This window comes from Hypomesus transpacificus, unplaced genomic scaffold (genome assembly GCF_021917145.1).
Source record: "Hypomesus transpacificus isolate Combined female unplaced genomic scaffold, fHypTra1 scaffold_291, whole genome shotgun sequence".
Classification (NCBI taxonomy): Eukaryota; Metazoa; Chordata; class Actinopteri; order Osmeriformes; family Osmeridae; genus Hypomesus; species Hypomesus transpacificus.
Window position 1 is genome coordinate 52,690 of NW_025813818.1, and position 72,089 is coordinate 124,778.

Here is a 72,089-nt window from a genome sequence, read left to right on the forward strand (position 1 = left end):
TGACTGGGCTATTGGGTTGGAGTTTAATCACAATGAAAATAAATGTACTATTGTAAATGTGTACACACCATATGAATCCTATGACCATGAGGATGAATTTCAGAACAGGTTAGCTTTTATTCAGTCCTTCATAGAGGACAATAGTTCATGTTGTGTCTATGTCATGGGTGATTTTAATGCTGACATGTCAGATAAGTGTTTATTCGCACAACATCTGCAGCAGTTCTGTAATGAAACTAAATTAATTATATCAAGCGTTATTGCCTGATACAAGTTTTACCTATATAAGTGAAACGTGGCACACAACTTCCTGGCTAGACCATATTGTAACCACAGCCGATGCTCATGACTCACTGGAAAGTATAGAGATGTGTTATGGGCTGGCCACCACTGATCACATACCAGTTGCTATGCTGCTAAATGTTGAGAGTGTACCCTTGTTGCTGGCCCCCCAAGAAAACTGGACTGGTCAAAATTGACCAAAGAGGTTCGGCACAGATATTCTCTATTAACTGACAGCTTACATAGTGATGTTGCATTTTCTAGGGATGCCCTAATGTGCACGGATATGAACTGCAAGGATAAACATCATGCTGAAAAGCTCTGTGCCATGTATGATGATATTGTCAAATGTCTTTATGCTTCCAGTGAACCTTTTATTAATCACAAGAGTAAGGTCCCTAACGCACGGCCTGTCTGGAATGAGTTTGTGTCTGAGCAACATGCTGCTGCTAGAGAAGCCTTTAGAGTCTGGTCAGAGGCAGGCAGACCCAGACAGAGAGTGCTGCTTGATAACAAAAACCTCACAAATGCTAGATTTAAATATGCACTCGTTTCATTAAGAGAAATGAAAACACAATGAGAGCAGACTCGCTGGCCAGAAAGATGCAGAATAACAATCTTACTGACTTCTGGAAGGAGGTCAAGATCATAAATAATAACAGAACTCCCCTCCCTTCTGATATCAAAGGGGTTAGTTGTCCAGAGAAGATTGCTGATCTATGGCATGAGCACTACAGTAAACTATTTAATTGTGTTCAAAGTAACACAGTGAGAATTGATAATCAATATAAAGGTATCTCTGCAGACTTGATAGTTAGATCAGTAGATATTTATGATGCCATCCACATGCTAGACAACAACAAAGCTTGTGGTATGGATTCCATTTCTGCAGAGCATCTAAAAAATGCCAGTTATAGACTCAGTCCATTTCTAGCCATGTGTCTCACTGGAATTATGGTTCATGGTGTTCTACCGAACTCTATTATGTCAGTACTGTTAGTGCCTGTTGTTAAAGATAAGGCTGGTAAACTGAACAGCATAGACAACTGTAGCGCCTCTCTAGTTTGGTGGATTTGTAATGAGAGGTGGCTAACCTGAGTTCGTTAGTAATTGTTACTAACTTAAACCAATTTAACATATGAAAAAAACAATACAACCAACTGTTAAACAAAAACAGGAAAGATTTACTTCAGACAAAAAATCAGTTCTTCAGTTATTGGTTCAACATTTACATGACATCGTAATGCACATGGACACACAATACAAACTAGCCGGCAATGCTAACTACACGAATACCTTAATTCAGTACAGTTCTACGGTGCAGGCCTGAGTGTAGCTCGTGTGCGTTGTAGCCGTAAACAAAATGGCTGTTTCGCCAGGATGGCACAAAATAACAAGGAGCTGGTACCTCGGATCAGCAGTGCGGTAGCACACGCACTGCGGCAGAAGGGCGGCAGCAGGTGAAGGAGAGACCGACCAAATACTCTCGTGGATTTACGAGACGAACCAACTCAGGAAGAAGACTGAGGACGACGACAATCCCGACCTCCACCGGCTCCAACCTGGCACTCGCTGTCGCTAGTCTGGCGGCAAAGCCCGTGCTTAATCCAAAACCGCCAACAGCCAAACTCCTCTTTCTGGGTTATTGTTGTTGGTTGAGATATTCACCCAACAATATAAACATAACACCACTAATGATAATATAAAATCTTCACTCTTGGTATTTTACCGTACGCTACAATTTTCTTCTCCCTCCAACTCCTCCGCTCGCTCTGTCTTTTTCTACTCCAACCTCATCTACCCCAACTTCCCGTGTTACCCTGCCCTTTGACCTCAAACCGGATTGGCTTAACATCATAATCAAAATTAAAGCAACAACATAGATTCACAAAACATTCATCTTACTCTCTTCATATTTGTAACCGGTACATTTTAACATGCGTTTTTTAAACAACAGATATACATTTCCAAATGCTGTATTCAGTAAAACATGAACAATATGCATTTCTCATCAAATCAAAATCATACTCTCAAACCTTAAAGTCTATTTATTAAACTATGAACTTAAGTATTATGTATTCAAACTTTTATATTTATGTAATAGGATTGTTTCAACAGAAATGTTTACCACCCGGGCTACACAACTATCGACCCATTGCATTGGCCAGTATCTTGTCTAAAGTGTTTGAGAGAATTATTTGATTGAAATTGGAAATGTATATTCTGACTGCAGAAAATCAGTTTGGTTTTAAAAGAAAACATGGTACTGATCTCTGTATCTATGCTCTGAAGGAGATTGTCTCAGGTACACAAGTCTTAATTCATCTGTATTTTTATGCTTTATTGATGCTTACAAAGCTTTCGATCGAATTTGTCATGAAAAACTGTTTATGAAGCTAATAGCGAGAGGTTTCCCTAAACCTCTTGTGAGGATTTTGGTGTTCTGGTATGCCAATCAAACTTTTCATGTTAAATGGGACAATGTTGTATCAGCTGCTTTCCATGTTGGTAACGGAGTTCGACAAGGAGGAATTTGATTTCCCTTTTTGTTTAATATGGATATGGACGACTTATCAAGCCAGCTGAATAAGACAAATACAGGCTGTCTTGTTGGTGAATCTATTGTCAATCATCTGATGTACGCAGATTATCTGGTTCCACTCAGCCTGTTGCAACAGATGTTATGGGTGTGCTCTCAGTATGGCTTAGATCATGATATAAAATATAATGCAAAGAAAAGCCACATAATGATAGTCAGAAGTAATCAGGACAGGAAATTAACCTTCCCTACCTTTTATTTATCTGGCAGTCCCCTTGGTGTTTGTGAGGAAATAAAATATCTGCCATGTCATTTCTGATGATTGGACAGATGACAACGATATGTATCAACAGCGCTGTCAAATATATTCTCAGGCCAGTATGTTATTAAGAAAGTTTTCTATGTGCTCAGATTCAGTTAAATGTTCCCTGTTTAGAACCTACATAACACCATTGTACACTGCTCATTTGTGGTCTATGTACAGGTAAAGGAGTATACAGATACTGAAAGTAGCCTACAATGATGCTTTTAGATTGCTACTTAATGTGCCAAGGTGGCATAGTGCTAGTCAGTTGTTTGTGTCTAAGCACGTACCAACCTGTAAGGCAATCCTGAGACAACTGATGTATGGTTTCAATGATGCTTTTAGATTGCTACTTAATGTGCCTAGGTGGCATAGTGCTGGTCAGTTGTTTCTGTCTAAGCACGTACCAACCTGTAAGGCACTCCTGAGACAACTGATGTATGGTTTCATGTGTCGACTGGACAAGTCTGAGAACTGAATAGTAGAGGCCCTGGTCAACCCTCTAAAGAGCTGCTATCGATTACTTGGAACTTAAGACTACATTGGCACAAAAGTCTTCATACTTTTTATGCACTGTATTATCTATGTTTTATGTTTTCGTTTTACTCTCTTTTTTATAGCTCTATGTCTGTTATTTTATGTGGAACTTGGCGTCTGAAATAAAGATTTATATATATATAAATACATATATATATATATCAATGTTTCAGGATTTGTATAACTTTTTACCATTGCATACAAAATCGGAAATGCAATACTAAAAAGATCAGCTTTTGTTAAGAGATCCAAGATTACAAGATCCACAAGGCCTTGGCTAGAAACCAAGGAATGAGTGGGGGCTTGGTCAGCCCACACTCTCCTGAAATGTTGCGTGTGCGTCTTGCCAAGCCCGCGCGTGTGTAAGTTAAGGCTGAGTGTGTGAGGATGTGGAGCACGCGCGGGCAGGAGGAGGGGAGACATTCATTGGAAATTTGGCTAGAAATTAGCCAAGCAAGCATGTTTCAAATATTCACCAAAAATCGACCTTTGATCTTACAGTCAACTTTTTCACAGATTTGTGTTATAAACATTCTCAAGAGTCTTCATATGAACTTGTGATTGAATCAGAGTATCAGTTTTTGACTGGCTGATGTGTAAAGCATTATTTTAGCGTTAGCGATAAGTTCAATTTGCTTTATATCAATCATTTTTGGAGATATGAAGTTGCCTTTGCACACGGTAACATGTTGTAGTGTCTTCCATCGATATACCAAGTTTCGTGTTGATATCTCAAATATTTGCTGAGACATGACTTCACATCCTGTTTGGCGGCTTTTCTGATGAATTTGATTGGCTGTACCGGACAAACGGTTGCGAGGATCAAAATTATTTTCGATAACTTTTGTGAGGCTTGGTCTGAAGATCATCTCTGGTAACTTTGAAGAAGATATGACAAAAATTGTAGGAGGAGTAGGCTTTCAAAGGTTTTTGATAAAACCGGAAATAGCGGAAAATCTACATAACCGGAAATTGACGCCATGGGGTGCGTTGAACTCGGCTTGATCCAGGGAATCCAATGGTACCTCATTTTCGAAAATGGGTCATACGGTTAAAAAGTTGCGTGTGTAAACACAAGTCCAACTTTGACCCGTTGGTGGCGCTGGAGTGGTCTAATGGGAGACATGAAACTTGGTGTAGGTATAGAATCAACTGTCCTTAATGAGTGTGCCAAATTTCACAAAAAGTTGTCGAAGGGTTCTAGGGGCTGCCATTGACTTCCATGGAACAAGAATAATAATAAATATAACTGCAAGCAGTAATGGCGGATTCCTCCAAACATTGCGAACCATTGAAAAATGTATATTCTTGACAAATTGGAACTGTATAGAAAAATCTATGCTGCAGAATTACCAATGGGATACCAAATCTGAAATATAATACCATCAAGATCCACAAGGGCCTTTATTTCAACCCAAGGAGTGAAGGGAGGGGGCTTGGTTAGCCTATCCATTCCAGAAAGCCTTTGTGCTTTAGGGCGTGGAATGTAGCGCCACCTATGGGTAATGGTGGGACAGTTGTGGTGTGGTAATTACCCTTGGTCTATACTTTCAAAAAAGCTCGACCAGAGCATACCCCCCACTCTCAGGGTACCGAGCTTCAGCTCAGTCATGATGCTGGGATGAATGTAGGCCTATATGTAGAGACCAGGGAGACAGACACACCGGCCAGCTGCCCTGATGGGTCCGTGGTAGATCATTAATGCGGGTTGTATCCTACAACGCTCGTGGCCTCCGAGTAGGACATACTGCTGCTGATAGATCAAGACGTTTGGTGGTGGACACATTGCTGGACGAGAGTGACATTGTCTGCCTTCAAGAAACCTGGATGGCCAAGCAAGATCTGGACAAATTGAACTCCCTACACAAGATGTTTCATAGTGCTGGAGAGTCCACTACCAATCTCAGCATGAGAATGGTTTGTGGGAGGATAGCTGGTGGTGTAGCTATACTGTGGAACATAAAATATGACCCAACGGTAAAGGTGGTGTGGCTTAACGTTGACTGGGCTATTGGGTTGGAGTTTAATCACAATGAAAATAAATTTACTATTGTAAATGTGTACACACCATATGAATCCTATGACCATGAGGATGAATTTCAGAACAGGTTAGCTTTTATTCAGTCCTTCATAGAGGACAATAGTTCATGTTGTGTCTATGTCATGGGTGATTTTAATGCTGAAATGTCAGATAAGCGTTTATTCGCACAACATCTGCAGCAGTTCTGTAATGAAACTAAATTAATTATATCAAGCGTTATTGCCTGATACAAGTTTTACCTATATAAGTGAAACGTGGCACACAACTTCCTGGCTAGACCATATTGTAACCACAGCCGATGCTCATGACTCACTGGAAAGTATAGAGATGTGTTATGGGCTGGCCACCACTGATCACATACCAGTTGCTATGCTGCTAAATGTTGAGATTGTACCCTTGTTGCTGGCCCCCCAAGAAAACTGGACTGGTCAAAATTGACCAAAGAGGTTCGGCACAGATATTCTCTATTAACTGACAGCTTACATAGTGATGTTGCATTTTCTAGGGATGCCCTAATGTGCACGGATATGAACTGCAAGGATAAACATCATGCTGAAAAGCTCTGTGCCATGTATGATGATATTGTCAAATGTCTTTATGCTTCCAGTGAACCTTTTATTAATCACAAGAGTAAGGTCCCTAACGCACGGCCTGTCTGGAATGAGTTTGTGTCTGAGCAACATGCTGCTGCTAGAGAAGCCTTTAGAGTCTGGTCAGAGGCAGGCAGACCCAGACAGGGAGTGCTGCTTGATAACAAAAACCTCACAAATGCTAGATTTAAATATGCACTCGTTTCATTAAGAGAAATGAAAACACAATGAGAGTAGACTCGCTGGCCAGAAAGATGCAGAATAACAATCTTACTGACTTCTGGAAGGAGGTCAAGATCATAAATAATAACAGAACTCCCCTCCCTTCTGATATCAAAGGGGTTAGTTGTCCAGAGAAGATTGCTGATCTATGGCATGAGCACTACAGTAAACTATTTAATTGTGTTCAAAGTAACACAGTGAGAATTGATAATCAATATAAAGGTATCTCTGCAGACTTGATAGTTAGATCAGTAGATATTTATGATGCCATCCACATGCTAGACAACAACAAAGCTTGTGGTATGGATTCCATTTCTGCAGAGCATCTAAAAAATGCCAGTTATAGACTCAGTCCATTTCTAGCCATGTGTCTCACTGGAATTATGGTTCATGGTGTTCTACCGAACTCTATTATGTCAGTACTGTTAGTGCCTGTTGTTAAAGATAAGGCTGGTAAACTGAACAGCATAGACAACTGTAGCGCCTCTCTAGTTTGGTGGATTTGTAATGAGAGGTGGCTAACCTGAGTTCGTTAGTAATTGTTACTAACTTAAACCAATTTAACATATGAAAAAAACAATACAACCAACTGTTAAACAAAAACAGGAAAGATTTACTTCAGACAAAAAATCAGTTCTTCAGTTATTGGTTCAACATTTACATGACATCGTAATGCACATGGACACACAATACAAACTAGCCGGCAATGCTAACTACACGAATACCTTAATTCAGTACAGTTCTACGGTGCAGGCCTGAGTGTAGCTCGTGTGCGTTGTAGCCGTAAACAAAATGGCTGTTTCGCCAGGATGGCACAAAATAACAAGGAGCTGGTACCTCGGATCAGCAGTGCGGTAGCACACGCACTGCGGCAGAAGGGCGGCAGCAGGTGAAGGAGAGACCGACCAAATACTCTCGTGGATTTACGAGACGAACCAACTCAGGAAGAAGACTGAGGACGACGACAATCCCGACCTCCACCGGCTCCAACCTGGCACTCGCTGTCGCTAGTCTGGCGGCAAAGCCCGTGCTTAATCCAAAACCGCCAACAGCCAAACTCCTCTTTCTGGGTTATTGTTGTTGGTTGAGATATTCACCCAACAATATAAACATAACACCACTAATGATAATATAAAATCTTCACTCTTGGTATTTTACCGTACGCTACAATTTTCTTCTCCCTCCAACTCCTCCGCTCGCTCTGTCTTTTTCTACTCCAACCTCATCTACCCCAACTTCCCGTGTTACCCTGCCCTTTGACCTCAAACCGGATTGGCTTAACGTCATAATCAAAATTAAAGCAACAACATAGATTCACAAAACATTCATCTTACTCTCTTCATATTTGTAACCGGTACATTTTAACATGCGTTTTTTAAACAACAGATATACATTTCCAAATGCTGTATTCAGTAAAACATGAACAATATGCAGTTCTCATCAAATTGTTTCAACAGAAATGTTTACCACCCGGGCTACACAACTATCGACCCATTGCATTGGCCAGTATCTTGTCTAAAGTGTTTGAGAGAATTATTTGATTGAAATTGGAAATGTATATTCTGACTGCAGAAAATCAGTTTGGTTTTAAAAGAAAACATGGTACTGATCTCTGTATCTATGCTCTGAAGGAGATTGTCTCAGGTACACAAGTCTTAATTCATCTGTATTTTTATGCTTTATTGATGCTTACAAAGCTTTCGATCGAATTTGTCATGAAAAACTGTTTATGAAGCTAATAGCGAGAGGTTTCCCTAAACCTCTTGTGAGGATTTTGGTGTTCTGGTATGCAAATCAAACTTTTCATGTTAAATGGGACAATGTTGTATCAGCTGCTTTCCATGTTGGTAACGGAGTTCGACAAGGAGGAATTTGATTTCCCTTTTTGTTTAATATGGATATGGACGACTTATCAAGCCAGCTGAATAAGACAAATACAGGCTGTCTTGTTGGTGAATCTATTGTCAATCATCTGATGTACGCAGATTATCTGGTTCCACTCAGCCTGTTGCAACAGATGCTATGGGTGTGCTCTCAGTATGGCTTAGATCATGATATAAAATATAATGCAAAGAAAAGCCACATAATGATAGTCAGAAGTAATCAGGACAGGGAATTAACCTTCCCTACCTTTTATTTATCTGGCAGTCCCCTTGGTGTTTGTGAGGAAATAAAATATCTGCCATGTCATTTCTGATGATTGGACAGATGACAACGATATGTATCAACAGCGCTGTCAAATATATTCTCAGGCCAGTATGTTATTAAGGACGTTTTCTATGTGCTCAGATTCAGTTAAATGTTCCCTGTTTAGAACCTACATAACACCATTGTACACTGCTCATTTGTGGTCTATGTACAGGTAAAGGAGTATACAGATACTGAAAGTAGCCTACAATGATGCTTTTAGATTGCTACTTAATGTGCCAAGGTGGCATAGTGCTAGTCAGTTGTTTGTGTCTAAGCACGTACCAACCTGTAAGGCAATCCTGAGACAACTGATGTATGGTTTCAATGATGCTTTTAGATTGCTACTTAATGTGCCTAGGTGGCATAGTGCTGGTCAGTTGTTTCTGTCTAAGCACGTACCAACCTGTAAGGCACTCCTGAGACAACTGATGTATGGTTTCATGTGTCGACTGGACAAGTCTGAGAACTGAATAGTAGAGGCCCTGGTCAACCCTCTAAAGAGCTGCTATCGATTACTTGGAACTTAAGACTACATTGGCACAAAAGTCTTCATACTTTTTATGCACTGTATTATCTATGTTTTATGTTTTCGTTTTACTCTCTTTTTTATAGCTCTATGTCTGTTATTTTATGTGGAACTTGGCGTCTGAAATAAAGATTTATATATATATAAATACATATATATATATCAATGTTTCAGGATTTGTATAACTTTTTACCATTGCATACAAAATCGGAAATGCAATACTAAAAAGATCAGCTTTTGTTAAGAGATCCAAGATTACAAGATCCACAAGGCCTTGGCTAGAAACCAAGGAATGAGTGGGGGCTTGGTCAGCCCACACTCTCCTGAAATGTTGCGTGTGCGTCTTGCCAAGCCCGCGCGTGTGTAAGTTAAGGCTGAGTGTGTGAGGATGTGGAGCACGCGCGGGCAGGAGGAGGGGAGACATTCATTGGAAATTTGGCTAGAAATTAGCCAAGCAAGCATGTTTCAAATATTCACCAAAAATCGACCTTTGATCTTACAGTCAACTTTTTCACAGATTTGTGTTATAAACATTCTCAAGAGTCTTCATATGAACTTGTGATTGAATCAGAGTATCAGTTTTTGACTGGCTGATGTGTAAAGCATTATTTTAGCGTTAGCGATAAGTTCAATTTGCTTTATATCAATCATTTTTGGAGATATGAAGTTGCCTTTGCACACGGTAACATGTTGTAGTGTCTTCCATCGATATACCAAGTTTCGTGTTGATATCTCAAAGATTTGCTGAGACAGGACTTCACATCCTGTTTGGCGGCTTTTCTGATGAATTTGATTGGCTGTACCGGACAAACGGTTGTGAGGATCAAAATTCTTTTCGATAACTTTTGTGACGCTTGGTCTGAAGATCATCTCTGGTAACTTTGAAGAAGATATGACAAAAATTGTAGGAGGAGTAGGCTTTCAAAGGTTTTTGATAAAACCGGAAGTAGCGGAAAATCTATATAACCGGAAATTGACGCCATGGGGTGCGTTGAACTCGGCTTGAACCAGGGAATCCAATGGTACCTCATTTTTGAAAATGGGTCATACGGTTCAAAAGTTGCGTGTGTAAACACAAGTCCAACTTTGACCCATTGGTGGCGCTGGAGTGGTCTAATGGGAGACATGAAACTTGGTGTAGGTATAGAATCAACTGTCCTTAATGAGTGTGCCAAATTTCACAAAAAGTTGTCGAAGTGTTCTAGGGGCTGCCATTGACTTCCATGGAACAAGAATAATAATAATAATAAAACTAACAATAACAATAGGTTTCCTCCTGACGGAGGAATCCTAATAATAATAAATATAACTGCAAGCAGTAATGGCGGATTCCTCCAAACATTGCGAACCATTGAAAAATGTAACAGTGATGTTAAGAATCCTCATTCAACCATTCACATTCATTTTTCTAACCTCGAAAGTGGACCCTTGGTCATCTGAACGAGCCCAGTTCTTCTTGGCCGCTGTAGAACGTTTGCTGGAACGTGGCATCTAAAAAATACAGAAAAAATCACAACTATAAAAAGCCACATACCACACTACTGAACAACTATTTCATAATCTTAAATAATTGTAACTTCATGCTCAACAGTTCTAGTATACAGACCTTTAAGAACATGATAAGATGGTTTGAATTCTCAAGACACCAACCTCTTTTTACTTTACACATCCAATATTTCCCTGTATTCTATTTCAACTGTGTACATTCGAATGTAAGTCTGTAGATATTAAGAAGCAGATAGATTGAAGACTATAAAAACAAATTTGTGTATGTATAGATAAAATGTTACATTAGTACGAGCTATATATATCAATGTTTCAGGATTTGTATAACTTTTTACCATTGCATACAAAATCGGAAATGCAATACTAAAAAGATCAGCTTTTGTTAAGAGATCCAAGATTACAAGATCCACAAGGCCTTGGCTAGAAACCAAGGAATGAGTGGGGGCTTGGTCAGCCCACACTCTCCTGAAATGTTGCGTGTGCGTCTTGCCAAGCCCGCGCGTGTGTAAGTTAAGGCTGAGTGTGTGAGGATGTGGAGCACGCGCGGGCAGGAGGAGGGGAGACATTCATTGGAAATTTGGCTAGAAATTAGCCAAGCAAGCATGTTTCAAATAATCACCAAAAATCGACCTTTGATCTTACAGTCAACTTTTTCACAGATTTGTGTTATAAACATTCTCAAGAGTCTTCATATGAACTTGTGATTGAATCAGAGTATCAGTTTTTGACTGGCTGATGTGTAAAGCATTATTTTAGCGTTAGCGATAAGTTCAATATGCTTTATATCAATCATTTTTGGAGATATGAAGTTGCCTTTGCACACGGTAACATGTTGTAGTGTCTTCCATCGATATACCAAGTTTCGTGTTGATATCTCAAAGATTTGCTGAGACATGACTTCACATCCTGTTTGGCGGCTTTTCTGATGAATTTGATTGGCTGTACCGGACAAACGGTTGTGAGGATCAAAATTCTTTTCGATAACTTTTGTGACGCTTGGTCTGAAGATCATCTCTGGTAACTTTGAAGAAGATATGACAAAACTTGTAGGAGGAGTAGGCTTTCAAAGGTTTTTGATAAAACCGGAAGTAGCGGAAAATCTATACAACCGGAAATTGACGCCATGGGGTGCGTTGAACTCGGCTTGAACCAGGGAATCCAATGGTACCTCATTTTTGAAAATGGGTCATACGGTTCAAAAGTTGCGTGTGTAAACACAAGTCCAACTTTGACCCGTTGGTGGCGCTGGAGTGGTCTAATGGGAGACATGAAACTTGGTGTAGGTATAGAATCAACTGTCCTTAATGAGTGTGCCAAATTTCACAAAAAGTTGTCGAAGTGTTCTAGGGGCTGCCATTGACTTCCATGGAACAAGAATAATAATAATAATAATAATAAAACTAACAATAACAATAGGTTTCCTCCTGACGGAGGAATCCTAATAAAACTAACAATAACAATAGGTTTCCTCCTGACGGAGGAATCCTAATAAAACTAACAATAACAATAGGTTTCCTCCTGACGGAGGAATCCTAATAATAAATATAACTGCAAGCAGTAATGGCGGATTCCTCCAAACATTGCGAACCATTGAAAAATGTATATTCTTGACAAATTGGAACTGTATAGAAAAATCTATGCTGCAGAATTACCAATGGGATACCAAATCTGAAATATAATACCATCAAGATCCACAAGGGCCTTTATTTCAACCCAAGGAGTGAAGGGAGGGGGCTTGGTTAGCCTATCCATTCCAGAAAGCCTTTGTGCTCTAGGGCGTGGAATGTAGCGCCACCTATGGGTAATGGTGGGACAGTTGTGGTGTGGTAATTACCCTTCAGTCATGATGCTGGGATGAATGTTGGCCTATATGTAGAGACCAGGGAGACAGACACACCGGCCAGCTGCCCTGATGGGTCCGTGGTAGATCATTAATGCGGGTTGTATCCTACAACGCTCGTGGCCTCCGAGTAGGACATACTGCTGCTGATAGATCAAGACGTTTGGTGGTGGACACATTGCTGGACGAGAGTGACATTGTCTGCCTTCAAGAAACCTGGATGGCCAAGCAAGATCTGGACAAATTGAACTCCCTACACAAGAACTTTCATGGTGCTGGAGAGTCCACTACCGATCTCAGCATGAGAATGGTTTGTGGGAGGATAGCTGGTGGTGTAGCTATACTGTGGAACATAAAATATGACCCAACGGTAAAGGTGGTGTGGCTTAACGTTGACTGGGCTATTGGGTTGGAGTTTAATCACAATGAAAATAAATGTACTATTGTAAATGTGTACACACCATATGAATCCTATGACCATGAGGATGAATTTCAGAACAGGTTAGCTTTTATTCAGTCCTTCATAGAGGACAATAGTTCATGTTGTGTCTATGTCATGGGTGATTTTAATGCTGACATGTCAGATAAGTGTTTATTCGCACAACATCTGCAGCAGTTCTGTAATGAAACTAAATTAATTATATCAAGCGTTATTGCCTGATACAAGTTTTACCTATATAAGTGAAACGTGGCACACAACCTCCTGGCTAGACCATATTGTAACCACAGCCGATGCTCATGACTCACTGGAAAGTATAGAGATGTGTTATGGGCTGGCCACCACTGATCACATACCAGTTGCTATGCTGCTAAATGTTGAGAGTGTACCCTTGTTGCTGGCCCCCCAAGAAAACTGGACTGGTCAAAATTGACCAAAGAGGTTATGCACAGATATTCTCTATTAACTGACAGCTTACATAGTGATGTTGCATTTTCTAGGGATGCCCTAATGTGCACGGATATGAACTGCAAGGATAAACATCATGCTGAAAAGCTCTGTGCCATGTATGATGATATTGTCAAATGTCTTTATGCTTTCAGTGAAGGTTTTATTAATCACAAGAGTAAGGTCCCTAACGCACGGCCTGTCTGGAATGAGTTTGTGTCTGAGCAACATGCTGCTGCTAGAGAAGCCTTTAGAGTCTGGTCAGAGGCAGGCAGACCCAGACAGAGAGTGCTGCTTGATAACAAAAACCTCACAAATGCTAGATTTAAATATGCACTCGTTTCATTAAGAGAAATGAAAACACAATGAGAGCAGACTCGCTGGCCAGAAAGATGCAGAATAACAATCTTACTGACTTCTGGAAGGAGGTCAAGATCATAAATAATAACAGAACTCCCCTCCCTTCTGATATCAAAGGGGTTAGTTGTCCAGAGAAGATTGCTGATCTATGGCATGAGCACTACAGTAAACTATTTAATTGTGTTCAAAGTAACACAGTGAGAATTGATAATCAATATAAAGGTATCTCTGCAGACTTGATAGTTAGATCAGTAGATATTTATGATGCCATCCACATGCTAGACAACAACAAAGCTTGTGGTATGGATTCCATTTCTGCAGAGCATCTAAAAAATGCCAGTTATAGACTCAGTCCATTTCTAGCCATGTGTCTCACTGGAATTATGGTTCATGGTGTTCTACCGAACTCTATTATGTCAGTACTGTTAGTGCCTGTTGTTAAAGATAAGGCTGGTAAACTGAACAGCATAGACAACTATCGACCCATGGCATTGGCCAGTATCTTGTCTAAAGTGTTTGAGAGAATTATTTGATTGAAATTGGAAATGTATATTCTGACTGCAGAAAATCAGTTTGGTTTTAAAAGAAAACATGGTACTGATCTCTGTATCTATGCTCTGAAGGAGATTGTCTCAGGTACACAAGTCTTAATTCATCTGTATTTTTATGCTTTATTGATGCTTACAAAGCTTTCGATCGAATTTGTCATGAAAAACTGTTTATGAAGCTAATAGCGAGAGGTGTCCCTAAACCTCTTGTGAGGATTTTGGTGTTCTGGTATGCCAATCAAACTTTTCATGTTAAATGGGACAATGTCGTATCAGCTGCTTTCCATGTTGGTAACGGAGTTCGACAAGGAGGAATTTGATTTCCCTTTTTGTTTAATATGGATATGGACGACTTATCAAGCCAGCTGAATAAGACAAATACAGGCTGTCTTGTTGGTGAATCTATTGTCAATCATCTGATGTACGCAGATTATCTGGTTCCACTCAGCCTGTTGCAACAGATGCTATGGGTGTGCTCTCAGTATGGCTTAGATCATGATATAAAATATAATGCAAAGAAAAGCCACATAATGATAGTCAGAAGTAATCAGGACAGGAAATTAACCTTCCCTACCTTTTATTTATCTGGCAGTCCCCTTGGTGTTTGTGAGGAAATAAAATATCTGCCATGTCATTTCTGATGATTGGACAGATGACAACGATATGTATCAACAGCGCTGTCAAATATATTCTCAGGCCAGTATGTTATTAAGAAAGTTTTCTATGTGCTCAGATTCAGTTAAATGTTCCCGGTTTAGAACCTACATAACACCATTGTACACTGCTCATTTGTGGTCTATGTACAGGTAAAGGAGTATACAGATACTGAAAGTAGCCTACAATGATGCTTTTAGATTGCTACTTAATGTGCCAAGGTGGCATAGTGCTAGTCAGTTGTTTGTGTCTAAGCACGTACCAACCTGTAAGGCAATCCTGAGACAACTGATGTATGGTTTCAATGATGCTTTTAGATTGCTACTTAATGTGCCTAGGTGGCATAGTGCTGGTCAGTTGTTTCTGTCTAAGCACGTACCAACCTGTAAGGCACTCCTGAGACAACTGATGTATGGTTTCATGTGTCGACTGGACAAGTCTGAGAACTGAATAGTAGAGGCCCTGGTCAACCCTCTAAAGAGCTGCTATCGATTACTTGGAACTTAAGACTACATTGGCACAAAAGTCTTCATACTTTTTATGCACTGTATTATCTATGTTTTATGTTTTCGTTTTACTCTCTTTTTTATAGCTCTATGTCTGTTATTTTATGTGGAACTTGGCGTCTGAAATAAAGATTTATATATATATAAATACATATATATATATCAATGTTTCAGGATTTGTATAACTTTTTACCATTGCATACAAAATCGGGAATGCAATACTAAAAAGATCAGCTTTTGTTAAGAGATCCAAGATTACAAGATCCACAAGGCCTTGGCTAGAAACCAAGGAATGAGTGGGGGCTTGGTCAGCCCACACTCTCCTGAAATGTTGCGTGTGCGTCTTGCCAAGCCCGCGCGTGTGTAAGTTAAGGCTGAGTGTGTGAGGATGTGGAGCACGCGCGGGCAGGAGGAGGGGAGACATTCATTGGAAATTTGGCTGGAAATTAGCCAAGCAAGCATGTTTCAAATATTCACCAAAAATCGACCTTTGATCTTACAGTCAACTTTTTCACAGATTTGTGTTATAAACATTCTCAAGAGTCTTCATATGAACTTGTGATTGAATCAGAGTATCAGTTTTTGACTGGCTGATGTGTAAAGCATTATTTTAGCGTTAGCGATAAGTTCAATTTGCTTTATATCAATCATTTTTGGAGATATGAAGTTGCCTTTGCACACGGTAACATGTTGTAGTGTCTTCCATCGATATACCAAGTTTTGTGTTGATATCTCAAAGATTTGCTGAGACATGACTTCACATCCTGTTTGGCGGCTTTTCTGATGAATTTGATTGGCTGTACCGGACAAAGGGTTGTGAGGATCAAAATTCTTTTCGATAACTTTTGTGACGCTTGGTCTGAAGATCATCTCTGGTAACTTTGAAGAAGATATGACAAAAATTGTAGGAGGAGTAGGCTTTCAAAGGTTTTTGATAAAACCGGAAGTAGCGGAAAATCTATATAACCGGAAATTGACGCCATGGGGTGCGTTGAACTCGGCTTGAACCAGGGAATCCAATGGTACCTCATTTTTGAAAATGGGTCATACGGTTCAAAAGTTGCGTGTGTAAACACAAGTCCAACTTTGACCCGTTGGTGGCGCTGGAGTGGTCTAATGGGAGACATGAAACTTGGTGTAGGTATAGAATCAACTGTCCTTAATGAGTGTGCCAAATTTCACAAAAAGTTGTCGAAGTGTTCTAGGGGCTGCCATTGACTTCCATGGAACAAGAATAATAATAAATATAACTGCAAGCAGTAATGGCGGATTCCTCCGAACATTGCGAACCATTGAAAAATGTAACAGTGATGTTAAGAATCCTCATTCAACCATTCACATTCATTTTTCTAACCTCGAAAGTGGACCCTTGGTCATCTGAACGAGCCCAGTTCTTCTTGGCCGCTGTAGAACGTTTGCTGGAACGTGGCATCTAAAAAATACAGAAAAAATCACAACTATAAAAAGCCACATACCACACTACTGAACAACTATTTCATAATCTTAAATAATTGTAACTTCATGCTCAACAGTTCTAGTATACAGACCTTTAAGAACATGATAAGATGGTTTGAATTCTCAAGACACCAACCTCTTTTTACTTTACACATCCAATATTTCCCTGTATTCTATTTCAACTGTGTACATTCGAATGTAAGTCTGTAGATATTAAGAAGCAGATAGATTGAAGACTATAAAAACAAATTTGTGTATATATAGATAAAATGTTACATTAGTACGAGCCCTTGACCTTTTAATAGCATTAAGGGGTATGTGTCTACATATTTGTTTAAAATTTCGCTATATAGTTTCGAGAACAAACAATGAAATAATTCCTGGAATTTCCGCTGATACTTCTTAACCACTTTCAGACCGACTTCAAACGTTCGCTTAAATGTTTTCTATTTTCCACAAAATCGAGAGTTATTTAACACTTTGTTAGCACTATCCTTGGTCACAATGTTTGAGTTAAATTATCCGGACACCTTCTAAAATGACTGTTTCTCAAACCAATTAGCACTAGGCTACGGCTAGCACTACAGCTATCTTACCAAACAAGTTACAAACGTACTGTAGAACGTAACCCGTTAATGAGCAGCGTCACAATATGTGATCGTTCGAATGTCGGTCCCACAGCGTAACATGACAATAATGTTAAAAGTTTTATAGCTTGCAAGCCTGCAATACATACTGTAAACAAAGAAATCCTTAGCTCACCTAGCCTAGCTCAAATTAGCTAATATCTTGTTAGCTAATAACACGCCTTAAAACTATATCAAATAGTCTTCCAATTATCATACATATAATAACGCTAAGATACATGTTTTGTAGGCTACTGTCGTTATATGTAATGATTACTCACGGTCAAATAGTGCAACAAGGAAAATGAAAAGGGCTGCAGTAGTAACGCTAGTTGTCTTCAGGTCTTCAGAGATGAAATAAGTCTTCTTGTTTGGGTCCTGAAGGTGGAGTGCTGAAGCTCAAAATCGTGCATTAGAACGATCCCTCGCGATAGAGGAGCAGGATTTTTCTGTGTCGCTTTAATACTTTCCTTCAACCCTTTTACAACGTGTTTGCATGTCCAGTTACTGCACATTTTTCAACGAACAAACATTTTGTTTCTTTATCGACACAGGCAAGTTTTCAGGAAACCTATAGTCCGCATCCAATCAGAGCTCATATACGTGACACCTTCATAACATCCACCAATCGTGTGCCCCAATATTCAACGTAGGACGTAAACATTCACATGCATTTTGGTGAGCCGGTAATACTGTCAGTGGGTGACAGACCTTCAAATGCATAAAAACAAGTCAAACAATTGTATTATTCAGGTATTCCGTAAAGAAGCATAGCAACATTACACTTGAACGAGCATATTTGTTAGGCTATATTATTAATTGGAAGTGCATTTTATGTGAATATTATTTATAATAACTAAATATATAGTTCAAGAAATGATCTGATTTAAAATAACTACTTTCTTTCCTTCACTTTTGTCTTGTAATACACAAAGATACAAGCCCTAAAGGGAACCTTTCCCTGAGGAAGCAACTACAATTCGAGCCCTATGCTCAAGCCTTACCAGAGTTGGTGTATCACAGTGAACTAGACATCCCATTCAACATTATATGCAAAAGGGAAAAATACACCAAACGAACATTTAGCAGAAAGAGACTAAGTAAAAATGTACATTTACATTACATTTATTCATTTAGCAGACGCTTTTATCCAAAGCGACTTCCAAGAGAGAGCTTTACAAAGTGCATAGGTCACTGATAATAACAAGATAGCCCCACAGCATTGCAAGTAGTCAAAAACAAGAAGTACATATTGTGAACAACCAAAAAATAGTGCTAAAGGGAAGAAACCATAAGAGCATGTAGTTAAACAAGTTAAAATTACATAACATTAATCTCTAAGTGCAAGTGTACCTGTAGGAAAGCATTACAAATAGGAATAACTCAAATAGAATACAACAGTTTAAATCAGCTACCACTAACCAACAAGAGCAACAGTCTAAGCAAGAGTCATTGTGATCCTTGAGGAAACTTGCGTTGGGTTCAGCAAACCATTCTTAAGTACCATTGTACTCCCGGAACAAGTTCGTCTTGAGCCTTCTCTTGAAGGTGGAGAGACAGTCCGTGTCTCAAATGTATAGTGTGTGATACACACATAGCTGGCAAGTTGCTAGTTTCTGCTGACAGGCAAATGGATGAAAACCTCTGACTGTATATTTGTGGTAGGGATTAGGTTGCTTCAGAGGCAAAGTACCATTTCAATAGCTTCAGGGACTAGTCAGCTAAATCTCCCATCCCAAATCAGTCTACCATCTCCAGTCAGATCGGGCTACCATCTCCAGCCAGCTCAGTCTCCCATCATCAGCCAGCTCATGGTCTCTTCACCAGCCAGTTCAGTCTACAGTACACTCAACAAGTATTAGAAACAACACAGCTTACACTCTCCAACTGCAACACATTATACAATCAGATGTTAAAAACAACCTCTCACTCAAATTTTATATGTTACTTTTGACAGGGTTTGACAATATTTATTTAAAGCTCAGCAGCCTTGTATTACTGTTATTTCGGAGCCGGAAGCTTGTAGTCTAGCTTCTTGACACATGATCCTGTTATGAACAATTTGATTTGCTAACAAGATGATATACCAGTTCTGGTTGCTTGGACAGTTTAGGTAGCTAAATTGGAAATGTATATTCTGACTGCAAACAATCAGTTTGGTTTTAAAAGAAAACATGGTACTGATCTCTGTATCTATGCTCTGAAGGAGATTGTCTCAGGTACACAAGTCTTAATTAATCTGTATTTTTATGCTTTATTGATGCTTACAAAGCTTTCGATCGAATTTGTCATGAAAAACTGTTTATGAAGCTAATAGCGAGAGGTGTCCCTAAACCTCTTGTGAGGATTTTGGTGTTCTGGTATGCCAATCAAACTTTTCATGTTAAATGGGACAATGTTGTATCAGCTCCTTAACGGAGTTCGACAAGGAGGAATTTGATTTCCCTTTTTGTTTAATATGGATATGGACGACTTATCAAGCCAGCTGAATAAGACAAATACAGGCTGTCTTGTTGGTGAATCTATTGTCAATCATCTGATGTACGCAGATGATCTGGTTTCACTCAGCCTGTTGCAACAGATGCTATGGGTGTGCTCTCAGTATGGCTTAGATCATGATATAAAATATAATGCAAAGAAAAGCCACATAATGATAGTCAGAAGTAATCAGGACAGGAAATTAACCTTCCCTACCTTTTATTTATCTGGCAGTCCCCTTGGTGTTTGTGAGGAAATAAAATATCTGGGCCATGTCATTTCTGATGATTGGACAGATGACAACGATATGTATCAACAGCGCTGTCAAATATATTCTCAGGCCAGTATGTTATTAAGGACGTTTTCTATGTGCTCAGATTCAGTTAAATGTTCCCTGTTTAGAACCTACATAACACCATTGTACACTGCTCATTTGTGGTCTATGTAGAGGAAAAGGAGTATACAGATACTGAAAGTAGCCTACAATGATGCTTTTAGATTGCTACTTAATGTGCCTAGGTGGCATAGTGCTGGTCAGTTGTTTCTGTCTAAGCACGTACCAACCTGTAAGGCACTCCTGAGACAACTGATGTATGGTTTCATGTGTCGACTGGACAAGTCTGAGAACTGAATAGTAGAGGCCCTGGTCAACCCTCTAAAGAGCTGCTATCGATTACTTGGAACTTAAGACTACATTGGCACAAAAGTCTTCATACTTTTTATGCACTGTATTATCTATGTTTTATGTTTTCGTTTTACTCTCTTTTTTATAGCTCTATGTCTGTTATTTTATGTGGAACTTGGCGTCTGAAATAAAGATTTATATATATATAAATACATTTATATATCAATGTTTTAGGATTTGTATAACTTTTTACCATTGCATACAAAATCGGAAATGCAATACTAAAAAGATCAGCTTTTGTTAAGAGATCCAAGATTACAAGATCCACAAGGCCTTGGCTAGAAACCAAGGAATGAGTGGGGGCTTGGTCAGCCCACACTCTCCTGAAATGTTGCGTGTGCGTCTTGCCAAGCCCGCGCGTGTGTAAGTTAAGGCTGAGTGTGTGAGGATGTGGAGCACGCACGGGCAGGAGGAGGGGAGACATTCATTGGAAATTTGGCTGGAAATTAGCCAAGCAAGCATGTTTCAAATATTCACCAAAAATCGACCTTTGATCTTACAGTCAACTTTTTCACAGATTTGTGTTATAAACATTCTCAAGAGTCTTCATATGAACTTGTGATTGAATCAGAGTATCAGTTTTTGACTGGCTGATGTGTAAAGCATTATTTTAGCGTTAGCGATAAGTTCAATTTGCTTTATATCAATCATTTTTGGAGATATGAAGTTGCCTTTGCACACGGTAACATGTTGTAGTGTCTTCCATCGATATACCAAGTTTCGTGTTGATATCTCAAAGATTTGCTGAGACATGACTTCACATCCTGTTTGGCGGCTTTTCTGATGAATTTGATTGGCTGTACCGGACAAAGGGTTGTGAGGATCAAAATTCTTTTCGATAACTTTTGTGACGCTTGGTCTGAAGATCATCTCTGGTAACTTTGAAGAAGATATGACAAAAATTGTAGGAGGAGTAGGCTTTCAAAGGTTTTTGATAAAACCGGAAGTAGCGGAAAATCTATATAACCGGAAATTGACGCCATGGGGTGCGTTGAACTCGGCTTGAACCAGGGAATCCAATGGTACCTCATTTTTGAAAATGGGTCATACGGTTCAAAAGTTGCGTGTGTAAACACAAGTCCAACTTTGACCCGTTGGTGGCGCTGGAGTGGTCTAATGGGAGACATGAAACTTGGTGTAGGTATAGAATCAACTGTCCTTAATGAGTGTGCCAAATTTCACAAAAAGTTGTCGAAGTGTTCTAGGGGCTGCCATTGACTTCCATGGAACAAGAATAATAATAATAATAATAATAAAACTAACAATAACAATAGGTTTCCTCCTGACGGAGGAATCCTAATAAAACTAACAATAACAATAGGTTTCCTCCTGACGGAGGAATCCTAATAAAACTAACAATAACAATAGGTTTCCTCCTGACGGAGGAATCCTAAATATAACTGCAAGCAGTAATGGCGGATTCCTCCAAACATTGCGAACCATTGAAAAATGTATATTCTTGACAAATTGGAACTGTATAGAAAAATCTATGCTGCAGAATTACCAATGGGATACCAAATCTGAAATATAATACCATCAAGATCCACAAGGGCCTTTATTTCAACCCAAGGAGTGAAGGGAGGGGGCTTGGTTAGCCTATCCATTCCAGAAAGCCTTTGTGCTTTAGGGCGTGGAATGTAGCGCCACCTATGGGTAATGGTGGGACAGTTGTGGTGTGGTAATTACCCTTGGTCTATACTTTCAAAAAAGCTCGACCAGAGCATACCCCCCGCTCTCAGGGTACCGAGCTTCAGCTCAGTCATGATGCTGGGATGAATGTAGGCCTATATGTAGAGACCAGGGAGACGGACACACCGGCCAGCTGCCCTGATGGGTCCATGGTAGATCATTAATGCGGGTTGTATCCTACAACGCTCGTGGCCTTCGAGTAGGACATACTGCTGCTGATAGATCAAGACGTTTAGTGGTGGACACATTGCTGGACGAGAGTGACATTGTCTGCCTTCAAGAAACCTGGATGGCCAAGCAAGATCTGGACAAATTGAACTCCCTACACAAGATGTTTCATGGTGCTGGAGAGTCCACTACCGATCTCAGCATGAGAATGGTTTGTGGGAGGATAGCTGGTGGTGTAGCTATACTGTGGAACATAAAATATGACCCAACGGTAAAGGTGGTGTGGCTTAACGTTGACTGGGCTATTGGGTTGGAGTTTAATCACAATGAAAATAAATGTACTATTGTAAATGTGTACACACCATATGAATCCTATGACCATGAGGATGAATTTCAGAACAGGTTAGCTTTTATTCAGTCCTTCATAGAGGACAATAGTTCATGTTGTGTCTATGTCATGGGTGATTTTAATGCTGACATGTCAGATAAGCGTTTTTTTTCGCACAACATCTGCAGCAGTTCTGTAATTAAACTAAATTAATGATATCAAGCGTTATTGCCTGATACAAGTTTTACCTATATAAGTGAAACGTGGCACACAACTTCCTGGCTAGACCATATTGTAACCACAGCCGATGCTCATGACTCACTGGAAAGTATAGAGATGTGTTATGGGCTGGCCACCACTGATCACATACCAGTTGCTATGCTGCTAAATGTTGAGAGTGTACCCTTGTTGCTGGCCCCCCAAGAAAACTGGACTGGTCAAAATTGACCAAAGAGGTTATGCACAGATATTCTCTATTAACTGACAGCTTACATAGTGATGTTGCATTTTCTAGGGATGCCCTAATGTGCACGGATATGAACTGCAAGGATAAACATCATGCTGAAAAGCTCTGTGCCATGTATGATGATATTGTCAAATGTCTTTATGCTTCCAGTGAACCTTTTATTAATCACAAGAGTAAGGTCCCTAACGCACGGCCTGTCTGGAATAAGTTTGTGTCTGAGCAACATGCTGCTGCTAGAGAAGCCTTTAGAGTCTGGTCAGAGGCAGGCAGACCCAGACAGGGAGTGCTGCTTGATAACAAAAACCTCACAAATGCTAGATTTAAATATGCACTCGTTTCATTAAGAGAAATGAAAACACAATGAGAGCAGACTCGCTGGCCAGAAAGATGCAGAATAACAATCTTACTGACTTCTGGAAGGAGGTCAAGATCATAAATAATAACAGAACTCCCCTCCCTTCTGATATCAAAGGGGTTAGTTGTCCAGAGAAGATTGCTGATCTATGGCATGAGCACTACAGTCAACTATTTAATTGTGTTCAAAGTAACACAGTGAGAATTGATAATGAATATAAAGGTATCTCTGCAGACTTGATAGTTAGACCAGTAGATATTTATGATGCCATCCACATGCTAGACAACAACAAAGCTTGTGGTATGGATTGCATTTCTGCAGAGCATCTAAAAAATGCCAGTTATAGACTCAGTCCATTTCTAGCCATGTGTCTCACTGGAATTATGGTTCATGGTGTTCTACCGAACTCTATTATGTCAGTACTGTTAGTGCCTGTTGTTAAAGATAAGGCTGGTAAACTGAACAGCATAGACAACTATCGACCCATTGCATTGGCCAGTATCTTGTCTAAAGTGTTTGAGAGAATTATTTGATTGAAATTGGAAATGTATATTCTGACTGCAGAAAATCAGTTTGGTTTTAAAAGAAAACATGGTACTGATCTCTGTATCTATGCTCTGAAGGAGATTGTCTCAGGTACACAAGTCTTAATTTATCTGTATTTTTATGCTTTATTGATGCTTACAAAGCTTTCGATCGAATTTGTCATGAAAAACTGTTTATGAAGCTAATAGCGAGAGGTGTCCCTAAACCTCTTGTGAGGATTTTGGTGTTCTCGTATGCCAATCAAACTTTTCATGTTAAATGGGACAATGTTGTATCAGCTCCTTTCCATGTTGGTAACGAAGTTCGACAAGGAGGAATTTGATTTCCCTTTTTGTTTAATATGGATATGGACGACTTATCAAGCCAGCTGAATAAGACAAATACAGGCTGTCTTGTTGGTGAATCTATTGTCAATCATCTGATGTACGCAGATTATCTGGTTCCACTCAGCCTGTTGCAACAGATGCTATGGGTGTGCTCTCAGTATGGCTTAGATCATGATATAAAATATAATGCAAAGAAAAGCCACATAATGATAGTCAGAAGTAATCAGGACAGGAAATTAACCTTCCCTACCTTTTATTTATCTGGCAGTCCCCTTGGTGTTTGTGAGGAAATAAAATATCTGCCATGTCATTTCTGATGATTGGACAGATGACAACGATATGTATCAACAGCGCTGTAAAATATATTCTCAGGCCAGTATGTTATTAAGGACGTTTTCTATGTGCTCAGATTCAGTTAAATGTTCCCTGTTTAGAACCTACATAACACCATTGTACACTGCTCATTTGTGGTCTATGTACAGGTAAAGGAGTATACAGATACTAAAGGTAGCCTACAATGATGCTTTTAGATTGCTACTTAATGTGCCAAGGTGGCATAGTGCTAGTCAGTTGTTTGTGTCTAAGCACGAAGAAACTCATCGTAACAAAAGGCCAAGTTTTGCACACATGTCAATTGGGATCGTTCATTGATGAAAATAGCATTCTGTCCTTGATTTTGGCGAGATGGGGTCAGCATTATGTCTGCAACTTTGACTGGGTTCCTTCAAAGAAAAAGGGGTTGAAACAAACAAGTGTGAGTACAATGAAACCAACATCTTACATAACAGCATACTTTGAAATCGCATTTAACATTATCAAAGTACCTATTTTTTTCATCACACACAAACCAATTGTGTTTCTGTGGGGTGAAGTCCTGAAGATGACCATTTTTGTGTTTTGGTGGCTTCCTGAAGTACAGCAGTGAAGTATGCCTTAAACGTTCCTTGTTTCACTTCTGAAACCTGGAATATACCCTTCTACTCTGATGTGCATCTTCGTAGTTGATGTTAAATTGAATCTATTGACAGATTACACACAGTTTGTTTAAAATGTGAAACTGATTTGACATTGCAACCACATCTTTAAACTGTACGAAAAAATAATAAATGCCTTTCCCAAGTTGAGCTCTTTGTCTTTAAACACTGCCTATGTATATAGACCATATTAACTATAAATTAATAACAAGTTTGAAGAGTCCATTAGCCGTAAAAGTAAACATTGAAACTGCAGCTTAAGACATGTTCAGGGCAAAACAGAAGTGTGACAGTGTTTGGGACCGAGGAAAAAATGCATATAGTAGCGGCTTCGTTTTAGTAAACGAACATATTAGTGGGGTCCAGAGAGAATAAAAGTATGATCTTTTTAAAAGCGCAATCTACGTTGTTTCAAGGTTATTGTGCTAAATTGAAGTTAACCTAGAGCTACGTCTATAAACTATTACTCAAAAGTATAGCTAACTTGTACATGTTGACGTTTATCGTTGATGAAAACAATTGGTTAACCTTTAGTATAACATCAGAAAAGACAGAAACATATTAGATTATTATACATTTGAAAATGTACCTTTCAAAGTGCTTGGATGATCTGTAGTTTCCTTGCAGTCGTGTGAATTAAATTACGATACTGTACAAACGTGCATAGGTAATGGACATTGTTGCTCTGGCAAGAGCTTGTTTGCCCTGATTGGCTGATCTCCCTTTCAACTTGTTTTGTTCGTTTTGTGGCTGCATTAAAACGATAAGCCTATTATTAGTTAAGTTAAATAAAATGTAATCGCAATATCATGTAGTTCTGTAATAATGTATTTTACCACTTTAACATCAGTGTTGCCTTCTGCCTCCAGGTACATGACATTGTTGTTTTTTTACGTCAGTGCACTGTTGAGCTAGGGAAAACACTTTCACTTTGACGTGACTTTGAGGAGTAAGTTATTTTATTAACTGTGGTATAATATTGGAATAAATATAGGAGTCAAAATGTTGATCGCTATTTGGAGCTTGTTTGAAAAAGAAAGTGATTGCGGGGTGACAGGTCATGTTGCTTGATAATTGTCTACATGCAGTGTGCCGCACACTTCAACAAATAACCATTTCAAAGTAAACAAAGGCGACCTGAAAACAAGTATTTACTTTGCATTCATGATTGACAACCTTTTTGTCTAGCAGAGCTTTAAACACATCCATGTAGGCCTACATAGTTTAATAAATTTCTGCCTTTACATCGTTTTAATTGCAGAACACCATAAACATTAAACACGAAAGAAAAAAAGCCATAGTTTGCTTAATTTTGTGTTTTCACAGTGATAAATTCGTAAAATGTTATATATGATTTAGGTAGTGGGCTTAAGATCTATCCAGATCTGCAAATGTTTACTTTTGATAGCAGAGACATGTATAAAAAAACATGTTTCTCTCAATTGCATAGGAAAACGCCAAAACAGCGCGTCCCAAATCTTCACAGTGACCGCAAATCCTACAATTCGATAAGGTTAAAACTAGCCAGAGAAAATGAATTAAAAAGTCTGTAAAAACTAGGCTATTCATAGCAGACTGTTACACCGGGGTGTTTTGAGATTTGGTTCCTAGATGAATCAGATGGTGGGGGCATTTGTGTTTTAAAATATAGCTAAGGAAATGTTCCCTTTAAAAATGGCACAGCATTGTTTATTAATGCCGATCTGGAGCCGACCCTAAGCTCTGCTAGACAGAAAGGTTACCAATCATGAATGCAAAGTGGATACTTGTTTTCTTGTTGCTTTCTTTTGTTTTCTTTGAAATGGTTATTTATCGAGGTGTGAGGGCACACTGGAGGTGCTATTGTTCCCCATTGGGAAAAGCCCCCCTACCACAGTCACTATCTTTCTTATACAAGTCCAAAAAAGCGCTCAACATTTTTTATCCTAAATGTATTTACAATATTATTTCAGGTAGCCTATATGGTACAATACAGTTATATCATTATGTCAATTTTTATATCTTCCGTTTTTGTGTCTTTTTTTCATTTCCTGTCGTTGTCTTCTTCATTGCAGGTAAATGGTTATGCAAAGTAAATACTTGTTTCCATGGCGCCTTTCCTTTGTTTCTTTGAAATGGTATTTGTTGAGGTGTGAGGGCACATTGCATGTAGGCAATGATCAGGGACGTGCAAGACAGTTGGAGGGGCTCTAACTCTAACACCTCCCCCCTGGCAGGCACTTTTTTTTCATACAAACTCCAAAAAGCACAAATGTTTTACTCGTTTATTATTTACGGCATTATACCGTTATTTTTGTACAGTTGCTCTGGATAGGAGCGTCTGCTAAATGACTAAATGTAAATGTACAGGCCAGTTGTATTAGTACATTGTAAATCAGTGGCGGATTCAGTGATTTGAGGGCCCCCGGCGAAGACAGGCATGGGGCCACCTTAACTCCTATTCTTACTCTTTTCAATCAATATAATAATTATTAATATATATAATATTGATAATCTATAGCAGCCTCAGTTGAAAAGTTGGATCACATAAAGATATTGGGCAATCCGGTGAAAATGTTCCTAACCTCTATGACGTTGTCACCTTTTTCCCTTCTAGGGATATTTTTTCAAGCATTTAGATTAGCTACTCATATTGCATTAATTCATTAAGAAGCCCTTTTGAAACAAGCTATTGTAACAACATTGTCACCAGCAGTATTTCAGATGGAATCGCAATTCAAACAGTACAGTACCATCTGTTTACTGAAAATATGCCTCCAGAACGTAAATAAGCTTGACATTTATTCAGGGGGAAATGGCTAATTCAAAAAAAGTTTGCTGGAGGCGATAATTGTCAGTAACAATGCCAAATCTGGTCTCAGTCTAGTAAATTGTGCTACGAGCAAGCTAGCCTAGCTGCTGTTGCTAGCCAAACTTCACTGAGCAGCACTTGTGCTAGCTGCCGCATCATTGGATACCAGTGAAGAAAAAATAAGTTTCCTTCTGTAGTTTCAGATAGGAAATTACTTGTTTACTCTCCTCTTTTGTCTCTCTCTTTTGTGCTCTGCTCGGGGAGTTTTGTTACATTTAGCAAATTGGTTTTTGCATTCACTTCACTCTTCTACTGTCTCACATTAACCAACTAAAATGACGTGCTTTGCTGCTGCAATCGATGGAATAGTCCACAGTAGGCTATAGGGTGGGAGGGGAAGCCTGCTTTGACACAAATCGAATAAACGCTCTGTTGGTATCTTTGTTGATACTTTTGTGGAAGGTTATGACTTATGATCGGTTTGTATTATTATTATAGTAATTATGGATCATATAGTAATTTTATGTAGACACCCCTGGCATCTGGGGGCCCCCTGGTAGCTGGGGGCCCCAAGCGGTTGCCTACCTTGCCTAATGGGTAAGTTTGCCCCTGTTGTAAGTCCATCAATTCTTTCTCAATCTCAATGAGTGCACAAGAATTGACTGGACATATCGTAGAGCTAGAGTTAGTTTGCTGCTTCTACATAGGGTATTAGCTACTTACCTTTGTTTAAAAGGCAACATCAATACAAGGCAAGGTAGCTTAGGTAGGTAGGTTTATTATTCACAGGGCAACGCTGACGTTATACTTGCAAAATAAATTATTTCAGAACTGGATGATATTGCAATTTAATTGTATTTTACTTTACAAAGGATCGGATTATGTTATTGATGCAACTACAAAACAAACAAAAAGGTTTCATGGTCTCTTTCTCCAGAAGGGCAGATCAACCAATCAGGACAAAGAAGGCGTTGCCAGGGCAACAATGGCCCTTACCTGCGCACGTTTGTACAGTAGGCTATAGTTATTTCATTGACAGGATTGCAAGAGAAACTACTGGTCATTGAAGAACTTTCAAAGGTAGATGTTCAAGTGTATCTTAATGTGTTTGTGTATTTTCAGCGCTTATACTAAAAGTTAAACATTTGTTGGTATTTAAGATAAACGCTGTAAAAATGTGCAAGTTAGTTATAGCCTACTTTTGAGTAGCTTCAGTTTACATAGGCTTGCTAGCTACAATAAACTTGGAAAAAAACGTAGATTACGCTTTGAAGAGGACTATCCTACTCGTTTTCTTTTTTGACCCCACTAATTTGCCAATGTAGTAAAACTGGCCGCTCCATGCATTTTTTTTAACTCAGAGGAAAAAACTGTAACACTTTGCCCTGAAGCATGCACTGTGTCAATGTTTACGTTTACGGCTAATAATGGACTTCTCAAGCTTGTTTTTTAATCTATAGCTAGAGCTAATATGGTTAAATACATAGGCAGCATTTGAAGATACAGAGCTCCACTTAGGAAAGGCATTTATTCATTGTTTGTACAGTTTAAAGATGTAAGTTTGAAATCGAATTGACAAAGATCTTAAGCTAAGGTGACCATTTCTTTTGCAACCATTGTACCGCAAATGCTGTTTTTAAAGCCTAACGTATAGACTGATATAATATGTTGGACACATGTAGGCCTAGTTATTATTTAGTTAAATTCCGATGATTGGTTGGCATATTATTGAGACGTTGTCTTCAGTTTCGTTTGTTTTAAACTATCTCAATTTTGAAATGTGTCGAAAACTATAAGTTCTGCGGACATGTATGTTTGTGTTTTCGGTTCAACGGCATAGATCTTTCAACTGCTGACTGAGATGGCCTTTTGAGTTTTTACACATAGCCTACACATCTACAAATGTTACCTGTTGCAATATCTTAATCAGTTTCCAATTTTGTAACAAATTGTGTGTAATTTGTATAGATTCAATCATGACGTCACCTAAGCAAATGAAAATCGAAGCAGAAGGGTATATTCACCTGGTTTCTGACGTGAAACAAGGAAAGTACAAGAAATACTTCACTGCTGTACTACAGGAAGCGACCAAAAACACAAAAATGGTCATCTTCACCCCGCAGAAACACAATTGGTTTGTGTGCGCTGAAAAAGACAGGCAAGTACTTTAGTATTGCTAAATGCAATTCCAAATTAACTAAAATTACACGAATTTTTGGACTAAGTATGGTGTTGCTGAACATGTTTGTTTTATTATTCTTATTGTTATTTGTCAACTTATTTCTCTTTTTCTTTGAAGGAGCCCAGTCAAAGTGGGAAACATAACGCTGACTCCATCACGGCAAAATCAAGGAGAGAATGACATTTTGATAAATGAGCGTGCCCAGCTGACATGTGTGCGGAACTTGGGCTTCTGTTTCGATGAATTGGCTCCAAAGGATCAGCAGACCAGATCAATAAGTGACATCCTTTCTGATCCCAGGGAGCATCAAATAGTGAGTACATTTGAATGATTTACCATGTTAAAAACATAAGAGTGCTATCTTTTTAGTATAGATCTTAATTATGCATCTGTTTCAGTGTCATATGATAGCACATCATTCCAAGGAATTTGCCATTTTACTGTTTCTAAATGGCACTACTAATGTCCTATACAGATTTCCTGCGAAACCTTGCAGTAATCTGGATTCACATAGGTGTTTTACAGTGTGTTGATTTAAATAACATGTTGTGTAAATGTTTCTTGTGTGTGCAGGTAAATGTGGTGGTGAAAGTCTTGGAGCAGAGAGAAAAGGAGGAAATAACGACTCGGACCCACAAAGTGATGGACAAAACAGTGTATGCTGTGTCTGACAAGACTGCCTCCATCATGCTCACTGTGTGGGGAAATGATGTGCTGGTGATAGACAAATGGTACACTTTTACAGATGTGTCTGTCCGTTTTTTCAATAACAATGTCTTGCTGACAACCACACCACAAAGCACTTTCAACATTGCTGAAGACGGAGGGGCAGCATCACCAGCGGTAAAAAATGACGCAAAACATACAGTTGGAGAAATTGTACAGGTGGATGTGACATCCACTTACTTGTGTCCACAGCGCCATGCTGTATTTGATGTCAACCCTGCCACCTTAATGACAAGGTGTGAGAAGTGCAGCAAATACTGCAAGAACACTAAATTGACCAGTTTGATGAGGGGGACAATTGTTTTGGAAGACGAAGAAAAAAACCATGTTGAATTCATCTTAGACGACAAATTGATTCGCTCCTTAGTACAAATTGACAACCATGTTTTAAATCAATGTGACCACATTGTGCAGAACATCATGCAGCATGACAGAATTGATATTACAGCTCGAGGCAAACGTGCCATTGCTGTATTGTTTTGTGATGATGAGCCAAAGCCAAGTACCAGTACTGAGGCAGATAAGGAGACAACACAAATATGTGAACTACACCAGCCAATGGGTTCTCCTATGATTCCCTCACCAAATAGTGCTGACAGTTGGGATCTTTAAGATCTTTAAGTTAAAGTAGAAGGGTTTCTGAAAACTGTGATTATACACCAAAATGTCTTCTTTGAACAAAACTAAAAGCCTTGCAAGGAAACTTGTTTAAATAATGTATAAGTATGTGTAAATGATTGTTTACTTTGTTGCTTTTTAATATTGAGTTTGTGTCACATTTTCAAGACTTCAAATGCTGACCTTTGTTGAGTGAAGTTGAGCTTCTAAAATTGTTATCATAGTTATGCTGCAGAATGTAACATTTTTCAAGGTGGGCTAACTGAGAGACGACAACACAATAATATGCCAATTAATGATTATGTTGTTTAATTTGTGCCTTATAACCTTTTATAACATTGTTTCATGTTTCACATTTTCATGTTTAATTCATATGTTTCATGTTGAAATGTAGTTGAAAACATTAGTTATGCTGCTCTATATTAAAAACATTATCGTATTTAATGTTTTTCGATTTCAGACCTATGTTTCATGTTGGAATGTAGCTGTAATCATTGGTCATTGGCTGTGTACTATTGTTTTTCACTGTCTGAGATAACTGAAACATTACTAAAGAATAATTTGTTGAGAAAAGTTTTTGTTTGTGCCTTGTTACAATGTCATATATTTTTTAAAGATGACAATAGTATTACTGGTATCCTTGTCTTTTGTTTCTTATACATCCATATTTATATATAGGGAATCTGATTTTAAACATCCTCTGCTTTCCTCAAACACATTTTTAATGTTGCCATATAGCTAATGTACTGCAATGCCTGATTTATATTATAGAAATAATTATTGTTATGATGAAATCATATATTGGCAAAAGTGCCATATTGGTGCATTGCACAAACGTTTTCTAAAGATAATGGCTTTCAATAGCAATAATAAGTTTATGTTTTTGTGAGGTCACTCTGTTTGAGGATGTAGACATCCACAGAGGACCCATCTTAGGTAAGTTGTCGGAGTCAACGTCAGAAGAGTTTGATGCCTGCATGTTATAGCAAAAATAAATAATTTACATGTTATCATTTAGCAGACGCTATTATCCACAGCGACTTACAGTAAGTACAGGGACTTTCACCCCGAGGCAAGTATGGTGAAGTGCCCAAGGACACAACGTAATTTGGCACGGCGGGGAATCAATCCAGCAACCTTCTGATTACGAGCCTGACTCCCTCACCGTTCAGCCATCTGACTCCCTGACAATTAGATGTAGTGTTTATTTTAGGCTGTCTAGAGCAGGGGTTTTCAAAGTGGGTGCCGTGACGCATGCTCAGGGGTGCCGCGGAATGGCTCAAGGCTTGATAATTTCATGGGAAAAAAAAAAATCATTTTTAAATTCATTTTATTGACATTATATAAATAAAAAATGTAGGCTATTTACGTCACAAACAACAATCGGCTACAGTTCACAGTTGATTCAGGGCTTAACGTCAACAACAGTTCTTTCGCTGACTTTGTTAGTTATTCCGCATTGACAGCAGATGGAGGAGTGCAGGCAATTAAAAAGGCTACGTTTTTAAAGAGAATGCATCCACATGTACATGAACAGACATCGGAATCGAAATCAGCAAAGAGAAAAAAGCGGCATAACGACTCTCCAGTAGTAAACGTGCCCCACATACCTGCCTTGTCTGCAGGGAGACGTTGGCTAATGCAGCCATGGTGCCTAGCAAATTGACAAGGCACCTGAAGACCAAGCACCCACCACACCAGAACAAAGACATTGAATATTTTAAAAGACTTAAAACACAGAATACCACACAGAGCAAACGTATGTTGTTTGCTAAATCTAAAAAGCCACACACTTTAGAAGAGTCGCTCATATTACCAGCCTGCAAAAAATGGATGATGTAAGGCTAGGGCCAGATGCTGCAAAAGAAAAAATCCCCCTCTCTGATAACACGATCAAACGTCGCATTGATGATATGTCAGAGGACATTGCTGAATGAGAAACTACGGCTAAGGTGGAAGAGACCTACAAACCTCGTAATTGATACGGGGAGTTTGGTCGCATTCTTTTGTGCTTTCGCTAGGCTGATGCGTATGAAGTGGATTGGAGTTGGTGCGCGTTTTTCTGTGCTTTTGCCTTTTTCCCTTTGTTAACTTGTATAATAATATGCACTGCGATTTAGTGTAAATGCTACCTTTTATGTGTAAAATGTGAACTTTAAAACAAAAAACACAATATACAGTAACATCATCATCATAAGCTTTATTTTGGACACTTGCTCGGTCCAGGACCGGACTTAACCATTGGGCAAAGTAGGCAACCGCCTAGGGGTCCCAGCTGCCAGGGATTATTTTAAAGACTCCATAAAAATACTATATGATCAATAAAAAACTATAATAATAATTATACAAATTGATTAACAGTCATAATGTCTTCTTAAAGTATATAAAAAAAAGACAAACAGAGTGTTTATTCTATGTGTTTCAACGCAGGCTTCCCCTCAGACTTCATACTACGGTGGACCATTCCATCGATTGCAGCAACTGCATAGCAAAGCATGTCATATCAGTCGATTTATTATTTTGCTAAATGGAACTCCCCGAGCGGAGCACAAAAAGAAAAAGACAAACAGAGTAAATAAGTACTTACCAAACTGAAACTACATAAAGAAACGTCCCCTTTCTCTCCACTTTCTCTTCACTTTTTGTGTTTTGAATTGTAAATGAGCAGCAACAAATGTATGCTTTGAAATCTATGCAATCTTCATAAATAAAACACATTTTGATATAAAATGTACAGAAATATCAGTTGTTAAAATTACAGTTAACAAACAGACCCATCTGCAACTGACACTAGCAAGGACACCCTACAATTTCCTCAGAAATTGTACTTTGTCTAGTTATTAAGATTATTATTATTATTATATTAATAATTATTATATGGATTGAAAAGAGTGAGAATAGGAGTTAAGGAGGCATGATTGTCTTCGCCTGGGGCCCCAAAATTACTTTATCCGCCACTGACTATGGGTACATGAACTTTGCAAATCTATATGTCACTGATAAGTAAAAAGAGAAAAACTACACTAATAAATTGTTTAGACTGTGTTTTTAGGTAATGCAACAAGAAAACAAAACAACTTCAGGAAAAAGTTTTTTGGGAAAATCCTTTGAAAATCTGTTGGAGATAAAGGTAAAAAGATTTCTGTGATGCAGAGTGAACTGTTTCCCCTTCATGTCCAGTGATTGAATTTGCTTTTGAAGTGGGGTACAATAGGCAGTTGTGTAAGAATAAAGGCATTTTATTTAGTACAAATATGATACATTAACAAATCAATATGGTGTTGAAAACTTGTATCAATGTTAAAAGATAAAAAACATTACATATGGCATTTTTTGTTAAGTAGCTTTTTGTGTATATAGATAAAGTAACTATTTGTATATACAAATGCAGGTAACACATGTATTATAAAGAAATATACAAATAATTCAACTGAAATAACTGTGAAATGATAGTACAATGTCTGCAGATTTAATACATGTATTATAATGAAATGTAAAAAAGAAAAAAAATGGTAAAAATGGAAATGATTGTGAAAGGTGTTAGTGGTAGCAGTGTTAGATTTGTGAAATGTGTTTTCTGTTCATATTGTTTACTGACACAATATAATACCAAATGTGATGTATGTTGTATTGGTGTAATTTACAATATTGAGTGCAATACAATTCTCATGAGTTGAGTCTAAAGCAATTGAGGGTGGACAGGTGTAAAAGTGACCTTTGGATTTCCATGGATTAGAAGGGTGTTTCTGTAGGGTGGTATTAAAACACATGGTCCATCAACATCCTTGTGAAATTCCAGGCAGCCACAGACTTCTTTGATATCTTTCCATCCAGTTGTTGATGTTGTATCCAGTGGTCCAGAGTCGTCATTGAGTTATGCTTCACATGTTTGAGCATTGTGGTTAGCCTGTGTGGACACATAAAATAGACAAATATGTATATAAAGAACAGATTTTTTTTTTTTTTTTTAAACATTTAAAGATGCAGAATTTGCATGTGTTTGCAAGTATTTTATTGACAGTAAACAGTGTAGAGGTGAATTATTTTAAGCACATATGTGATTATGTGTTTGTTGAAACAAATATGTTGTACATATTCTACAATATTTTGTGTATAGGATTACTAGGTGTTATAATGCTGTAACTCCATGTTTTGTCTTAATGTTGGTATGTTTACAGTGTATGGATTGTGAAATACAAAGCAAAATTAACAATGGATATATTTACCACAAGGTAGGAATGAGTAGGGTAATATCAACCAGGGTCCAGAAGGCATCTTAGTCAACATAGTACTAATAGTTTCTCAGGGTATTCAGCGAGAAGATCTCAATGCTTGGTTTGAAATCTGGACACGGTTCCTGTATTTATACATAAATATTAAGTTGATGCAGTAAAATAATGAAGGTAGAACAGACATTTTGCCCCAAGAGAGACTAAGTGTTCATTGTAAGTAGGTAGGTATACAAGCATACTTTTTGGTGCAGTTGTTTTAGTGTTGCCAGACTGAAATTGCTGAATGATGCAACCATTGGTACTCCCACAAGGTGTGAAGGCCTGGAGTGGGTAGCTGAAAAGCATAACATAAAAATTTCATGAGAATCATGTTTACAGTGTGACCTTTATTACAATAAAAACATAGGACATTTGTAATATACGTTACCTGATGTAGTAGTGATGGTGGGAAAGTTTTCAGTTGTTGGCTGGTTGAATGAAATCCAACATTTCAAAGCAGAAGGATTCAGCAAGATCCTAATGCTGGGTTTGATATCTGGACAAGGCTCCTTTAGTGATAGGTAAATATATGTTTTAATGCAGTGAAACAATGTAGAAAGAAAATACATTTCTGCCCCAGAGAGATTAATTGTGTAATTGTAAATACCTACTTTGTAATTGAAGTTGTTTTAGTCTTGCCAAACCAAGATTGATGAATGATGCAGGCAGTGATAGGTTCACATGGTTTAAAGGATGAGGTGCTTGCTGAAAAACAAGAAATGAAAATTGGATGAGTGTGATGTGTACAAGGTTTAAATGCTTGAAGTGGGTATCTGAAAAGCATAACATTAAGATTTGAAGAGAATCATGTTTACAATACGACCTGTATTACAATAAAAACATAGGAAATGTATAATATACTTTACTTGATGTAGTATTGGTGGTGGGAGAGTTTTCATTTGTTGGCTGGTTTAATGAAATCCACCATTTCAAAGCATAAGGATTCAGCAAGAAGATTTCAATGCTGTTTTTGGTATCTGGACAAGACTCCTTTAGTGATACGTAAGTAAATATTTTAATGCAGTTAAACAATGTAGAAAGAAAATAAATGTTTGCCCCAAGAAGAATACAATTGTAAGTAAGTATAAGAGTTTACCTTGCAATTGAAGTTGCTTTAGTCTAGCCAAACCCAGGTTGATGAATGATGGAAGCAGTGATAGGTCCACATGGTTGAAGGTTTGAGGTGCTTGCTGAAAAGCAAAACATGAAAATTGTATGAGTGTGGTTAGTACAATGTAAGCTTTACTACAGTAAAACACATGAAATGTGTCCTTTACATTACCTGATGTGGTACTTGAGTTTTCAGATGTTGGGTGGTTGAATGTAGTCCAACATTTTAAAGCACAAGGATTAGTGTGCTGATGAGAAAAGTATTGCACAACACTGTGTGTATGTGCGTCTGTGCGTGTGTGTGTATGTGTGTGTGGGTGTGTGTGTGTGTGTGTGTGTGTGTGTGTGTGCGTGTGGGTGTGTGTGTGTGTGTGGGTGCTGCCAGAGGGCTGGGAGAAAAAATTGCAGAATGATATTGCAATATCAACACGAGTACAAAGCATGTTGTTAAAGCACTTTAACATCTAGTAATTCTATCCCAAAAAAGTATCATAGCATTGTACAATACATAATGTCATAAAATACAAATTTGCAAAGCATAAGTTACCTGTTACATGTTAACAGAATATTTTGACCATTTCAATTGTGAAGTTCACATTTTAATGTTACGTAATAAGTCCTTGTTGTGTTTTTTCATAAATTAACGAAGAAGATATGTAAATGTATTATTCATAAGTGTGTAAATATAATATAATTTATATTTCATCTGCTGTACAAATAGTGTGTTTTAAAATATATTAGTTAATGTGTCTACGATGGTTTGCTTAAGCTATGACTTTTGTTTTAAGATGCATTGTTTAGCAGATAATGTTACTTTATGTGAATTAGTATAGCATTATGATGACTGTAATATGTTGATAACAATTCAAGCGATAATTGAAATTGGACATCTTTTGTGTATACATGGTCTATTATTGTGTTAGCATCAGTGGTCGAAAAGTCAACTAATTGAATGTAATGATGTTGTTCGAAAACGGTTTGTATTGTTTTAGAAGTAAGAAGATTTTCATTAAAGTCCCCCAAAATAATTTTCGCTCCTGGGAAAGTGTCTATTTCGGCAATAAGATGTAATAAATGTTCTTTGAATAAATCAACTTGGTATGTTTGGGGCCTGTATACAACTGCAGCAATTATTTGAAATTGTGGAACGTGGAAGACTAATGATTCTAGATTTGTATTACATGGTGTGTTGACTTCGATGTTCTGATCTGTTTGACAATATATTCCAACACCACCATTGGCCTGAAGTTTTAAAGTATTGGTGATACTATTTATTGGACTGTAACAATTGAAACGTGTGTTGTTGTAGAACGTGAAGTTAGGTAAAAGTACATGATCAGTTGGGAAGTTTGGTCGAAGCCATGTTTCGGCAACACAAATGCATTGTGATTTCAAAATACTGTTGTTTGCTTGCATGTTTTTAAAATGTGCATTGAGACTTTGAATGTTATGAAAAGCAATTGTGAATAATGGAGTGGTTGAAGGTGAGTTTTTGGAGATGAATGTTGGCATTGTTGCAAGAACATCTTTGATATTACTGTTGCAATAAATCTTTGACTCTTTCAAGTCTTCAATTACTAAGCCTGACAGAGAAGAGACACGACTTAAAGCAACGTAAGCTTGTCCTGGTGAAAATACTTTTTTCAAGTTTACCACTGCACTGTTAACTGTTAAACCTTGAACTTTGTGTACGGTACAAGCCCAGGCTAATTGTAATGGGTACTGCCGCCGTATTCCACCATTGTTTGAGACTCTGTCTTCAACGGGTTTAATGATTGTGATGTTTCGATGAGTATTATTTGGTGTAGTTATTTTAGCTCTTTGCAGTTGTCCAATTTTGCCATCATCAAATTCAACATGTATTACAGAGGGAAAGTATTTGTCTGTATCAAACACGATTTGGAAAACTGTCCCGAAAGCACCATTAACAAGTCCATCTAAAACATCAATGTTTTTTGTCAGCATGATGCGAGCTTGTATTCCCATATTGACACTTGGCTTAAGACAGGAATTAAAAACTTTCCTGTGGTGGCCATTCTTTCTTTCCATACGTCCTGTTTTTGGATTCCGGTCAAAGTCTTGTGCTTCAATAATTATAGCATTTGGGCAAATTGAATTGAGCATTTCAGAGTTATAACAGCAAACTTGTTTATTTGTTGCAAAAATGTGCAATACATTCAAGACTTCTCCTGTTTCGCATTGTTTCAATATCTCAACGTCTGCAGGCAACATAGGAGTTGATTTTTCATGGACACGTATGCGATTCAGCAGCTCAGCAAAAGTAGAATCTTTTTGTCTCACAACTTGTGTCAAATTTGCAATTTCAAAGTGATCGTTCCAAATGTTTAGTCCTGGCTGATCACTGTACAGAGGTTTTCCTTTCACAGGTGGTAACTGGTAAAAATCTCCAACAGCAACAATGCTAACTTTTCCAAACAAAGAATGATCTCCGCACTGTTTGATTTGTCTTAGTCTTCCGTGAATGTATGCAAACAGTCTGGTGTCTACCATTGATATTTCATCAATGATCAATAATTGTAAATTGGAAAGTTTTGCTCGTAAAGAGTTGATCTTTTCCTCACCTAACGGTTGGTAAGGTAATCGCACATCTGTGCCAATACAAAAAGTATTGTGTATTGTAGCAGCATTAATGTTATACGCGGCAACGCCTGTAGGAGCTGTTAATAGGACTGTAGTGTCATCAGGGTTTGGACATACTTGTGCTAGAATTCGTGACAACTCATAATGTATGGCTTTTATCAAATGGCTTTTTCCAGTACCTGCTCCACCAGTGACAAAAAGGTGTATTGGTTGTGGTTTTTGTCCCCATACTGTTTCTAAACTCCACTGACGTAGTTTGTAAAATATGCGCGCTTGCTCATCATTTAGAGATCTCATTATGTCCCATGCTGCTTCTTTAGTCATAAATGTTTTTCTAACTTCTATGTTACCCGTCATAGGCAAAGTTTCTGTCAAGTCTGGAATATTTTCAGAAATGGGCTGTAAATCATTTTCATCATGAATTATGTCCTGTGATTGTAAACACTGAAGCCGTTCCATTTCTGATTGCGGACAAATCTGTGCCCATGCATCATCCAAATCACCTTGTTGTTCCATGACAAGTTGAGCATCATCTAGTTTGTCAGAATTTTGTTCATACAAAGACCTATTATTCTCAATAATTTCTTTAACTGTGTCTATGTTATCACTGAAATCACGTACAATTCCAACATTGTAAAACTCTTCGAATGAAACAAAAGGATGTGGTTTCAATTGATAGTCTTCATAGTGGGGCAAAAACAATTGGAGCTGGCTATGATGGTATTTTTCTGGGTCTTTTGTGGGTGACAGTCTTGCATATCTAATAACAGCTGGTTCTGTGCGCGACCTTTTTTTAATGTAACCATATTTGTCCTGAAGTTGAACAACAGATTCGCTTGGATTAGCTGGGACTTCACTTTGACTCAAGACTCGATATTCTGAGCAAAACGTGGCAAGGCACATATTTTGGAACGGTGGTGATTGTGGTCTATGTTGATACCTGTCTATTACACTTGTCATCCATATAGTGTTTTGTTCATTGTTGTCATTTAGTTTTCTGTCTCGCAATACACTCAAAGGTAAACTCATGCGCATAGGGTAATCCCCTGTTGGTATGAAAGTTACTTTACGTGAGCATTCCTTTAAATGCATTCCAGTCAGTCTATATACTGCTTCTTGTGCAGACACTTCTCTATTATGAAGGTAAAAACTGCCAAGTGATTTGAATGCAGCTTTGGCATCCAGATTGCCTTTAGTTCCTTCTTTCTGTGCACAATCTAGTAACAATCCCATTTCTCTCTCTGCTTTGGATATATATGAAATAATGTACACTACACAAGAATATGCATCGACAATGTACTGAATATCCATATTGGCATTCCAAGCTCGTAACAAGTCTTTGTTAAATTGGTTAATCCAAATGTCACTGGGATTTCTTTTTAAAACAACGTTGGTTTTATTGGTTAGTTGTGAATTTGCTATTTCAAAAAGCAATTGTGAAATTCCGATGCTTTCAAAGAGTTCCTCTGTCGATTCAAATGTTTGGTCACTAATTAGTAAAGTTGTTCTGACCATTTTCAAAATCTTTTCAGCCATGTCTGGTGTCATCAGTTTTCTCAATTCATGTTCCTCAGTCATTGGTTGATGTGATTGTTCTGTATTGCATGGATTTTGTGCAGGTTTGACTATACGATCAATAAATGTTCGACAAGATGGGGGTCGTGGGAAGTTAAACCGACATTCAGTTTTCTTTTTCCTACAGGTTTTTGAGTGCTTAGTGCTATGCTTTTGCACTGTGTTGACAATCTCACACATTTCTTCATCGTCAGATGATGGCAGTTCACAAGATACATATTTGTCAATAAAGTCTACAACCTTATCATCAGGGTCTTTGTCAATTTGAGGGGCTGATTCCACCCAGAACAAGCAATGACAATGAGGGGAGCCTCTGTTTTGAAATTCTACACGGTAAAAGTAGTCTGATATTTTGCCAATAGGAGCAGCTGGAGACATAATAACATCTTTCAAGAAACTGTGCCATCTGTGGTCAAACATTCTTGCAGCTGTAACTGGGTTTTGTTTCAACAAGGCACATTTCTCTGACCAAGTCAGTTCATCTATAGGCACAGTTTTATTTTGTTCATGACTCAGTGTTGTTATCATTTCAGGCCAGCGCATGTCAGCTGAGGAAAATGAACAGAACCATGTGGGAATTCCTAGTTGTCGTATCATAGCAAACAGATCTTTTTGTGCAGATTGCCAAAAGGGGGGTGTTCCCCGTATAGGTCGTAAAAACTTGTAACCTTCATCATTTTTTAACACTCGTTTTAAAGATTCTGCATCAGTTAGAAAATTGGGTTGCTCTTTGTATGGCAATTCAGTGCCTAAACCTTTGCGCATGGCAATTGAAACATTTGACAAAACTTGTTGCACCTCTGATATGTACTGCGCATAGAATATAAAGTCTGTGTTTTTAGCAAATCGGCCATCAGCATTTAGTAGACGCGTGTTTAAATATTTTGCCAGGGTTAGTTTTTCTTTGCGAGGGTCATGAAAAGTAGGAGCTCCAGTTGGATATAACACAGGAAAACATTTACCTTCATTAGTAGCATCTTCTAACAGTTTAATGGGATGATTATTCTCAGCAGGCGCAACCGATAACACAGAGTCAAAATGTTGATCCAAAACTTCTTGAGCAATATCTACTGGTTGTAAACATGTGTCTAGAAACATTCCATGTGTTTGTTCAGTGTATGTCAACTCTTCTTCAGGATCATCACTTTCTGAGTCATTTTCCATTGTTGTTTTCTTTTTTCTTTTATTAGCAACGCTTGTTGTTTGCATTGGTTCACTAACCATTTCTATTGGCACAGCAGTAATACATATTTCACTGTTTTTATTTACATCTCCAAGAGTTGCGTCAACTTGAGATGTTGTGTTATTATTATTGCAAATTTCCATTTGTGTATGATCAGGATTTTCTGCATTTTGGAGTGTGACATTTTGTTGATCACTGACTTGCACATCGTCAATTTTGTCCAGAGGGTTAACCCATTCTTTATTGATGCTAATGTCATGATACCATTTGTTATTTAACTTTAAGTACTCTAAGGCATTGTAGACATGGTTTGTATGTACATGTTTATATTCATAATGCCCCTTGTATGTTAATTTGCGTTTCAGTTTAATTCGTAACATTAAATCATTTCCATCATTTCTTGGAAGCATGTTTGTTACTTGATTGACATTAGATGGAACACACACGACAGGTCCATGACAACCATTTTGTCCACCTTTTGGTAATGCCAACAATTTCATAAAAGGAATATGTTTCGCTATTAAGTGTTGCTCAAGGGAATTTAAGCACTGTAGCTGAGAAGGAATGGCTTTCAAATGCAAATTATTGGCTACACTTTGTTCAGGCATTCTACCAGCACATATTTTACGGTGACATGTGTGACATATCCACAACTTAGATGATTGAATATGCGCAGTGCAGTTATCATCGCATTCTTTATTACATGTCTGTAAATATGTTTCTGTAATGCACTTTTTAGCCAAAGCAACTACAGTTGGACTGGTTGTGTACTTATCATGTTTACATTCAATGACTTGCTTTCGAAAAAGCTGGCGATGACAAACTGAGCAAACACATCCAGGGCCTTCTTGGACATTTTTTCTAAAAGATTCAATGACAAAATCCATAGAATATGTCAGATTTTTCTTATCAAAATATGTTTGCATGCTTTGTTTTTTAACACTACTTTGAAAGTCAATATCAGATTTGTATTTCTTCTTGCTAAATGCTTTGACTTTAGTTTGAAAGTCAATATCAATTCGATATTTTATTTTATTGTATTTTTTCACCTTGGTTTGAAAGTAATCATCGGTACGGTATTTTATGTTACTGTATTCTTTCACCTTGGTTTGAAAGTAATCATCGGTACGGTATTTTATGTTACTGTATTCTTTCACCTTGGTTTGAAAGTAATCATCGGTACGGTATTTTATGTTACTGTATTCTTTCACCTTACTTTGAAAAAGATCATCACTTCGGTATTTTATTTTACTATATTCTTTTACTATAGTTTGATAGTGTGCATCTGTTCTGTACTTATCTCGGCTGGACAGCAATTTTGTTTTTCTGTATTGATCATCTGTCACATATAATTTCTGTTGCGACATAATGCAATTTTGGCGAAATTGAAAATCATTCTGATATTTTTGCTTCTTAATGGCAAGTTTATCTTGGCATTGTTGCATTTTACCAGTTGTTGATAACCTTTTCCTCAAATTTACATTACATTTTGGCATAACTTTTTTTGCTTGGCACAATGATGCACATCCACCTTCACAATGTGTATCTCTTACACATGTTACCAATTCGTAATGATTTCCATTGACATTGTTCAAATATATGGCATTGTCACTTCTTCTTGAAAGACTTTTGTAGATGTTCCAGCGATCAGAATTAAATGTGTAAATGTCCGTATGGAACAGATCTGCTGCACTTATAATTTCCAATTCAGTGCCCCAAGTGTTTGCATACATCATTCGTGAATACTTTATGTAGTGTTCTACAGAGGTGTATTCAGTTCTCAGAAACCTTTGAAATGTTTTCTCATTTTTCATTAAGTGTCTTACCACTTGTTTTCGTATTTTCATGTGAGGCCTTTGATTGCCGCAAATTGCCATAGCCAGTGACCGGAACAAGCAGTTTCCATCTTTTCTGATAGCTTTTGATTCACATGGACAACTTAATACTGTAGGTTGTTGAATTATGGTTGAATCATGGTTATCATTAACATTCTGCAAATCTAACTGTGAACATAATGCAGTTTGATTGATAAATGTTAAGGGAGAAAACGTCCATGTTGACAGTGTCACATCACCAACAACAACATCCTCAGTATTTTTACTCAGTTTATCAACATTGTCCCCAGTTGTTTCATGCAAGTCACATTTTTTTTTTGTGTCTGCTCGCATATTTTCTGTTTCTGGCCTTTGGTTTTCACACAATACATTCTCATTTTGTGATGGCAATGCATGACCACACTCTGTTTTTGTTTCACAAGTGCTCTCGGGAACATGCATATTTACATCAACAAAAGCCTCTGTTGTTACATGTGGTTTCAAGGCATTGACTTTACATTTCTGTCTACTAGACCTGTGTACTGGTTTAGTTTTTACATTGGGTCCGTCTTTACATCTCATTGTAACGGTGATTCCAGAAACTTCAAAAGGTTTTCCAAAGGCATTCATTGAAGTTGCAAGCCTGTTAATGTGCTGACTGTACATATCCTCAAATGTTTGAAAGAAACACACAACACTTTTTCCTGTTGAATGAACAAGGCCATCATAGCTGCGTGCGTGGGAATCAAACACTGCGTAACCACTGGTGTGTTTAATAATGGCACAAGTACTTTTATTCATTGTCAAAAAACAGCTGTGATCTCCTAGTAATACTCTCTGGAGTGCTTCATAAAGGCTTATTGACATATCTGCCAACTCTGGATCATAGTCATGTACTCCTACTATGCCACTAAATGCTTGTCCAAGATTAATTGTAAAATCAACATGATGAAGCACAAGAGACGTTGGCAAATCACTTACCAAAAGATGAGTATCATTTACCTGATTGCAGTTTTGCACTGATGTGTAAAGCTTGTTTCCATTTACAAGAATATTATCAACATCAATACGTTGCCATGTGCACACATCTTTTAATTCATTCATCAAAATTGCTGTTAAACTGTTTGTCAGACATTGTACACCTGCATTTGCTCCAAACATCACATGTCCTTGATGGAAAGATCCTTGTAGAAACCTGTTATTACAGCTTGGATACATGGTGCTCTGTAACACAGCAGAATGTATCAGTTCAAGATTCTCAAAGTTAAGTTCAGAGTTTTGTTCAGGCTTCAGATCAGACTTTTTGTTGTCAGAGGTTATTTCAGACTCAATGTTGTCAGAGGTTATTAGTTCAAGATTTTTAAGGTTCAGTTCAGAGTTGTGTTCAGAGATTTGTTCAGGCATTTGCTCAGGTATTTGTTTAGAGATTTGCTCAAAGTTTATTACATGGCAAGAGTCACCATCAGAACGGCATGGTAGTGGAGCACACCTTGGAGATTTAAGAGGAACAGTTTGGGTATCACTGGCCTGTGAATGAGAATGTGAGGTCTCTGTCTCACATCTCGACAGAGGCACAGACTGTGAAAGAGAATCACAGGGCCTAAAGACAGATGACTGAGACGTCGGAAGAGGAGGAAAATTAGAGTAGGTGAAGCATGGGATGGGGGATGAAGAGGAAGATGGGATATCACAAGGGGTAGAGTGGGGATCAGTGGATAGAGAAACATCAGACAAGGCGCTGCATGCAGCAGCATCAGCAGCCTTATTGCGCCCTTTCCGCCTGTTCTTCCTCGGCATCTGAAAAACATGAAAACAATATCAAGAATCAATCAACAGGACTAGTCTTCATAAAGCTACATTGGTATGTTTCTCAAATGTACATAACTGCTATAAGCAGTAACATCAAACATTTGTTTGATTATCAAAAATAGACATTTAATATGCATTTTCTGAATACAGAAACACAATCCTCTAAATATGTCATTAAACAACAATTTCATAAATAAACATGACATATGAACATATTTATTAATACATGATTCAGACAGTGACAGTAGCCATCAACATTAAAATAGTTTCACCATCAATTAGAATGTTAACATTAACAAAAACAAGCGTTGAGGAAATCAAGCAAGGTCTCTGCTTACTGTTAAATGATAAACTTTAGTTTGTATACTTTTATTGAACCTACAGTTCACTACAGAAAATACATCTTTAACCCCAAGCCTTAATGCAAACATTAGTCCATAACTGTTATGACCCTCTTGGCTTAACACAGAGGGAATGGCAATGTGTGAAACATTAATTGATAATTGATTGCCGGTCTGGAGGTAGAGAGACGGTTTGCCAACTGCCAACAAACACAGGCAAGACCATACCTGCATGCAGCAAATAGGAAGGAAGAGGGAAGAATACAAAAGAAAACACACAACCACAACTATATGGACACTGAATGAGAGAAATTACAAACATGGGTCTGTAACAGTGATGTTAAGAATCCTCATTCAACCATTCACATTCATTTTTCTAACCTCGAAAGTGGACCCTTGGTCATCTGAACGAGCCCAGTTCTTCTTGGCCGCTGTAGAACGTTTGCTGGAACGTGGCATCTAAAAAATACAGAAAAAATCACAACTATAAAAAGCCACATACCACACTACTGAACAACTATTTCATAATCTTAAATAATTGTAACTTCATGCTCAACAGTTCTAGTATACAGACCTTTAAGAACATGATAAGATGGTTTGAATTCTCAAGACACCAACCTCTTTTTACTTTACACATCCAATATTTCCCTGTATTCTATTTCAACTGTGTACATTCGAATGTAAGTCTGTAGATATTAAGAAGCAGATAGATTGAAGACTATAAAAACAAATTTGTGTATATATAGATAAAATGTTACATTAGTACGAGCCCTTGACCTTTTAATAGCATTAAGGGGTATGTGTCTACATATTTGTTTAAAATTTCGCTATATAGTTTCGAGAACAAACAATGAAATAATTCCTGGAATTTCCGCTGATACTTCTTAACCACTTTCAGACCGACTTCAAACGTTCGCTTAAATGTTTTCTATTTTCCACAAAATCGAGAGTTATTTAACACTTTGTTAGCACTATCCTTGGTCACAATGTTTGAGTTAAATTATACGGACACCTTCTAAAATGGCTGTTTCTCAAACCAATTAGCACTAGGCTACGGCTAGCACTACAGCTATCTTATCAAACAAGTTACAAACGTACTGTAGAACGTAACCCGTTAATGAGCAGCGTCACAATATGTGATCGTTCGAATGTCGGTCCCACAGCGTAACATGACAATAATGTTAAAAGTTTTATAGCTTGCAAGCCTGCAATACATACTGTAAACAAAGAAATCCTTAGCTCACCTAGCCTAGCTCAAATTAGCTAATATCTTGTTAGCTAATAACACGCCTTAAAACTATATCAAATAGTCTTCCAATTATCATACATATAAAAACGCTAAGATACATGTTTTGTAGGCTACTGTCGTTATATGTAATGATTACTCACGGTCAAATAGTGCAACAAGGAAAATGAAAAGGGCTGCAGTAGTAACGCTAGTTGTCTTCAGGTCTTCAGAGATGAAATAAGTCTTCTTGTTTGGGTCCTGAAGGTGGAGTGCTGAAGCTCAAAATCGTGCATTAGAACGATCCCTCGCGATAGAGGAGCAGGATTTTTCTGTATCGCTTTAATACTTTCCTTCAACCCTTTTACAATGTGTTTGCATGTCCAGTTACTGCACATTTTTCAACGGACAAACATTTTGTTTCTTTATCGACACAGGCAAGTTTTCAGGACACCTATAGTCCGCATCCAATCAGAGCTCATATACGTGACACCTTCATAACATCCACCAATCGTGTACCCCAATATTCAACGTAGGACGTAAACATTCACATGCATTTTGGTGAGCCGGTAATACTGTCAGTGGGTGACAGACCTTCAAATGCATAAAAACAAGTCAAACAATTGTATTATTCAGGTATTCCGTAAAGAAGCATAGCAACATTACACTTGAACCAGCATATTTGTTAGGCTACATTATTGATTGGAAGTGCATTTTATGTGAATATTATTTATAATAACTAAATATATAGTTCAAGAAATGATCTGATTTAAAATAACTACTTTCTTTCCTTCACTTTTGTCTTGTAATACACAAAGATACAAGCCCTAAAGGGAACCTTTCCCTGAGGAAGCAACTACAATTCGAGCCCTATGCTCAAGCCTTACCAGAGTTGGTGTATCACAGTGAACTAGACATCCCATTCAACATTATATGCAAAAGGGAAAAATACACCAAACGAACATTTAGCAGAAAGAGACTAAGTAAAAATGTACATTTACATTACATTTATTCATTTAGCAGACGCTTTTATCCAAAGCGACTTCCAAGAGAGAGCTTTACAAAGTGCATAGGTCACTGATAATAACAACAAGATAGCCCCACAGCATTGCAAGTAGTCAAAAACAAGAAGTACATATTGTGAACAACCAAAAAATAGTGCTAAAGGGAAGAAACCATAAGAGCATGTAGTTAAACAAGTTAAAATTACATAACATTAATCTCTAAGTGCAAGTGTACCTGTAGGAAAGCAATACAAATAGGAATAACTCAAATAGAATACAACAGTTTAAATCAGCTACCACTAACCAACAAGAGCAACAGTCTAAGGAAGAGTCATTGTGATCCTTGAGGAAACTTGCGTTGGGTTCAGCAAACCATTCTTAAGTACCATTGTACTCCCGGAACAAGTTCGTCTTGAGCCTTCTCTTGAAGGTGGAGAGACAGTCCGTGTCTCAAATGTATAGTGTGTGATACACACATAGCTGGCAAGTTGCTAGTTTCTGCTGACAGGCAAATGGATGAAAACCTCTGACTGTATATCCGTGGTAGGGATTAGGTTGCTTCAGAGGCAAAGTACCATTTCAATAGCTTCAGGGACTAGTCAGCTAAATCTCCCATCCCAAATCAGTCTACCATCTCCAGTCAGATCGGGCTACCATCTCCAGCCAGCTCAGTCTCCCATCATCAGCCAGCTCATGGTCTCTTCACCAGCCAGTTCAGTCTACAGTACACTCAACAAGTATTAGAAACAACACAGCTTACACTCTCCAACTGCAACACATTATACAATCAGATGTTAAAAACAACCTCTCACTCAAATTTTATATGTTACTTTTGACAGGGTTTGACAATATTTATTTAAAGCTCAGCAGCCTTGTATTACTGTTATTTCGGAGCCGGAAGCTTGTAGTCTAGCTTCTTGACACATGATCCTGTTATGAACAATTTGATTTGCTAACAAGATGATATACCAGTTCTGGTTGCTTGGACAGTTTAGGTAGCTAAATTGGAAATGTATATTCTGACTGCAGACAATCAGTTTGGTTTTAAAAGAAAACATGGTACTGATCTCTGTATCTATGCTCTGAAGGAGATTGTCTCAGGTACACAAGTCTTAATTAATCTGTATTTTTATGCTTTATTGATGCTTACAAAGCTTTCGATCGAATTTGTCATGAAAAACTGTTTATGAAGCTAATAGCGAGAGGTGTCCCTAAACCTCTTGTGAGGATTTTGGTGTTCTGGTATGCCAATCAAACTTTTCATGTTAAATGGGACAATGTTGTATCAGCTCCTTAACGGAGTTCGACAAGGAGGAATTTGATTTCCCTTTTTGTTTAATATGGATATGGACGACTTATCAAGCCAGCTGAATAAGACAAATACAGGCTGTCTTGTTGGTGAATCTATTGTCAATCATCTGATGTACGCAGATGATCTGGTTCCACTCAGCCTGTTGCAACAGATGCTTTGGGTGTGCTCTCAGTATGGCTTAGATCATGATATAAAATATAATGCAAAGAAAAGCCACATAATGATAGTCAGAAGTAATCAGGACAGGAAATTAACCTTCCCTACCTTTTATTTATCTGGCAGTCCCCTTGGTGTTTGTGAGGAAATAAAAAATCTGGGCCATGTCATTTCTGATGATTGGACAGATGACAACGATATGTATCAACAGCGCTGTCAAATATATTCTCAGGCCAGTATGTTATTAAGGACGTTTTCTATGTGCTCAGATTCAGTTAAATGTTCCCTGTTTAGAACCTACATAACACCATTGTACACTGCTCATTTGTGGTCTATGTAGAGGAAAAGGAGTATACAGATACTGAAAGTAGCCTACAATGATGCTTTTAGATTGCTACTTAATGTGCCAAGGTGGCATAGTGCTAGTCAGTTGTTTGTGTCTAAGCACGTACCAACCTGTAAGGCAATCCTGAGACAACTGATGTATGGTTTCATGTGTCGACTGGACAAGTCTGAGAACTGAATAGTAGAGGCTCTGTTCAACCCTCTAAAGAGCTGCTATCGATTACTTGGAACTTAAGACTACATTGGTACAACTGTCTTCATACTTTTTATGCACTGTATTATCTATGTTTTATGTTTTTGTTTTACTCTATTTTTTATAGCTCTATGTCTGTTATTTTATGTGGAACTTGGCGTCTGAAATAAAGATTTATATATATAAATACTTATATATATATCAATGTTTCAGGATTTGTATAACTTTTTACCATTGCATACAAAATCGGAAATGCAATACTAAAAAGATCAGCTTTTGTTAAGAGATCCAAGATTACAAGATCCACAAGGCCTTTGCTAGAAACCAAGGAATGAGTGGGGGCTTGGTCAGCCCACACTCTCCTGAAATGTTGCGTGTGCGTCTTGCCAAGCCCGCGCGTGTGTAAGTTAAGGCTGAGTGTGTGAGGATGTGGAGCACGCGCGGGCAGGAGGAGGGGAGACATTCATTGGAAATTTGGCTAGAAATTAGCCAAGCAAGCATGTTTCAAATATTCACCAAAAATTGACCTTTGATCTTACAGTCAAATTTTTCACAGATTTGTGTTATAAACATTCTCAAGAGTCTTCATATGAACTTGTGATTGAATCAGAGTATCAGTTTTTGACTGGCTGATGTGTAAAGCATTATTTTAGCGTTAGCGATAAGTTCAATTTGCTTTATATCAATCATTTTTGGAGATATGAAGTTGCCTTTGCACACGGTAACATGTTGTAGTGTCTTCCATCGATATACCAAGTTTCGTGTTGATATCTCAAAGATTTGCTGAGACATGACTTCACATCCTGTTTGGCGGCTTTTCTGATGAATTTGATTGGCTGTACCGGACAAACGGTTGTGAGGATCAAAATTCTTTTCGATAACTTTTGTGACGCTTGGTCTGAAGATCATCTCTGGTAACTTTGAAGAAGATATGACAAAAATTGTAGGAGGAGTAGGCTTTCAAAGGTTTTTGATAAAACCGGAAGTAGCGGAAAATCTATATAACCGGAAATTGACGCCATGGGGTGCGTTGAACTCGGCTTGAACCAGGGAATCCAATGGTACCTCATTTTTGAAAATGGGTCATACGGTTCAAAAGTTGCGTGTGTAAACACAAGTCCAACTTTGACCCGTTGGTGGCGCTGGAGTGGTCTAATGGGAGACATGAAACTTGGTGTAGGTATAGAATCAACTGTCCTTAATGAGTGTGCCAAATTTCACAAAAAGTTGTCGAAGTGTTCTAGGGGCTGCCATTGACTTCCATGGAACAAGAATAATAATAAATATAACTGCAAGCAGTAATGGCGGATTCCTCCAAACATTGCGAACCATTGAAAAATGTATATTCTTGACAAATTGGAACTGTATAGAAAAATCTATGCTGCAGAATTACCAATGGGATACCAAATCTGAAATATAATACCACCAGGATCCACAAGGGCCTTTATTTCAACTCAAGGAGTGAAGGGAGGGGGCTTGGTTAGCCTATCCATTCCAGAAAGCCTTTGTGCTTTAGGGCGTGGAATGTAGCGCCACATATGGGTAATGGTGGGACAGTTGTGGTTTGGTAATTACCCTTGGTCTATACTTTCAAAAAAGCTCGACCAGAGAATACCCCCAGCTCTCAGGGTACCGAGCTTCAGCTCAGTCATGATGCTGGGATTAATGTAGGCCTATATGTAGAGACCAGGGAGACAGACACACCGGCCAGCTGCCCTGATGGGTCCGTGGTAGATCATTAATGCGGGTTGTATCCTACAACGCTCGTGGCCACCGAGTAGGACATACTGCTGCTGATAGATCAAGACGTTTGGTGGTGGACACATTGCTGGACGAGAGTAACATTGTCTGCCTTCAAGAAACCTGGATGACCAAGCAAGATCTGGACAAATTGAACTCCCTACACAAGAACTTTCATGGTGCTGGAGAGTCCACTACCGATCTCAGCATGAGAATGGTTTGTGGGAGGATAGCTGGTGGTGTAGCTATACTGTGGAACATAAAATATGACCCAACGGTAAAGGTGGTGTGGCTTAACGTTGACTGGGCTATTGGGTTGGAGTTTAATCACAATGAAAATAAATGTACTATTGTAAATGTGTACACACCATATGAATCCTATGACCATGAGGATGAATTTCAGAACAGGTTAGCTTTTATTCAGTCCTTCATAGAGGACAATAGTTCATGTTGTGTCTATGTCATGGGTGATTTTAATGCTGACATGTCAGATAAGTGTTTATTCGCACAACATCTGCAGCAGTTCTGTAATGAAACTAAATTAATTATATCAAGTGTTATTGCCTGATACAAGTTTTACCTATATAAGTGAAACGTGGCACACAACTTCCTGGCTAGACCATATTGTAACCACAGCCGATGCTCATGACTCACTGGAAAGTATAGAGATGTGTTATGGGCTGGCCACCACTGATCACATACCAGTTGCTATGCTGCTAAATGTTGAGAGTGTACCCTTGTTGCTGGCCCCCCAAGAAAACTGGACTGGTCAAAATTGACCAAAGAGGTTATGCACAGATATTCTCTATTAACTGACAGCTTACATAGTGATGTTGCATTTTCTAGGGATGCCCTAATGTGCACGGATATGAACTGCAAGGATAAACATCATGCTGAAAAGCTCTGTGCCATGTATGATGATATTGTCAAATGTCTTTATGCTTTCAGTGAAGGTTTTATTAATCACAAGAGTAAGGTCCCTAACGCACGGCCTGTCTGGAATGAGTTTGTGTCTGAGCAACATGCTGCTGCTAGAGAAGCCTTTAGAGTCTGGTCAGAGGCAGGCAGACCCAGACAGAGAGTGCTGCTTGATAACAAAAACCTCACAAATGCTAGATTTAAATATGCACTCGTTTCATTAAGAGAAATGAAAACACAATGAGAGCAGACTCGCTGGCCAGAAAGATGCAGAATAACAATCTTACTGACTTCTGGAAGGAGGTCAAGATCATAAATAATAACAGAACTCCCCTCCCTTCTGATATCAAAGGGGTTAGTTGTCCAGAGAAGATTGCTGATCTATGGCATGAGCACTACAGTAAACTATTTAATTGTGTTAAAAGTAACACAGTGAGAATTGATAATCAATATAAAGGTATCTCTGCAGACTTGATAGTTAGATCAGTAGATATTTATGATGCCATCCACATGCTAGACAACAACAAAGCTTGTGGTATGGATTGCATTTCTGCAGAGCATCTAAAAAATGCCAGTTATAGACTCAGTCCATTTCTAGCCATGTGTCTCACTGGAATTATGGTTCATGGTGTTCTACCGAACTCTATTATGTCAGTACTGTTAGTGCCTGTTGTTAAAGATAAGGCTGGTAAACTGAACAGCATAGACAACTATCGACCCATTGCATTGGCCAGTATCTTGTCTAAAGTGTTTGAGAGAATTATTTGATTGAAATTGCAAATGTATATTCTGACTGCAGAAAATCAGTTTGGTTTTAAAAGAAAACATGGTACTGATCTCTGTATCTATGCTCTGAAGGAGATTGTCTCAGGTACACAAGTCTTAATTCATCTGTATTTTTATGCTTTATTGATGCTTACAAAGCTTTGGATCGAATTTGTCATGAAAAACTGTTTATGAAGCTAATAGCGAGAGGTTTCCCTAAACCTCTTGTGAGGATTTTGGTGTTCTGGTATGCCAATCAAACTTTTCATTTCAAATGGGACAATGTTGTATCAGCTCCTTTCCATGTTGGTAACGGAGTTCGACAAGGAGGAATTTGATTTCCCTTTTTGTTTAATATGGATATAGACGACTTATCAAGCCAGCTGAATAAGACAAATACAGGCTGTCTTGTTGGTGAATCTATTGTCAATCATCTGATGTACGCAGATAATCTGGTTCCACTCAGCCTGTTGCAACAGATGCTATGGGTGTGCTCTCAGTATGGCTTAGATCATGATATAAAATATAATGCAAAGAAAAGCCACATAATGATAGTCAGAAGTAATCAGGACAGGAAATTAACCTTCCCTACCTTTTATTTATCTGGCAGTCCCCTTGGTGTTTGTGAGGAAATAAAATATCTGGGCCATGTCATTTCTGATGATTGGACAGATGACAACGATATGTATCAACAGCGCTGTCAAATATATTCTCAGGCCAGTATGTTATTAAGGACGTTTTCTATGTGCTCAGATTCAGTTAAATGTTCCCTGTTTAGAACCTACATAACACCATTGTACACTGCTCATTTGTGGTCTATGTACAGGTAAAGGAGTATACAGATACTGAAAGTAGCCTACAATGATGCTTTTAGATTGCTACTTAATGTGCCAAGGTGGCATAGTGCTAGTCAGTTGTTTGTGTCTAAGCACGTACCAACCTGTAAGGCAATCCTGAGACAACTGATGTATGGTTTCAATGATGCTTTTAGATTGCTACTTAATGTGCCTAGGTGGCATAGTGCTGGTCAGTTGTTTCTGTCTAAGCACGTACCAACCTGTAAGGCACTCCTGAGACAACTGATGTATGGTTTCATGTGTCGACTGGACAAGTCTGAGAACTGAATAGTAGAGGCCCTGGTCAACCCTCTAAAGAGCTGCTATCGATTACTTGGAACTTAAGACTACATTGGCACAAAAGTCTTCATACTTTTTATGCACTGTATTATCTATGTTTTATGTTTTCGTTTTACTCTCTTTTTTATAGCTCTATGTCTGTTATTTTATGTGGAACTTGGCGTCTGAAATAAAGATTTATATATATATAAATACATATATATATATCAATGTTTCAGGATTTGTATAACTTTTTACCATTGCATACAAAATCGGAAATGCAATACTAAAAAGATCAGCTTTTGTTAAGAGATCCAAGATTACAAGATCCACAAGGCCTTGGCTAGAAACCAAGGAATGAGTGGGGGCTTGGTCAGCCCACACTCTCCTGAAATGTTGCGTGTGCGTCTTGCCAAGCCCGCGCGTGTGTAAGTTAAGGCTGAGTGTGTGAGGATGTGGAGCACGCGCGGGCAGGAGGAGGGGAGACATTCATTGGAAATTTGGCTAGAAATTAGCCAAGCAAGCATGTTTCAAATATTCACCAAAAATCGACCTTTGATCTTACAGTCAACTTTTTCACAGATTTGTGTTATAAACATTCTCAAGAGTCTTCATATGAACTTGTGATTGAATCAGAGTATCAGTTTTTGACTGGCTGATGTGTAAAGCATTATTTTAGCGTTAGCGATAAGTTCAATTTGCTTTATATCAATCATTTTTGGAGATATGAAGTTGCCTTTGCACACGGTAACATGTTGTAGTGTCTTCCATCGATATACCAAGTTTCGTGTTGATATCTCAAAGATTTGCTGAGACATGACTTCACATCCTGTTTGGCGGCTTTTCTGATGAATTTGATTGGCTGTACCGGACAAACGGTTGTGAGGATCAAAATTCTTTTCGATAACTTTTGTGACGCTTGGTCTGAAGATCATCTCTGGTAACTTTGAAGAAGATATGACAAAAATTGTAGGAGGAGTAGGCTTTCAAAGGTTTTTGATAAAACCGGAAGTAGCGGAAAATCTATATAACCGGAAATTGACGCCATGGGGTGCGTTGAACTCGGCTTGAACCAGGGAATCCAATGGTACCTCATTTTTGAAAATGGGTCATACGGTTCAAAAGTTGCGTGTGTAAACACAAGTCCAACTTTGACCCGTTGGTGGCGCTGGAGTGGTCTAATGGGAGACATGAAACTTGGTGTAGGTATAGAATCAACTGTCCTTAATGAGTGTGCCAAATTTCACAAAAAGTTGTCGAAGGGTTCTAGGGGCTGCCATTGACTTCCATGGAACAAGAATAATAATAATAATAAAACTAACAATAACAATAGGTTTCCTCCTGACGGAGGAATCCTAAATATAACTGCAAGCAGTAATGGCGGATTCCTCCGAACATTGCGAACCATTGAAAAATGTAACAGTGATGTTAAGAATCCTCATTCAACCATTCACATTCATTTTTCTAACCTCGAAAGTGGACCCTTGGTCATCTGAACGAGCCCAGTTCTTCTTGGCCGCTGTAGAACGTTTGCTGGAACGTGGCATCTAAAAAATACAGAAAAAATCACAACTATAAAAAGCCACATACCACACTACTGAACAACTATTTCATAATCTTAAATAATTGTAACTTCATGCTCAACAGTTCTAGTATACAGACCTTTAAGAACATGATAAGATGGTTTGAATTCTCAAGACACCAACCTCTTTTTACTTTACACATCCAATATTTCCCTGTATTCTATTTCAACTGTGTACATTCGAATGTAAGTCTGTAGATATTAAGAAGCAGATAGATTGAAGACTATAAAAACAAATTTGTGTATATATAGATAAAATGTTACATTAGTACGAGCCCTTGACCTTTTAATAGCATTAAGGGGTATGTGTCTACATATTTGTTTAAAATTTCGCTATATAGTTTCGAGAACAAACAATGAAATAATTCCTGGAATTTCCGCTGATACTTCTTAACCACTTTCAGACCGACTTCAAACGTTCGCTTAAATGTTTTCTATTTTCCACAAAATCGAGAGTTATTTAACACTTTGTTAGCACTATCCTTGGTCACAATGTTTGAGTTAAATTATCCGGACACCTTCTAAAATGACTGTTTCTCAAACCAATTAGCACTAGGCTACGGCTAGCACTACAGCTATCTTACCAAACAAGTTACAAACGTACTGTAGAACGTAACCCGTTAATGAGCAGCGTCACAATATGTGATCGTTCGAATGTCGGTCCCACAGCGTAACATGACAATAATGTTAAAAGTTTTATAGCTTGCAAGCCTGCAATACATACTGTAAACAAAGAAATCCTTAGCTCACCTAGCCTAGCTCAAATTAGCTAATATCTTGTTAGCTAATAACACGCCTTAAAACTATATCAAATAGTCTTCCAATTATCATACATATAATAACGCTAAGATACATGTTTTGTAGGCTACTGTCGTTATATGTAATGATTACTCACGGTCAAATAGTGCAACAAGGAAAATGAAAAGGGCTGCAGTAGTAACGCTAGTTGTCTTCAGGTCTTCAGAGATGAAATAAGTCTTCTTGTTTGGGTCCTGAAGGTGGAGTGCTGAAGCTCAAAATCGTGCATTAGAACGATCCCTCGCGATAGAGGAGCAGGATTTTTCTGTGTCGCTTTAATACTTTCCTTCAACCCTTTTACAACGTGTTTGCATGTCCAGTTACTGCACATTTTTCAACGAACAAACATTTTGTTTCTTTATCGACACAGGCAAGTTTTCAGGAAACCTATAGTCCGCATCCAATCAGAGCTCATATACGTGACACCTTCATAACATCCACCAATCGTGTGCCCCAATATTCAACGTAGGACGTAAACATTCACATGCATTTTGGTGAGCCGGTAATACTGTCAGTGGGTGACAGACCTTCAAATGCATAAAAACAAGTCAAACAATTGTATTATTCAGGTATTCCGTAAAGAAGCATAGCAACATTACACTTGAACGAGCATATTTGTTAGGCTATATTATTAATTGGAAGTGCATTTTATGTGAATATTATTTATAATAACTAAATATATAGTTCAAGAAATGATCTGATTTAAAATAACTACTTTCTTTCCTTCACTTTTGTCTTGTAATACACAAAGATACAAGCCCTAAAGGGAACCTTTCCCTGAGGAAGCAACTACAATTCGAGCCCTATGCTCAAGCCTTACCAGAGTTGGTGTATCACAGTGAACTAGACATCCCATTCAACATTATATGCAAAAGGGAAAAATACACCAAACGAACATTTAGCAGAAAGAGACTAAGTAAAAATGTACATTTACATTACATTTATTCATTTAGCAGACGCTTTTATCCAAAGCGACTTCCAAGAGAGAGCTTTACAAAGTGCATAGGTCACTGATAATAACAAGATAGCCCCACAGCATTGCAAGTAGTCAAAAACAAGAAGTACATATTGTGAACAACCAAAAAATAGTGCTAAAGGGAAGAAACCATAAGAGCATGTAGTTAAACAAGTTAAAATTACATAACATTAATCTCTAAGTGCAAGTGTACCTGTAGGAAAGCATTACAAATAGGAATAACTCAAATAGAATACAACAGTTTAAATCAGCTACCACTAACCAACAAGAGCAACAGTCTAAGCAAGAGTCATTGTGATCCTTGAGGAAACTTGCGTTGGGTTCAGCAAACCATTCTTAAGTACCATTGTACTCCCGGAACAAGTTCGTCTTGAGCCTTCTCTTGAAGGTGGAGAGACAGTCCGTGTCTCAAATGTATAGTGTGTGATACACACATAGCTGGCAAGTTGCTAGTTTCTGCTGACAGGCAAATGGATGAAAACCTCTGACTGTATATCCGTGGTAGGGATTAGGTTGCTTCAGAGGCAAAGTACCATTTCAATAGCTTCAGGGACTAGTCAGCTAAATCTCCCATCCCAAATCAGTCTACCATCTCCAGTCAGATCGGGCTACCATCTCCAGCCAGCTCAGTCTCCCATCATCAGCCAGCTCATGGTCTCTTCACCAGCCAGTTCAGTCTACAGTACACTCAACAAGTATTAGAAACAACACAGCTTACACTCTCCAACTGCAACACATTATACAATCAGATGTTAAAAACAACCTCTCACTCAAATTTTATATGTTACTTTTGACAGGGTTTGACAATATTTATTTAAAGCTCAGCAGCCTTGTATTACTGTTATTTCGGAGCCGGAAGCTTGTAGTCTAGCTTCTTGACACATGATCCTGTTATGAACAATTTGATTTGCTAACAAGATGATATACCAGTTCTGGTTGCTTGGACAGTTTAGGTAGCTAAATTGGAAATGTATATTCTGACTGCAAACAATCAGTTTGGTTTTAAAAGAAAACATGGTACTGATCTCTGTATCTATGCTCTGAAGGAGATTGTCTCAGGTACACAAGTCTTAATTAATCTGTATTTTTATGCTTTATTGATGCTTACAAAGCTTTCGATCGAATTTGTCATGAAAAACTGTTTATGAAGCTAATAGCGAGAGGTGTCCCTAAACCTCTTGTGAGGATTTTGGTGTTCTGGTATGCCAATCAAACTTTTCATGTTAAATGGGACAATGTTGTATCAGCTCCTTAACGGAGTTCGACAAGGAGGAATTTGATTTCCCTTTTTGTTTAATATGGATATGGACGACTTATCAAGCCAGCTGAATAAGACAAATACAGGCTGTCTTGTTGGTGAATCTATTGTCAATCATCTGATGTACGCAGATGATCTGGTTCCACTCAGCCTGTTGCAACAGATGCTATGGGTGTGCTCTCAGTATGGCTTAGATCATGATATAAAATATAATGCAAAGAAAAGCCACATAATGATAGTCAGAAGTAATCAGGACAGGAAATTAACCTTCCCTACCTTTTATTTATCTGGCAGTCCCCTTGGTGTTTGTGAGGAAATAAAATATCTGGGCCATGTCATTTCTGATGATTGGACAGATGACAACGATATGTATCAACAGCGCTGTCAAATATATTCTCAGGCCAGTATGTTATTAAGGACGTTTTCTATGTGCTCAGATTCAGTTAAATGTTCCCTGTTTAGAACCTACATAACACCATTGTACACTGCTCATTTGTGGTCTATGTAGAGGAAAAGGAGTATACAGATACTGAAAGTAGCCTACAATGATGCTTTTAGATTGCTACTTAATGTGCCTAGGTGGCATAGTGCTGGTCAGTTGTTTCTGTCTAAGCACGTACCAACCTGTAAGGCACTCCTGAGACAACTGATGTATGGTTTCATGTGTCGACTGGACAAGTCTGAGAACTGAATAGTAGAGGCCCTGGTCAACCCTCTAAAGAGCTGCTATCGATTACTTGGAACTTAAGACTACATTGGCACAAAAGTCTTCATACTTTTTATGCACTGTATTATCTATGTTTTATGTTTTCGTTTTACTCTCTTTTTTATAGCTCTATGTCTGTTATTTTATGTGGAACTTGGCGTCTGAAATAAAGATTTATATATATATAAATACATTTATATATCAATGTTTTAGGATTTGTATAACTTTTTACCATTGCATACAAAATCGGAAATGCAATACTAAAAAGATCAGCTTTTGTTAAGAGATCCAAGATTACAAGATCCACAAGGCCTTGGCTAGAAACCAAGGAATGAGTGGGGGCTTGGTCAGCCCACACTCTCCTGAAATGTTGCGTGTGCGTCTTGCCAAGCCCGCGCGTGTGTAAGTTAAGGCTGAGTGTGTGAGGATGTGGAGCACGCGCGGGCAGGAGGAGGGGAGACATTCATTGGAAATTTGGCTGGAAATTAGCCAAGCAAGCATGTTTCAAATATTCACCAAAAATCGACCTTTGATCTTACAGTCAACTTTTTCACAGATTTGTGTTATAAACATTCTCAAGAGTCTTCATATGAACTTGTGATTGAATCAGAGTATCAGTTTTTGACTGGCTGATGTGTAAAGCATTATTTTAGCGTTAGCGATAAGTTCAATTTGCTTTATATCAATCATTTTTGGAGATATGAAGTTGCCTTTGCACACGGTAACATGTTGTAGTGTCTTCCATCGATATACCAAGTTTCGTGTTGATATCTCAAAGATTTGCTGAGACATGACTTCACATCCTGTTTGGCGGCTTTTCTGATGAATTTGATTGGCTGTACCGGACAAAGGGTTGTGAGGATCAAAATTCTTTTCGATAACTTTTGTGACGCTTGGTCTGAAGATCATCTCTGGTAACTTTGAAGAAGATATGACAAAAATTGTAGGAGGAGTAGGCTTTCAAAGGTTTTTGATAAAACCGGAAGTAGCGGAAAATCTATATAACCGGAAATTGACGCCATGGGGTGCGTTGAACTCGGCTTGAACCAGGGAATCCAATGGTACCTCATTTTTGAAAATGGGTCATACGGTTCAAAAGTTGCGTGTGTAAACACAAGTCCAACTTTGACCCGTTGGTGGCGCTGGAGTGGTCTAATGGGAGACATGAAACTTGGTGTAGGTATAGAATCAACTGTCCTTAATGAGTGTGCCAAATTTCACAAAAAGTTGTCGAAGTGTTCTAGGGGCTGCCATTGACTTCCATGGAACAAGAATAATAATAATAATAATAATAAAACTAACAATAACAAATAATAATAAATATAACTGCAAGCAGTAATGGCGGATTCCTCCAAACATTGCGAACCATTGAAAAATGTATATTCTTGACAAATTGGAACTGTATAGAAAAATCTATGCTGCAGAATTACCAATGGGATACCAAATCTGAAATATAATACCACCAGGATCCACAAGGGCCTTTATTTCAACTCAAGGAGTGAAGGGAGGGGGCTTGGTTAGCCTATCCATTCCAGAAAGCCTTTGTGCTTTAGGGCGTGGAATGTAGCGCCACATATGGGTAATGGTGGGACAGTTGTGGTTTGGTAATTACCCTTGGTCTATACTTTCAAAAAAGCTCGACCAGAGAATACCCCCCGCTCTCAGGGTACCGAGCTTCAGCTCAGTCATGATGCTGGGATGAATGTAGGCCTATATGTAGAGACCAGGGAGACAGACACACCGGCCAGCTGCCCTGATGGGTCCGTGGTAGATCATTAATGCGGGTTGTATCCTACAACGCTCGTGGCCTCCGAGTAGGACATACTGCTGCTGATAGATCAAGACGTTTGGTGGTGGACACATTGCTGGACGAGAGTGACATTGTCTGCCTTCAAGAAACCTGGATGACCAAGCAAGATCTGGACAAATTGAACTCCCTACACAAGAACTTTCATGGTGCTGGAGAGTCCACTACCGATCTCAGCATGAGAATGGTTTGTGGGAGGATAGCTGGTGGTGTAGCTATACTGTGGAACATAAAATATGACCCAACGGTAAAGGTGGTGTGGCTTAACGTTGACTGGGCTATTGGGTTGGAGTTTAATCACAATGAAAATAAATGTACTATTGTAAATGTGTACACACCATATGAATCCTATGACCATGAGGATGAATTTCAGAACAGGTTAGCTTTTATTCAGTCCTTCATAGAGGACAATAGTTCATGTTGTGTCTATGTCATGGGTGATTTTAATGCTGACATGTCAGATAAGTGTTTATTCGCACAACATCTGCAGCAGTTCTGTAATGAAACTAAATTAATTATATCAAGCGTTATTGCCTGATACAAGTTTTACCTATATAAGTGAAACGTGGCACACAACTTCCTGGCTAGACCATATTGTAACCACAGCCGATTCTCATGACTCACTGGAAAGTATAGAGATGTGTTATGGGCTGGCCACCACTGATCACATACCAGTTGCTATGCTGCTAAATGTTGAGAGTGTACCCTTGTTGCTGGCCCCCCAAGAAAACTGGACTGGTCAAAATTGACCAAAGAGGTTCGGCACAGATATTCTCTATTAACTAATTCTCGGATATGAACTGCAAGGATAAACATAATGCTGAAAAGCTCTGTGCCATGTATGATGATATTGTCAAATGTCTTTATGCTTCCAGTGAACCTTTTATTAATCACAAGAGTAAGGTCCCTAACGCACGGCCTGTCTGGAATGAGTTTGTGTCTGAGCAACATGCTGCTGCTAGAGAAGCCTTTAGAGTCTGGTCAGAGGCAGGCAGACCCAGACAGAGAGTGCTGCTTGATAACAAAAACCTCACAAATGCTAGATTTAAATATGCACTCGTTTCATTAAGAGAAATGAAAACACAATGAGAGCAGACTCGCTGGCCAGAAAGATGCAGAATAACAATCTTACTGACTTCTGGAAGGAGGTCAAGATCATAAATAATAACAGAACTCCCCTCCCTTCTGATATCAAAGGGGTTAGTTGTCCAGAGAAGATTGCTGATCTATGGCATGAGCACTACAGTAAACTATTTAATTGTGTTCAAAGTAACACAGTGAGAATTGATAATCAATATAAAGGTATCTCTGCAGACTTGATAGTTAGATCAGTAGATATTTATGATGCCATCCACATGCTAGACAACAACAAAGCTTGTGGTATGGATTCCATTTCTGCAGAGCATCTAAAAAATGCCAGTTATAGACTCAGTCCATTTCTAGCCATGTGTCTCACTGGAATTATGGTTCATGGTGTTCTACCGAACTCTATTATGTCAGTACTGTTAGTGCCTGTTGTTAAAGATAAGGCTGGTAAACTGAACAGCATAGACAACTGTAGCGCCTCTCTAGTTTGGTGGATTTGTAATGAGAGGTGGCTAACCTGAGTTCGTTAGTAATTGTTACTAACTTAAACCAATTTAACATATGAAAAAAACAATACAACCAACTGTTAAACAAAAACAGGAAAGATTTACTTCAGACAAAAAATCAGTTCTTCAGTTATTGGTTCAACATTTACATGACATCGTAATGCACATGGACACACAATACAAACTAGCCGGCAATGCTAACTACACGAATACCTTAATTCAGTACAGTTCTACGGTGCAGGCCTGAGTGTAGCTCGTGTGCGTTGTAGCCGTAAACAAAATGGCTGTTTCGCCAGGATGGCACAAAATAACAAGGAGCTGGTACCTCGGATCAGCAGTGCGGTAGCACACGCACTGCGGCAGAAGGGCGGCAGCAGGTGAAGGAGAGACCGACCAAATACTCTCGTGGATTTACGAGACGAACCAACTCAGGAAGAAGACTGAGGACGACGACAATCCCGACCTCCACCGGCTCCAACCTGGCACTCGCTGTCGCTAGTCTGGCGGCAAAGCCCGTGCTTAATCCAAAACCGCCAACAGCCAAACTCCTCTTTCTGGGTTATTGTTGTTGGTTGAGATATTCACCCAACAATATAAACATAACACCACTAATGATAATATAAAATCTTCACTCTTGGTATTTTACCGTACGCTACAATTTTCTTCTCCCTCCAACTCCTCCGCTCGCTCTGTCTTTTTCTACTCCAACCTCATCTACCCCAACTTCCCGTGTTACCCTGCCCTTTGACCTCAAACCGGATTGGCTTAACATCATAATCAAAATTAAAGCAACAACATAGATTCACAAAACATTCATCTTACTCTCTTCATATTTGTAACCGGTACATTTTAACATGCGTTTTCTTAAACAACAGATATACATTTCCAAATGCTGTATTCAGTAAAACATGAACAATATGCATTTCTCATCAAATCAAAATCATACTCTCAAACCTTAAAGTCTATTTATTAAACTATGAACTTAAGTATTATGTATTCAAACTTTTATATTTATGTAATAGGATTGTTTCAACAGAAATGTTTACCACCCGGGCTACACAACTATCGACCCATTGCATTGGCCAGTATCTTGTCTAAAGTGTTTGAGAGAATTATTTGATTGAAATTGGAAATGTATATTCTGACTGCAGAAAATCAGTTTGGTTTTAAAAGAAAACATGGTACTGATCTCTGTATCTATGCTCTGAAGGAGATTGTCTCAGGTACACAAGTCTTAATTCATCTGTATTTTTATGCTTTATTGATGCTTACAAAGCTTTCGATCGAATTTGTCATGAAAAACTGTTTATGAAGCTAATAGCGAGAGGTTTCCCTAAACCTCTTGTGAGGATGTTGGTGTTCTGGTATGCCAATCAAACTTTTCATGTTAAATGGGACAATGTTGTATCAGCTGCTTTCCATGTTGGTAACGGAGTTCGACAAGGAGGAATTTGATTTCCCTTTTTGTTTAATATGGATATGGACGACTTATCAAGCCAGCTGAATAAGACAAATACAGGCTGTCTTGTTGGTGAATCTATTGTCAATCATCTGATGTACGCAGATTATCTGGTTCCACTCAGCCTGTTGCAACAGATGCTATGGGTGTGCTCTCAGTATGGCTTAGATCATGATATAAAATATAATGCAAAGAAAAGCCACATAATGATAGTCAGAAGTAATCAGGACAGGAAATTAACCTTCCCTACCTTTTATTTATCTGGCAGTCCCCTTGGTGTTTGTGAGGAAATAAAATATCTGCCATGTCATTTCTGATGATTGGACAGATGACAACGATATGTATCAACAGCGCTGTCAAATATATTCTCAGGCCAGTATGTTATTAAGGACGTTTTCTATGTGCTCAGATTCAGTTAAATGTTCCCTGTTTAGAACCTACATAACACCATTGTACACTGCTCATTTGTGGTCTATGTACAGGTAAAGGAGTATACAGATACTGAAAGTAGCCTACAATGATGCTTTTAGATTGCTACTTAATGTGCCAAGGTGGCATAGTGCTAGTCAGTTGTTTGTGTCTAAGCACGTACCAACCTGTAAGGCAATCCTGAGACAACTGATGTATGGTTTCAATGATGCTTTTAGATTGCTACTTAATGTGCCTAGGTGGCATAGTGCTGGTCAGTTGTTTCTGTCTAAGCACGTACCAACCTGTAAGGCACTCCTGAGACAACTGATGTATGGTTTCATGTGTCGACTGGACAAGTCTGAGAACTGAATAGTAGAGGCCCTGGTCAACCCTCTAAAGAGCTGCTATCGATTACTTGGAACTTAAGACTACATTGGCACAAAAGTCTTCATACTTTTTATGCACTGTATTATCTATGTTTTATGTTTTCGTTTTACTCTCTTTTTTATAGCTCTATGTCTGTTATTTTATGTGGAACTTGGCGTCTGAAATAAAGATTTATATATATATAAATACATATATATATATATATCAATGTTTCAGGATTTGTATAACTTTTTACCATTGCATACAAAATCGGAAATGCAATACTAAAAAGATCAGCTTTTGTTAAGAGATCCAAGATTACAAGATCCACAAGGCCTTGGCTAGAAACCAAGGAATGAGTGGGGGCTTGGTCAGCCCACACTCTCCTGAAATGTTGCGTGTGCGTCTTGCCAAGCCCGCGCATGTGTAAGTTAAGGCTGAGTGTGTGAGGATGTGGAGCATGCGCGGGCAGGAGGAGGGGAGACATTCATTGGAAATTTGGCTAGAAATTAGCCAAGCAAGCATGTTTCAAATATTCACCAAAAATCGACCTTTGATCTTACAGTCAACTTTTTCACAGATTTGTGTTATAAACATTCTCAAGAGTCTTCATATGAACTTGTGATTGAATCAGAGTATCAGTTTTTGACTGGCTGATGTGTAAAGCATTATTTTAGCGTTAGCGATAAGTTCAATTTGCTTTATATCAATCATTTTTGGAGATATGAAGTTGCCTTTGCACACGGTAACATGTTGTAGTGTCTTCCATCGATACACCAAGTTTCGTGTTGATATCTCAAAGATTTGCTGAGACATGACTTCACATCCTGTTTGGCGGCTTTTCTGATGAATTTGATTGGCTGTACCGGACAAACGGTTGTGAGGATCAAAATTCTTTTCGATAACTTTTGTGACGCTTGGTCTGAAGATCATCTCTGGTAACTTTGAAGAAGATATGACAAAAATTGTAGGAGGAGTAGGCTTTCAAAGGTTTTTGATAAAACCGGAAGTAGCGGAAAATCTATATAACCGGAAATTGACGCCATGGGGTGCGTTGAACTCGGCTTGAACCAGGGAATCCAATGGTACCTCATTTTTGAAAATGGGTCATACGGTTCAAAAGTTGCGTGTGTAAACACAAGTCCAACTTTGACCCGTTGGTGGCGCTGGAGTGGTCTAATGGGAGACATGAAACTTGGTGTAGGTATAGAATCAACTGTCCTTAATGAGTGTGCCAAATTTCACAAAAAGTTGTCGAAGTGTTCTAGGGGCTGCCATTGACTTCCATGGAACAAGAATAATAATAATAATAATAATAAAACTAACAATAACAATAGGTTTCCTCCTGACGGAGGAATCCTAATAATAATAAAACTAACAATAACAATAGGTTTCCTCCTGACGGAGGAATCCTAAATATAACTGCAAGCAGTAATGGCGGATTCCTCCAAACATTGCGAACCATTGAAAAATGTATATTCTTGACAAATTGGAACTGTATAGAAAAATCTATGCTGCAGAATTACCAATGGGATACCAAATCTGAAATATAATACCATCAAGATCCACAAGGGCCTTTATTTCAACCCAAGGAGTGAAGGGAGGGGGCTTGGTTAGCCTATCCATTCCAGAAAGCCTTTGTGCTTTAGGGCGTGGAATGTAGCGCCACCTATGGGTAATGGTGGGACAGTTGTGGTGTGGTAATTACCCTTGGTCTATACTTTCAAAAAAGCTCGACCAGAGCATACCCCCCCGCTCTCAGGGTACCGAGCTTCAGCTCAGTCATGATGCTGGGATGAATGTAGGCCTATATGTAGAGACCAGGGAGACAGACACACCGGCCAGCTGCCCTGATGGGTCCGTGGTAGATCATTAATGCGGGTTGTATCCTACAACGCTCGTGGCCTCCGAGTAGGACATACTGCTGCTGATAGATCAAGACGTTTGGTGGTGGACACATTGCTGGACGAGAGTGACATTGTCTGCCTTCAAGAAACCTGGATGGCCAAGCAAGATCTGGACAAATTGAACTCCCTACACAAGAACTTTCATGGTGCTGGAGAGTCCACTACCGATCTCAGCATGGGAATGGTTTGTGGGAGGATAGCTGGTGGTGTAGCTATACTGTGGAACATAAAATATGACCCAACGGTAAAGGTGGTGTGGCTTAACGTTGACTGGGCTATTGGGTTGGAGTTTAATCACAATGAAAATAAATTTACTATTGTAAATGTGTACACACCATATGAATCCTATGACCATGAGGATACATTTCAGAACAGGTTAGCTTTTATTCAGTCCTTCATAGAGGACAATAGTTCATGTTGTGTCTATGTCATGGGTGATTTTAATGCTGACATGTCAGATAAGTGTTTATTCGCACAACATCTGCAGCAGTTCTGTAATGAAACTAAATTAATGATATCAAGCGTTATTGCCTGATACAAGTTTTACCTATATAAGTGAAACGTGGCACACAACTTCCTGGCTAGACCATATTGTAACCACAGCCGATGCTCATGACTCACTGGAAAGTATAGAGATGTGTTATGGGCTGGCCACCACTGATCACATACCAGTTGCTATGCTGCTAAATGTTGAGAGTGTACCCTTGTTGCTGGCCCCCCAAGAAAACTGGACAGGTCAAAATTGACCAAAGAGGTTATGCACAGATATTCTCTATTAACTGACAGCTTACATAGTGATGTTGCATTTTCTAGGGATGCCCTAATGTGCACGGATATGAATTGCAAGGATAAACATCATGCTGAAAAGCTCTGTGCCATGTATGATGATATTGTCAAATGTCTTTATGCTCCCAGTGAACCTTTTATTAATCACAAGAGTAAGGTCCCTAACGCACGGCCTGTCTGGAATGAGTTTGTGTCTGAGCAACATGCTGCTGCTAGAGAAGCCTTTAGAGTCTGGTCAGAGGCAGGCAGACCCAGACAGGGAGTGCTGCTTGATAACAAAAACCTCACAAATGCTAGATTTAAATATGCACTTGTTTCATTAAGAGAAATGAAAACACAATGAGAGCAGACTCGCTGGCCAAAAGATGCAGAATAACAATCTTACTGACTTCTGGAAGGAGGTCAAGATCATAAATAATAACAGAACTCCCCTCCCTTCTGATATCAAAGGGGTTAGTTGTCCAGAGAAGATTGCTGATCTATGGCATGAGCACTACAGTAAACTATTTAATTGTGTTAAAAGTAACACAGTGAAAATTGATAATGAATATAAAGGTATCTCTGCAGACTTGATAGTTAGATCAGTAGATATTTATGATGCCATCCACATGCTAGACAACAACAAAGCTTGTGGTATGGATTGCATTTCTGCAGAGCATCTAAAAAATGCCAGTTATAGACTCAGTCCATTTCTAGCCATGTGTCTCACTGGAATTATGGTTCATGGTGTTCTACCGAACTCTATTATGTCAGTACTGTTAGTGCCTGTTGTTAAAGATAAGGCTGGTAAACTGAACAGCATAGACAACTATCGACCCATTGCATTGGCCAGTATCTTGTCTAAAGTGTTTGAGAGAATTATTTGATTGAAATTGGAAATGTATATTCTGACTGCAGAAAATCAGTTTGGTTTTAAAAGAAAACATGGTACTGATCTCTGTATCTATGCTCTGAAGGAGATTGTCTCAGGTACACAAGTCTTAATTTATCTGTATTTTTATGCTTTATTGATGCTTACAAAGCTTTCGATCGAATTTGTCATGAAAAACTGTTTATGAAGCTAATAGCGAGAGGTGTCCCTAAACCTCTTGTGAGGATTTTGGTGTTCTCGTATGCCAATCAAACTTTTCATGTTAAATGGGACAATGTTGTATCAGCTCCTTTCCATGTTGGTAACGAAGTTCGACAAGGAGGAATTTGATTTCCCTTTTTGTTTAATATGGATATGGACGACTTATCAAGTCAGCTGAATAAGACAAATACAGGCTGTCTTGTTGGTGAATCTATTGTCAATCATCTGATGTACGCAGATTATCTGGTTCCACTCAGCCTGTTGCAACAGATGCTATGGGTGTGCTCTCAGTATGGCTTAGATCATGATATAAAATATAATGCAAAGAAAAGCCACATAATGATAGTCAGAAGTAATCAGGACAGGAAATTAACCTTCCCTACCTTTTATTTATCTGGCAGTCCCCTTGGTGTTTGTGAGGAAATAAAATATCTGCCATGTCATTTCTGATGATTGGACAGATGACAACGATATGTATCAACAGCGCTGTAAAATATATTCTCAGGCCAGTATGTTATTAAGGACGTTTTCTATGTGCTCAGATTCAGTTAAATGTTCCCTGTTTAGAACCTACATAACACCATTGTACACTGCTCATTTGTGGTCTATGTAAAGGGAAAGGAGTATACAGATACTGAAAGTAGCCTACAATGATGCTTTTAGATTGCTACTTAATGTGCCAAGGTGGCATAGTGCTAGTCAGTTGTTTGTGTCTAAGCACGTACCAACCTGTAAGGCAATCCTGAGACAACTGATGTATGGTTTCAATGATGCTTTTAGATTGCTACTTAATGTGCCTAGGTGGCATAGTGCTGGTCAGTTGTTTCTGTCTAAGCACGTACCAACCTGTAAGGCACTCCTGAGAAAACTGATGTATGGTTTCATGTGTCGACTGGACAAGTCTGAGAACTGAATAGTAGAGGCTCTGGTCAACCCTCTAAAGAGCTGCTATCGATTACTTGGAACTTAAGACTACATTGGCACAAAAGTCTTCATACTTTTTATGCACTGTATTATCTATGTTTTATGTTTTCGTTTTACTCTCTTTTTTATAGCTCTATGTCTGTTATTTTATGTGGAACTTGGCGTCTGAAATAAAGATTTATATATATATATAAATACATATATATATATATCAATGTTTCAGGATTTGTATAACTTTTTACCATTGGATACAAAATCGGAAATGCAATACTAAAAAGATCAGCTTTTGTTAAGAGATCCAAGATTACAAGATCCACAAGGCCTTTGCTAGAAACCAAGGAATGAGTGGGGGCTTGGTCAGCCCACACTCTCCTGAAATGTTGCGTGTGCGTCTTGCCAAGCCCGCGCGTGTGTAAGTTAAGGCTGAGTGTGTGAGGATGTGGAGCACGCGCGGGCAGGAGGAGGGGAGACATTCATTGGAAATTTGGCTTGAAATTAGCCAAGCAAGCATGTTTCAAATATTCACCAAAAATCAACCTTTGATCTTACAGTCAACTTTTTCACAGATTTGTGTTATAAACATTCTCAAGAGTCTTCATATGAACTTGTGATTGAATCAGAGTATCAGTTTTTGACTGGCTGATGTGTAAAGCATTATTTTAGCGTTAGCGATAAGTTCAATTTGCTTTATATCAATCATTTTTGGAGATATGAAGTTGCCTTTGCACACGGTAACATGTTGTAGTGTCTTCCATCGATATACCAAGTTTCGTGTTGATATCTCAAAGATTTGCTGAGACATGACTTCACATCCTGTTTGGCGGCTTTTCTGATGAATTTGATTGGCTGTACCGGACAAACGGTTGCGAGGATCAAAATTCTTTTCGATAACTTTTGTGAGGCTTGGTCTGAAGATCATCTCTGGTAACTTTGAAGAAGATATGACAAAAATTGTAGGAGGAGTAGGCTTTCAAAGGTTTTTGATAAAACCGGAAATAGCGGAAAATATATATAACCGGAAATT

The 72,089-nt window shown here is 38.5% G+C and overlaps 3 protein-coding genes and 3 long non-coding RNA genes across 7 annotated transcripts; 1 reads left to right on the forward strand and 5 right to left on the reverse strand.

Moving 5' to 3' along the window:
• Positions 1–25,222: 25,222 nt before the first annotated feature.
• On the reverse strand, positions 25,223–26,776 carry LOC124463519. The gene is made up of 3 exons (XR_006955564.1): positions 26,217–26,776; positions 25,478–25,671; positions 25,223–25,375 (listed from the first exon to the last, which is right to left on the reverse strand). It is a non-coding gene; the product is annotated as an uncharacterized LOC124463519 (long non-coding RNA).
• A 2,700-nt stretch (positions 26,777–29,476) lies between these two features.
• LOC124463518 lies at positions 29,477–31,938 on the forward strand. The gene is made up of 4 exons (XM_047015276.1): positions 29,477–29,498; positions 30,387–30,576; positions 30,718–30,913; positions 31,174–31,938. Exons 2-4 carry the CDS (start codon positions 30,395–30,397, stop codon positions 31,936–31,938), a joined length of 1,143 nt encoding a protein of 380 aa, XP_046871232.1. The 5' UTR covers positions 29,477–29,498; positions 30,387–30,394.
• A 3,286-nt stretch (positions 31,939–35,224) lies between these two features.
• LOC124463520 lies at positions 35,225–36,507 on the reverse strand. The gene is made up of 3 exons (XR_006955565.1): positions 36,416–36,507; positions 36,171–36,301; positions 35,225–35,851 (listed from the first exon to the last, which is right to left on the reverse strand). It is a non-coding gene; the product is annotated as an uncharacterized LOC124463520 (long non-coding RNA).
• Positions 36,508–36,879: 372 nt separating this feature from the next.
• LOC124463521 lies at positions 36,880–37,586 on the reverse strand. Of its 2 annotated transcripts, XR_006955568.1 has the most exons (4): positions 37,498–37,586; positions 37,312–37,405; positions 37,082–37,205; positions 36,880–36,920 (listed from the first exon to the last, which is right to left on the reverse strand). It is a non-coding gene; the product is annotated as an uncharacterized LOC124463521 (long non-coding RNA). The 2 variants fall into 2 exon arrangements; XR_006955567.1 differs by having other exon boundaries at positions 37,312–37,586.
• Positions 37,587–37,789: 203 nt separating this feature from the next.
• LOC124463522 lies at positions 37,790–42,665 on the reverse strand. The gene is made up of 2 exons (XM_047015277.1): positions 38,475–42,665; positions 37,790–37,798 (listed from the first exon to the last, which is right to left on the reverse strand). Exons 1-2 carry the CDS (start codon positions 42,663–42,665, stop codon positions 37,790–37,792), a joined length of 4,200 nt encoding a protein of 1,399 aa, XP_046871233.1.
• Positions 42,666–43,432: 767 nt separating this feature from the next.
• Positions 43,433–48,113, reverse strand: LOC124463523. Its single transcript, XM_047015278.1, has 4 exons — positions 48,038–48,113; positions 47,030–47,107; positions 45,197–46,295; positions 43,433–43,545 (listed from the first exon to the last, which is right to left on the reverse strand). Exons 2-4 carry the CDS (start codon positions 47,105–47,107, stop codon positions 43,433–43,435), a joined length of 1,290 nt encoding a protein of 429 aa, XP_046871234.1. The 5' UTR covers positions 48,038–48,113.
• Positions 48,114–72,089: the final 23,976 nt, after the last annotated feature.

Excerpts from the sequence above, each read along its gene's own strand:
- LOC124463518 (XM_047015276.1), top strand. The coding sequence starts at position 30,395 with ATGACGTCACCTAAGCAAATGAAAATCGAAGCAGAAGGGTATATTCAC. Across the intron at positions 30,577-30,717 it reads GTGTGCGCTGAAAAAGACAG|GAGCCCAGTCAAAGTGGGAA; the intron begins GCAAGTACTTTA and ends TTTTCTTTGAAG. Across the intron at positions 30,914-31,173 it reads ATCCCAGGGAGCATCAAATA|GTAAATGTGGTGGTGAAAGT; the intron begins GTGAGTACATTT and ends TTGTGTGTGCAG.
- LOC124463522 (XM_047015277.1), bottom strand. The coding sequence starts at position 42,665 with ATGGAAAATGACTCAGAAAGTGATGATCCTGAAGAAGAGTTGACATAC.
- LOC124463523 (XM_047015278.1), bottom strand. The coding sequence starts at position 47,107 with ATGCCACGTTCCAGCAAACGTTCTACAGCGGCCAAGAAGAACTGGGCT. Across the intron at positions 46,296-47,029 it reads ACCAAGGGTCCACTTTCGAG|ATGCCGAGGAAGAACAGGCG; the intron begins GTTAGAAAAATG and ends CATGTTTTTCAG. Across the intron at positions 43,546-45,196 it reads TGTTCATTCAACAGGAAAAA|AAAAAATGTCCAAGAAGGCC; the intron begins GTGTTGTGTGTT and ends TGAATCTTTTAG.